Source organism: Anastrepha obliqua, chromosome 2 (assembly GCF_027943255.1).
Source record: "Anastrepha obliqua isolate idAnaObli1 chromosome 2, idAnaObli1_1.0, whole genome shotgun sequence".
Classification (NCBI taxonomy): Eukaryota; Metazoa; Arthropoda; class Insecta; order Diptera; family Tephritidae; genus Anastrepha; species Anastrepha obliqua.
In genome coordinates, this window is record NC_072893.1 from 123353620 (window position 1) to 123417691 (window position 64072).

At 37.5% G+C, this 64072-nt stretch overlaps 3 protein-coding genes across 5 annotated transcripts; 1 reads left to right on the top strand and 2 right to left on the bottom strand.

Moving 5' to 3' along the window:
* Positions 1-17524: 17524 nt before the first annotated feature.
* LOC129239494 (uncharacterized histidine-rich protein DDB_G0274557) lies at positions 17525-21499 on the top strand. Its single transcript, XM_054875008.1, has 2 exons — positions 17525-17602; positions 20987-21499. The coding sequence occupies exons 1-2, from the start codon at positions 17588-17590 to the stop codon at positions 21359-21361; spliced, it is 390 nt and encodes a 129-aa protein (XP_054730983.1). The 5' UTR covers positions 17525-17587; the 3' UTR covers positions 21362-21499.
* Positions 21500-24303: 2804 nt separating this feature from the next.
* Positions 24304-33060, bottom strand: LOC129239219 (kelch-like protein 1). Of its 3 annotated transcripts, none has more exons than XM_054874568.1 (9): positions 33034-33060; positions 32864-32972; positions 31646-31986; positions 31168-31525; positions 28312-28620; positions 27928-28241; positions 26510-26714; positions 24701-24787; positions 24304-24646 (listed from the first exon to the last, which is right to left on the bottom strand). In XM_054874568.1, the coding sequence occupies exons 3-9, from the start codon at positions 31771-31773 to the stop codon at positions 24416-24418; spliced, it is 1632 nt and encodes a 543-aa protein (XP_054730543.1). In that variant the 5' UTR covers positions 31774-31986; positions 32864-32972; positions 33034-33060; the 3' UTR covers positions 24304-24415. The 3 variants fall into 3 exon arrangements, with proteins under 3 accessions (XP_054730543.1, XP_054730542.1, XP_054730541.1); XM_054874567.1 differs by having other exon boundaries at positions 32227-32972; XM_054874566.1 differs by having other exon boundaries at positions 31646-32000; positions 32227-32972.
* Positions 33061-36312: 3252 nt separating this feature from the next.
* On the bottom strand, positions 36313-48708 carry LOC129238395 (uncharacterized). Its single transcript, XM_054873419.1, is given in 5 exon segments — positions 36313-38435; positions 38542-38743; positions 42691-42743; positions 42746-42800; positions 48427-48708. Coding segments are annotated over 5 exon segments (2715 nt in total).
* Between the last annotated feature and the right edge of the window lie 15364 nt (positions 48709-64072).

Genomic DNA, 64072 nt, shown 5'->3' on the forward strand with positions numbered 1-64072 from the left:
CCGAGTGTAATTCTGCCATGAAAAAGCTTCTTATAAAAAATATTTGCCGTTCGGAGTCGGCTTGAGGCTGTAGGTCCCTAAATTTGTGGAATAACATGCGGACGCACGCCACAAATAGGAATAGTAACTCAGCAAAAAAAAAAGAAAGAAGTTTGGTAGGTAGGTGAAATGGTACCACACTGGTACTCCCAAAGAAACGCTAAAGCGCCGTTTTGATACCATTATGAGACCTCCAACAGGCAGATATCTACAGCCAGCCATAGCTGTTGATGTTAAAGGGAAGATTGATGAGATTTAGGTTGGCGCACTGCTGCAGGCTGTCGAAGAAAGGAACACCCAGTGACCTTAACAGTCTAGCTGCCAAACCCGGTCATTTACAGAGAAAGTGCTTCACAGTCTCCTGCTCTGAAAAGTCCGCACAGCCTCTGCAATAGGGGTTATTTGGTAAACCTAGCTTGTGTGCAATGACCGGTAAATACAGCTACGAGTTTGAAAATTGAATGGCGTGGCATCCTCAGGACTTTCTGAGTCCTCCATATATTGTATTGGGGCCAAAGGGCTTTCGAAATACCACATGAAGAAATGGAGGTCCATCTTTTCTGCGCTTGCTTGAGATATTATATAATTTGTGCAGTTCCCCTTGAACAACTGATGACCAGGTAGGTGGGCCCTGAGGCCAACTTAGTCCCCTTCCTGGCAAGCTCATCAGCAATTTCATTTCCTTCTATGTTGCTATGTCCTAGCACACAGATCAGAGAAATGTTTCCTACACACGCAAGAGATTTGATATCCTTCTTCTTACAGGAGTTTACTAGTTTGGTTCTGCAGACAAACTTAGCCAGAAGGGAACCACGGCCGCATAAAATCGCTACTGAATCTTAGGAGACAGGATATGAGAAATGCGATAGGCGTACTGACTAATTGAAAGACATGTAAATAGACTGACTAGGGGCTAATGACTTTTGTCGAAGTTGTCAGTATATTGAAAAAGAGGAAACCGTGGAACACTTCCTGTGCACATGCATTGCTCTATACAGAAAAAGGTTTTCCGCGCTTGGATTCACCTATCTTGTCAACATGGGAGTGTTGTCGCAATTAACAAAATTCATTAAATCCACAAGTTGGTTCAGAGAAGACGTATCACAATGGGACTATGCAGGCCTAAGTGGTTCGAATGACAGCCTTTCAACCAAAGCTAACCTAGCCTAGTGTAAAATTATCATTGCATGTATGAAAAAATGCAAACAAATGCTACTTTTGCTTCCATATCAAATTTTTGTGGTTATGTCACGACGAATCAACTTAAGCTTTAAGGTTATGCCTATGACAAACTATCAAAATGAATGTAGAACGTTTTTTTGGTTTTTGTTTCTTCCTTGTTCACTCCTCTCGGGAGCATAGGCCCTCGACAAGACTCAATCTTGCATTGGTTTCATTAATCTATTTTGTTATCTGACAGGGTAGGTGATTAGCCTGCTGCTACCAGTTGTCCTAAGTAGGGGGAATGCCCACCTGTCGTTGCTTAGGAACAACGCATTCTTACTGCGTGGAGCGCCATCTGTGTTTCACAATTTTCTGCCAGAAGGATTGAGGACTTGAGGGATTTGCTGCTTCTGCGCTATTACCGCGGTTGCCCGCTTCCTCTTGCTGGCGCCGCACACTGGGGATTTTTGTACAGAGATGCGGAAAAAAGTATACATCCCAAAAAATATTTACATTTTTACTACTAACGAAGTTGTATATATTTGTGTATGAAAAGAACATGTCTAAAAACTATTTTTTAAAAAAATTAAAAAAAAAAATTTTTTTTTTTAATTCATAAATTTTAATTAATAAGCCAGCAAATATTTACGCACAGGATACATGTAAGTTCATAATTCTGAATTACCCTCAAAATGTCAAAACAAAATTAAAAGTGTTTCGTTATCATTATGCACACACTAGAAAGCGTTTAGTTATTATCATTGCCAAAAAATAATCAGTGGCCCCTGGTGGCACCTGCAATTGATTAAAACTGAAAGAGACGTTATTAAGCAACACGTTGATACTAGTTTCTGACCGTAAGTAAATGTAGCTCAATTTGCAGATCCAAGAATATGAAGGAATATGATTTTTTTTTTTCGTAAAATTAATTATAAATAATATAGATAATCAAATGCTTTACAGCCTTTGTTCTTCCGGCTAAAATATATAAAAATATCGTACCCTAAATGAAAAATAAAAAATTGGAAGTCGGCTCAAGCAAAAAGAAAAAAAAAACCACCTTGGGCTTTGAAGTTTTTTCTTGGTCAGTTCAATACTATAAAAAAATTATACTTTTGACATATCTATAAAAAAACAACTGTAAGTCGGAGTTTAGTAATTCTTTTTGATTTTATTGTTGGTTCTATTCTGGAATTTAGAAATACCATTAAACATTGCGTAGGTGGTATGTTGCAAATTTGACTTTTTTCCGCAAAATCCCCAGTGTGCGCCGCTGATGCAATGTGTAACTGTGTGTTTTCTTTGTTTTTTTTTCTTTACCAGCCACAATGCAAGTAATGCGCTGACTTTTTGTGCGGGAGTAAGGATGGAAAGGATATGTTTTTGAGGTTGAAGAATGAGATTTTTTTTTTCTATGACAGAATTATTCTCGAATGCTTGCTTTTGCCTATTAAGAGGCAACCGTAATAAGAAAAAAAGTTAAAAATTTGCTATCATTTTGATGATTTTAACTTCGACCCAATAACTTTTTTCTCAGCCTCTTTTAATGATGTATATGTAGACACGTACTCGCCTGTAAGTATGTACCTGTGTGATATCTGCAAATAGCAGCTGTGAGCTTGCCTATACAAACTAATTTGTAATGTAAAAATAGTAAAAACTGTTCGTATTTATTAAAAATAAAAGTACAGAAAAATATGTCAATTTAAATTGGCGGCTTGACAGAAGAAAATTGCCGATTGCATAACGTATGCGGAAGTTTGCGTTACTGCAAATAAATAAAAGAGATAAATCTTGAAAGAAAACGAATGAAAATGCTCTCGTTACCCGTTGAGCTCATACGTCGTTACATGACTTACGTCACGATGCGCGATGCTTAAACTATGTAAACTGCCAGTGGGAAAGCGATAGAATTATATTGTTAATTTATGCTACGCATACATTGGTATGCTCGAGTGCAGTGGCATAGCTCAAGCATATTAAATACCATTTTGCGTCATTTTATTTACGCTATAACTGGTTCATCGATTGATTCCTTGAGCGAATCTACTTTCTCTGTAAAAAATTATTTCTTACGTACCAATTCATACACAAATCGCACCAAAAATATGATTTTTATAAATTTATCTACCCCTGTGTAACTTATCTTGTATGTAAAATATGATATACCAAAATTCTGAATAAGACTCAATCGAGATGAATTCGATTTTCATAGATATTTAGACTCCAGCGCTGTCTAGCCGATCCAAATAAACTTACAAATCAACTCAGTGAGCGCTGTTGATTATTTCGATACATTTGAACGACGTTATTAGACGTTGCCATCGTTCAAGTTTCACGCATCAGCCGAATGCGGGTGGATCGATGTCCTCGTTTCTTAGCCAGTCTACATCTACATCATACTCGTCTCAACATCGGCAGCCTGTAGTGCGATTCCCTAGCACATTTCATATGGCGCGTTGAGCAGGATTTCCAATTTCAGTGTTTTCAGGTAGGTTTTAACGGGTTTGGCAAACGTGAGGCCGAGCGTTGGTATGCTGTAGAATCACTTTTTCATGCCTCTCGGCGTATTGCGGCCGCTTCTCGCGCAGTGCTCGGCTCAATCGCATCAATCACAATCAATCGCATCCCCAGTGATGGTTTCGCTTGGTTTTAACAGTTCATAATAAATAATACCAACTTGGTCCCACCAAATACATAGCATAACCTTCGCAGCGTGAATATTCTACCGAGGCGACGACGTAGAAGCATGGCCGGGCAGTCCCCATGACTTTCTTTTCTTTGGACTGCTGTAATGAATCCATCCAATCACCCTTCACGATGCGCTGAAGAAAACCCTTCCTTTTTTGCCGCTGGAGCAGTTGTTCACAGTCGAAAAAACGATGTTCAACATCTCTTGGTTTTAACTCATAAGGAACCCAAGTCCCCTGTTTCTGAATCATTCCCAAAGCATGCAATCGCTTGAAAATGGATTGGCGGGTAACTCCTAATACTGAAGCAAGCTCTTCTTGCGTTTGACACGGATCCTCATTGAGCAATGACTCCAATTCAGCGTCTTCGAAGGTTTTTGGCCTTCCTTCACGCGGACGATCGTCAACATTTAAATCACCGTCTTTGAAGCGACGGAACCAATCTCGTCACGTTGTTTCACTCCACAGCATCTCCATAAACTTTTTGTAGCTCTCGATGCGCTTCAGCCGCCGTTTTTTTCGAATGAAAGAGGAAAATCAACACTTCCCGCAAATGACGATTATTCGGCACAAAATCAGACATTTTCACAAAACCAAAAGTATATGATACCAAAACAAAATCACTAATGTGTCGAAGCAGTTTGTTTACCATATGTCTAAGCTTGGTTTGTGTCGTTTAGGTTATGTTAGAATCGACTAGCACACACTGCTGGCGACATCTATTGACAAACAGCGGGAACATAGTTGCGCACCTAATAACATTCAAGCTAATTCAATTCTAAATGCTGCCTTTATATTACTAGGTTCTGGCTGCCCTGCGTTTTTTTGCAAGTTGATGCTATCAACGACCCGTAAGTGAGCAATGGAGAATATCCATGAGACAGTTGTCCGTTAGCCATAGCATCAATCACGGCAATTAACCGTTTCATATTTCCAAGTAGAGCGGCAAGTGGCGAAAGAAATTTTTGACTGAGTTGCTCGGCTGTGAGCTGACGCTCATGTCCTAAAAAATATATGGAAAAAAGTATTAAGTAAATATTAATTTCAAATAAACAGTTATTTTATCTTACGTTGTGAAAATATAATTGAAAAAAAAAAACACTCGAAATTGAATTTGACAATTTGGCTAGTATTCTTTTTGTTATTCTTCTTTGCGTTATTCGAACATTTTGACATTTAATTTGACAAAAATGCCACTCTCTATCAGTTTGAGTAAATAGGAGAAGATAGCTGTTTAGTGTTAGTTAGCATAAGTTCGTGAGTAGCACAATCGTTAATGCAAGCGACAAATACTCAAGAATAACAATTGTCGAATCCTTAAAAGTTAGTGCATCGCACTACTGGTCTAGTAATTACGAACACTTCCAAAGGATGGTGCCGGAACTAAACACTATTGCAACTTGAGCTATTTTTTCGAGCACTAGATTGAGCAATTCGCACGTAGGAGTATCACTCTCTCTAAACAACTACATTGGACTTATTACCCCTGCGTATGGTGGAGCTAAAAGTTCCATAGTGTTTGGTTTGGTTTCGTCGTGTAGGTTGTTGTACCAAAGACCCCTACCTTGATCTTCTCCTTCATAGCGCGTATTGCATTTTGAAGGAGAAAAGCTCCTAAAATCAAACACAATGTTAGCTAACTACTTACAATACCGTTCAGAATGAAAATGAGCATGGGGTGAAAATTTTGGAGAAAGGTATAAGAAGACAAATCTGCTGTATACTCGTATGTATTGAATGATATGGTTATTTATTATGCAAATACTTGTAAATGTACGTACGAGTATATGAGTGTATACGAGTAGGTCCATTAAGAGCCATCTGGTATGTAGTGATCAATTTTTATGACTAGTTATTAGAGGTAACAATGTAAATGCATAAGCATGCACACACATATATACATACGTACATATGCTAATATGGAAATTTTCTTGCCATCCACATACTCAAATGTAGTTGTAAACATACATATAAATATAGGTTGTTAAATAGCTGTGCGACAGTAAGTGAATGGAGAAGGCGCCAAGGCGGTGTCGTAGTAAGAAACGAAAACAAAAAATAAAATATAACAAAAATATAAACAAACCAATGAAGTAGAAAGTACGGCGCAGTCGCGTTGACAGAGACTCAATATGGACCATTGCCAATTTGATGAATGGATACGACGTGTATTACCAGCGCCGTAGGCTTCAGAAGCAGGGAAACAGCTACGTTAATTGATTCATTGTTTTTCTGAAGGGGCTGCCAACTTGTATAAAAAAAAATAAAAAAACCAAAAATAAAACCAAAAGCTGAAACTAAACATTAAAATCAAAAGAAAATAACAGAACTAAAACTAAATATGAAAACAAAAAACCACTGAGCTAATTTATGTATTGTTTTTCTTAAAGAGTTGCCACCTTCATAATTTTTTTTTTTTTTTTTAATATCAGTATCTTACCACATTGAAGGAAGAGAGCAAAGAGAGAACTAAATAAAAAGTGGAAAATCGGAGTGAATAGGTGGGAAATCTACGAAAACCGAAACTAAAAAGAATAAAAAAAGCCAAAACAAAAGCAAAAATTAAAACTTAACATTAGAATCAAAAGAAAATAACAGAACGAAAAACCAAAAACGGAAACAAAAATAAACTGAGTTAGTTGATTAATTTAGGGGTTGCCACCTTGCATACATTATTTTCTTTTTCAAAAAATATCAGTATCTTACCACATGGAAAGAGGAAGGCAACGAGAAAACTAAGTAAGAAAGAAATAGGAGAGAACAGGTGAAAATCTACAAAAAAAAAAAAAACAAACAAAAAATAAAAAATAGAAAAAATATTTACATAAAAAACTAAAAATATAACCTAAACCCAATACAAAAACAAAAAGCAACCCAGTAATTTATATATTGTTCTTCTGGAAGAGTTGCCACCTTTAATAAATTGTTTCCCTTTTTTCAATAAATATCAGTATCTTGCCAAATGGAAGGAGGAAAGTAATGAGAAATCTACTTATAAATATTTATTTACAGTACAACCTCTTCTAATGGACACCTCCAATAGTCGGATATCTCTCTTGAGCGGAAATGTTTTTCTATACCAAATCTTATGCATCCGAAAAAGTCACCCTCGTTTGGACGGATAATAACTGACTGATGGTGAGTGTCCACGCAAGAGATGTTTCACTGTATATGAAATATAATTATAAATAATTTCATTACTGTTATAATGTAACCAGCAGCTGGGCTATCGGGCTGTCAAGGAAACTAATTATAAAGTGGGAAATAGGAGTGAACAGATGGAAAATCTACAACCACAAAAACTGAAAAAAAAGTTTAAGAAAACTTAAGGAAGAAAAAAATTAACGGTTTCAGTTTTGAAGTGCAGAAATTTCGTGAAAAAATAAAAAATTTAAATATTTGTAATTTTGAAAATTATTTCAAAACTCTCCTTCTCTTTTTACTTGTTGTGGACTTGAAACAAAATTGATCTCTTTAAAAACCAAAAAATCTAAATTTTTCCAAAATTCTTAAAATTACTCTTTTCTTTATATTGAATAACATAAAAAGCTTCAAAAATATTGTAGAAAAAGGTTAAAATCAAACATTTTTTAATTGACCAAAATGTTTGTGAAAAATGATATGCTTAGTTTTTCTCAGTAGCCAAATGGGTTGGTGCGTAACAGTCATTCGGGAGTGCGTAGGTTCGAATTTCCGTGCATGAAACAGCAAACTAATAGAAAAAGTATTTTCTAATAGCGATCGCCCCACGGCAGGTAATACAAGCCTCCAAGTGTATCTGTGCCATGAAAAAGCTTGTCAAAAAAAAAGAGGTTGTCTGCAAAGTCGGTTTACTGACGATAGTTTAACGTGACAACGTCATAAGAAAATACTGATGCAAAGGTTGCAATTTTCAAAAGAAAATTTTAATTTTATTTGTTTGATAGATATTTTGTATGGATATAGAGAAGAAGTAAATGGAATCGCAATGGACTATGTCAAGTTACATTTACACAAACGTGAAAGATGACGAAACATTTATCAAATTCATGAAAGATATGTTCAATTTCGATTGTGCAACAGACGTTAATAAGTCAACAACACTAAGAGCCAACATCATCGATTTGACTTTTTGAAGACACATTACACTCGAAACACCCCCTTTCATTTTCTACTTTTCCTATCATCGTCCTATTCTCAACAGAGAAATGGTTCATTACCATGCACACAGGAAGAAGACATATGCAAATACAAATATGTGATTTTATATACATAGGCGCATATACATACATATATATGCTCATTCAAGTAGGAGAGAGCCAGATGTCGAACGTTGCCGACCGCAGGGGCCGATTGTGCTCTTTGTCGTTCGTTCCGCGCTCTCGCTTGCAGTTCAAGCAAGGTAACGACGATTGAGCAAGATAATGACGAATGAGCAAGATAACGAAGATTGAGTAAAATAATTTTTTTTTCGAGCGTGCAGCCGGCTAAATCGAATTATAAGACGTTATCACGTCAAAAAAAAAAAAAATTCATTGGCCATTCGGAGTCGGCTTCAGACTGTAGGACCGTCCATTTGTGGCACAACATCAAGATGTTCAACATAAACAGGAGGAGTAGCTCGGCCAAACACCTAACAGAAATGTACGTGTAAATTTTTTATTTATTTTAATCTCAGCATTCAAGTTCGGTTAGGTCAAAATGGTTGCCCAAAGAGTGGGCACACTCGGACGAAAAAAATCAGATTCATCCTTTGTGATAATGCCAATAAGAAATTTTTTATATTCAATCTTTTTCTTTCAAAAGCTCCTATCAAACATGAACTCATTCATAGACATACATAAATAATAGAAGAAAATAAGATTTAACGAAATTCCGCGAGGAAAATTGTTTTACAGTTTTTCATTCAACAAAATTTTTCGAAAATTTCGACCGCTTTTTTTTATTAAAAAAAAAATTGTAAAACTAATACTTTTTATTCTGTTTGATGGGTATTAGATAGGGCGAGCCAGCAAATTTTCATTTGTTTATTATATTTGATAAACTTTTTTTATAATAAATCTTTTCTTGGGAGTTTTGAATTTCATGTCAATCCTAAAAGTCTGCGCTTTTAAAGTGTTTGCCAATTTATTTCCCGATGGGAGTTTAGATTTTGAATCTGGTTTTGACTTATTTTGCAGTAAATCCCTGGCAACCCTATGATCATAAAAAGTTATTTAATTTACTTTTGAAAATACTGTTGCGTCGTTAAATGAGCATTTGGGTAGAGCTTGCAAGTGGCGCAAGAAGTAATAACGCCGCTTTATGACATGTGGAGTGGTGGATTGAATGCTTAAGTAAATTTGGCCACATGCAAGCGGGTAAATTGACACATAATTGAGAAACTGTAACACAATTTATGAGTGCGGCAAATCGTGGTGTTAAAGGCAATAAGTTTTAATTCTTTATTGTACATATGCAATCAATTACATAAGCACGAAAACATAATTTCACCATAACTCTAAAAATTCTCAAGAAAAGCAAAAATAATAATAAAAACATTTTTGGACGTTTTGTTTATATAAAAAACACATACATATGTATATACAAAAGTCTAAATAATAGAATTTAAAGATGTGCCTCCATTCACCTTTTACCCATATAACCGTAAATAGTTGCTGATGTGAGCTTTTGTAGTGCTACCTATAATTCATAGTCGATAACAATGAAATGCGCTGCCATATATATTCCAATAACTCACGTTGCAAATGTTATCAAATCAAATAGAGATTGGGAAACTGTATTAAAAAAAAAAAATAGTAATAAAAAACAAAAATTAAAAAATTAAAAAAAAAAAAAATATAAAAAATTAATAAAGAAAAAATATATATACACATATGTACACCCATTGACAACTAACTAGAACAACTTGAATGTATGCATTATACAAAACGATTTTCAAATAATTAGCATAAATAAATTTCAGAGAATTATTAAATATTTGCCAAATATGTTTTAAAAATAATATTTGAAATCTGAACGTTTCGAATTATTTGTTACACTTCAAACAAACTCAGCTGAATGAACTGTGAATATGTGAAAACAAATAGTAAATAATGGTTATACCGTTATACCGTTTGCTAAACGGTTTACCAAAATATGAAAAGGGAAATGTAAAATTTGGGCTAATTTATGTCCAATCCTGCATCGTTTCCAATTAAGGGCCAAAGAGAGTACACTTGAACTGTAAATTAAAGACAAAACCAATGGTGAGTTTTTTGTTCTCTGTCCCTTTGCTTTTAATTTCATAATTTGTTTTTCTTTCTCCTTATTTTTTTAAATTTTTGTTCTTTCACTTATTTTTTCTTTTCCCTTTCCTTTTTAGCTTTCTTTACCTTTTTTTTTGTTTTGCTTTTCATTTTCTTTTAAGCTTTGTTCTTTTTTTAAGCTTTGTTCTTTTTTTTAGCTTTGTTCTTTTTTTTAGCTTTGTTCTTTCTTTTTTGTTTTGCCTTTCTTTTGATTTATTTTCGTTTTCTTTTCTTTCATTTTTTTCTTTATTTCAATTTATTTTTCTCTCCTTTTTTTTCTTTTCCATTTTCCTATTTTTTTCTTTTAATTTTTCTTATTTTTTAATTTTTGTTCTTCCACTTATTTTTGCCTTTCCCTTTCCTTTTTAGTTTCCTTTACGTTTTCTTTTTTGTTTTGCTTTTCTTGTTCTTTTAAGCTTTGTTCTTTTTCTAGTTCCTTTTTTGTTTTGCCTTTCATTTGATTTATTTTTCTTTTCTTACTTTTTGTTTCTCGCATTTTTTCATTTTCGTCATTTTATTTTTCTCTTCCTTTTTGTTTTTCTTTTTATTTCTTTTAAATTTTTGTTCTTCCACTTCTTTTTTTGTCTCTCCCGTTCCCTTAGTTTTCTTTACTTTTTCTCTTTTTATTTTGCCTTTCATTTCATTTATTTTTCTTTTTCCCCTCTTTTTCTTTTTGTCTTTTTTGTTTTCTCTTTCATTTAATTTCTTTTTATTTTCTTGCCTTTTGTTTTTGTTTTGCATTTTTCCCTTTTTCCCTTTTTTCATTTTATTTTTACTTTTTATTTGTATTTTTCTTTTTCTTTTCTTATTTATTTTTAGTTTTGTTTTTCTTTTCTTATTTCTTTTAATTTTGTTTCGTTTTCCTTTTTCTTTCCCTTACCTTTCCCGTTTCCTTTTTCTTTTCCTTTTCTTGTTTCTTTTTGGTTTTGCCTTTCCTTTGATTCACTTTTCTTTTTCTTTGCTTGCTTTCTGTTCTTTGTATTTTTTGTTCATTTTTTTTCTCTCTCTTTTCCTTTTCTTGCTTTTTTGTTTTTTTGTTTTTGCATTTTCTCTTTTTTTCATTTTATTTCTCTCCTCTTACGTTTCTTTTTATTTTCATATCCTATTTCGTTTTGTTTTATTTTTTTAATTTTAGTTCTTCCACTTTTTTTCCTTTCCCTTTCCTTTTTAGTTTTCTTTACTTCTTCGTTTTTGTTTTGCTTTTTATTTGATTTATTTCTCTTGTTCTCTTTTTGTGTTTTTTGCTTTTTGTTCTTTGCATTTTTTTCTCTTCCTATTTATTTTTATTCTTATTTTTCTTTTCTTTTTATTTTTTTGTTTTATTTTCCTTTTCCTTTCCCTTTCCCTTTCCCTTTCCCTTTCCCTTTTCCTTTTCCTTTTCCTGTTCCTTTTCCTTTTCCTCCTTTTCCTTTTCCTTTTTCTTTCTCTTTTTCTTTTTCTTTTCCTTTTCCTTTTCCTTTTCCTTTTTCTGTTACTTTTCCTTCTCTTTTTCCTTTTATTTTTCTTTACCTTGTTTTCAATTTTTTTTGATTTTTGCTTTTCCTTTTTCGTTTTGGTTTTGCCGTTTTGTATTTTCGTTTCTTTAAATATTCTATTTAAACTTCTCGTTCTCTTATTTCGTTTCTTTTCGTTTCTTTTTCTTTAGTTTTTCTTACCTTTTTCTGTTTTTTTCCTTTCCTTTTATGTTTACCAGGTATGTTTCCGGTGTAGTCACATCCTTTTTGGTTTCCGATTTCGCCTACTGACTTCTCCACCGTACCGGGCAATGTACGACCTGATGTGCATCTCACTAAATGCCCCTTGGAGCACAAAATGAAGTGTCTGGTGCCATTAAACAAACAGTCAACAAACTCGTGAATCCATATCCATGTCACACAGTCACACAACAGTTAGATTTGAAGTAGTCGAGAACAACGACTACTCTGAACAGAATCCCCTAACGAAGAGCAAAACCCACACTAAATAAGTGCCCCGTCATGTCCACGCCGTGGTTAGACGCAGACGCTCGAGAAAAAGATTTCCACTACGACCTGTCTTAGCCATTTTTTAAATCAAGCATTTTTTTATTTCTTTTTTTAATTTCCTCTTGGTTATACCAAATGGTAAAAACTATCCAAATATTTTTCAGCTACAACAAATCACGAAATTTCTGTTGTATGCTGTAAAACACATTCCATTGACCAGTTTTAGTGAAGATGATCGAATGCCGGCATTGTGTGGGCAACGCATGCGTGGAACTAGTTACCTTGTCCTTGTGCGCACGCGCACGCACTCACTCGCGCACGCTTAGATATGAGCAAAAAATGCTTGATTGTTATATGTAATTAACGTTGCATTTCTCGTTTTGTTTCTCTTTTTTTACAACTCCGTGTCATCAACCATTTTCGCTGATTACTCGTATCTGATGTTTTGTGCAGAAACTCTTTCTGCGCATCAAAGTAGTTGATGTGAAATTTCGCTTTTACGGCTTAACTATTGGCTAAGTGTCTATTGTCACTTGCTATAACTCACATTTTTTCCAGTTTCATTTCATATTTCATTGTCAATATTTTTGTATCGTTACTGTCGCTTTAGTATTTCAGCGAACTATTGTCTGGAATTGTCATACGGTACGTATGCGTAACATTCACTGTTGTATTACAAGACATTACATTTGCTGTAGTTGTTGTTGCTGCCGTTGTTTTCACGATTATCTGCTTTAACAAGCTGAAGAGCCAAATGCAGCGACAACAACGACGATAACAAGAAAACAAGTAAGGACGTTGATGGTTTCGTCAAGGTCAAAGGCTTAATAATTTTCACCTGCGGAATTGCCAAGAAGGTATTACTTCCCAAGGCTAGTTAGCTCAAAAGATCCTAGTTATTGTTGACGTTTACGAATCTCCGTTCGTCTTAGATCATTATGAATATGTGTTACATGCGCGCAAATAGCCTTCCATTTATCAGTTGATTTCAGCATAAAGTTAAGTTAGATATATGAGGTTTGTTAAAAAAATTTTGAATTTTCGCAGGTTACGTATACTCGACTTTCGATTTTTTTGTGGTGATGTCTCATGTCTCTCACTCATGCCGACGAGTTCGGCCATTTGGAATGTTCAGTTAATTGTTGACAGCTGCTTTGCTTGCACGTGTTTCGGCTCTTCTTCGATTTTTACCTATTCAAAAAGATCGATCAAAGAACCTGTATAAAATTTTGTGTGAAAAACGAAATTAAGTGCGCTGGTGCATTCCGAATGTTGACTGTGTCATACGAAGAAGCTACTTTGGACCAAAGCAATGTTTATCGATGGTACAAAATGTTCTCAGAATGCCGAGAAGATCTGAACGACGAAAAGCGTGTCGGACGCCCGAGCACTTTAACAACAGATGAAAAAATTGATAAAGTGAAGAAAATGGTATTGGCCAATCGTCGAATCACCGTTAGAGAAGTTGCTGAGGACCTTGACATATCGATTGGCTCGTGCCATTCAATTTTTTTCAATCATTTGGGCGTGATTTTGGCAATTTCGACCAAAAGCAGCATAGCATGAACATTGCCAATGAGATGTCGGACTTTGTCCGCGACGACCCAAATTTGCTCCAGAAGGTCATAATTAGTGACGAATCGTGGATTTTGGGTTATGACGGGGAAACCAAAGCTCAATGATCTCAATGGAAGCTGCCGCACGAACCAAGACCGAAAAAAGCGCGCCAAGCTCTGTCGAATATAAAAGTTTTGTTTACCGTATTCTTCGATTGCAGATGCGTTGTGCATCATGAGTTCTTGCCACAGGGTAAGATGGTTAATAAGGAATATTACCTGTAAGTTATGCGTAATTTGCGCAAAGCAATCCGCTAGAAACGTCCGGATTTGTTGAAGAACAAAAGTTGGCTCTTGCATCACGATAACGTCCCTGCTCACACATCGTTGCTTGTGCGCGACTTTTTGGCCAAAAACAACACACTAATGATGCCACAGCCACCGTATTCCCCAGATCTGGCCCCCTGTGACTTTTTCTTGTTCCCGAAACTGAAGAGGCCCATGAAAGGACGACGTTACGCTACGACTGACGAGATAAAGATGGCATTGAAGGAGGAGCAGAAAAAGATAAAAAACTGATTTTTTGAAGTGCTTCGAAGATTGGAAAAAACGTTGGCACAAGTTCATAATATCTCATGGGGATTACTTTGAAGGGGACAAAATAGATATTAATGACTAAATAAATAATTTTGAAAAAAACAAAAAATTCGCGATATTTTTTGAACAAACCGCGTATCTGGCTGCTCGGAATAGATATCAAAAATAAGCGCAAGGGTCCGTAGTGTTACCAGTTTACCAGAGTTCGTTATAAACTCATTATATTTTTCTCTATTTAAGATTTTAGAGGTTTCGGGAGCATAGCGTGGGCAGTGGAATAAGACGTGATCAAAATTTGCTTCCCTTGGGCAGTTTGATGAACTATCAAGGCCAAATCTATGGAGGTGGTTTCTAAACAGCCGGCGGTGTGAAAGAAATTGAGTTAGGTGGCAGTTTGTTTTCACGCGGTTGGTTTCTAACCACGTCGTTAGGATGGCTAATACCCATGCCTCCATCTACCCCAAGGTGATCTGTTCCACCGGTCTTGGCAGTGCGCGATTGAACGACGTCTTTCTTCTGCTGCAAGTTCTTTATGCTTTGGTCTACTAGTGCGTTCGGATAGCCTTAAATATTATATATACTCTTCATTTCTTTTGCCAAAATGTGTACCGGGACTAGTCGTGCAATGATGAAGATAGCGCCATCGGAAATGGTACGGAAGTCGCGAGTAGTCCGCAAAGCGCTTATCCTTTGTTGTTCGGGCCATTAGTGCAGTTACATAAAGGCGTAAACTTAAATAGAAGGAGAAACTCGGCAAACCGCCTACTAAAGGTTGCACGGGTCAATTAAATTTAATTAAAAACGAGTTGAGGCTATTAAATAATGGGGAGGGAATAAACAATTCAGTGTTAGACCATTCGCGTTATTCAGCAAATCCTGGTGCCTAAGGTGAAATCTGAATTTTTATTCTTCTGCATTTCTATTCTTTCCTTCTTCTGCATCACTCCAAGTGATGCCAAATTCTTCTCCACCCAACGAGGCCTTGTTCTTCCTCTGCTACAAAATACACCAGCTGCTTCCGCATCGAATACTTTCAGAGTCGGAGCATTTGTTTCTATTCGGATGACATGACCCAAATAACAAAGCCACTGGATCTTTATTCGATGCACGACATGTCCATGTCGTAGTAAATCTCCTACTGCTTATTGTTCCATCGCCTGTGTTATTCGCCGTCGCCAAAAGCCCAAAAATCTTCCGCAGAATCTTTCTCTCACACACTCCAAGGGACGCCTCATCGGATATTGTCATCATCCAAGTTTCTGCTTCTAAATCAAAGGAGGAAAATCTGCATTGAGCCAGTCACATAAAACTCAGTCTTGTTATGAGAGTGGTGTTTAAAAAAGGAAATTGGTTTTTGTCGTTTTTGCTATTTAGTAAAAAGTTGTATTTTCGCCTGGAGCATTGGAAAAGTATACTTCAAGCAGAAGTTCTGGCGATAAGGGACGCTTGCAGGATAACTAACATCCATCCTCGACAACTATCGGAACTATATTCTATTTTCAGATAGTCAAGCAGCCGTCTTAGCTTTAAAGTCACCTATAACCAATTCAAAAATCGTCAGACAATGTCAAGAAGAACTTAATGCTTTAGCGCGCATGACAGACGACTCTCTCAGCTGGGTACCTGGCCATAGAGACATAGAAAGAAACGAGAAAGCTGATGAAATTACAAGACAGGGGGTATCCTATAATGAATCCGAAGCGGTAGAAAAAGGGCGTTCCCCAAGGAATGCGCAAAAGGGAGATCTGCTCACTATTCCAGAAGCAGGAGGTTGATAGATGACGTTGACGGATACCTACAAAATAACGAAACAAGCGTGGTCCAATTGCAACAAATCCAGAACTGGTGCGTTAAGAAAGCCACGAGTAGACCTATTCAGAAGTTCGTCAACAATAACTGGCCACTGGCCTTTAGGAGACCATACCAGAAAGATGGGGTGAACGTACAACGGTAGATGTAAAAGCTGCAATCAAGAAGAACCTAAGGAAACAGTTTTTCACCACCTGTATGAGTGCCCAATTCTGGGTGCTCTGCGACATATATGGTAATAGTGGGGAAAACCTGAGTTAACCTGAAAGAAATTGCACTTCAAAGAAGGCATTACATTGTAATTTCATATGAAGATAAGATGTGAGAGGGTACCATGCACTACGACAATAAGAGGTTTATTATAAAAAGATGGAATTCCGTAATTTGTACGGCGGCAGAATGTGCCGTTAAGCGGGCAAGTAACTTAGTAGAATTATTTCACATTATTGGCCAAGTTACTTAAGCAATACCCGTAGAATGGCTGTACAAATGAGACTTTTGTTCCACAAAATCCGAAATTTGAATAACTGTAGGCACTCACGTGTATGTATGCCTGTGTATGTATGCATGTACGTGGCTGCGTTAAGATGAATGGATTCATTAGGAATATGAGCACTTAAATACTAAGCACTAATTAATTTTTTAACAAATGACAATAGTTGTCCAAATTTTGGCACAATAACTTTTAGTTCGTGAAACCAGTAGTTCGTACACAGGCAGACAGGCAGATATGGTTAAATCGGCTTAACCAATTGATGGTCTTATCAAGCTTCTTTATGGGTGTTATAAAAATTATAGCAAATTTAATTTTTAAATGTATGGTATAAAAGATTAGTTGTCATAAATAACAATAATAACAACAACATATTATACAACAAGCAACAAGCAGGTAACTACTTAAACTAAAGAAAATGAAAAGGAAACTGGCTAGGAAAATCGATTGTACCAAGTTCGTTAGCTTCGCCAAAACCATTGCCTTTGTTATTATTGTTGTTGATTTCTAATTGATTGTTTTTGTATTGTATTGCTGTTGCGGCCTTTTACTTTTTTTTCCTTACTGTTACTGTTGCTGCAGCGATCGTCAAATATAACCGGACCCGAGCGCTCACCAGTTCATGCGTCTTTTCCTTTATAATCTTTCAATGTTTTCGTTTTGGTAATTGTTATTGTTGCTTAGCTGTGGCTCACCGTCACATGCCAAATGGTATAAATCGAATCTGGTAAGCGCACATTGGCCACATTCAGTTCGACAACGTGTCTGGTGCAACAGCGTGTCTTAGAGTTGACGTCGGCTTAGCGAAAATATAGTATAAGAGAAATAATAATAAAACACACTTAAAAAAGAGATCGTGAAAAATCGCAAAAAAAATCCATTTGCATTTGACATCATTGGGCTGCGCTTCCTACAAAAATAGGCAAAAACAGGCCGTGCTGACGTTTATTGTGCTCGCGCTACTATTCTGTGTGTGTGTGTGTTTGTGGTGGTTTACGTTTCCTGAAAAATGTTCAAATTTACCGTAAGGAAACTTTGATCGTACAGCACTGAATTGAGAAAAAAAATGTGAAATAAATTTATTGAACTGCATCTTTTGGAAAATTTAAACTGGAAAACACTATTTTTTCTTTGCTAATTATGAAAAGCAATTTTATTGAAGTTAATAAACTTGAAATTTGGTTCGAAAAAATATTTGATAAAACTGGTTTGCATATTTGGCATAAAGTAAATATTCATTGCATGAAAAGAGATTAGAAAATTTGAGTTATGAAAAATATGAAACAATTTTTTTGCTGCATAAATTTTTTACCGCACAGTTTGTGATTTTTGTTTTTCAATTAAGTCCACATTGAAGTCTTAGAAAAATGCGCGTTTAAATAAATTGGTTTCTAAATTTAATAAAAAAAGTGTATATCTTAGTTGCAAAGGAAAACAAAAAATGTTTGGTTGCTTGCAAAAAACAAAAAAAAAAAATAACCAAATTACATTCAAGTTCTTAATTATAAAAAATAAAAAAATATTTGCAAATTTTTCATTTATTTTTCAACAACAAATAAAAAAAATGTTTGTCTTCAAGTCGTTTTTGAATATTTTTAAATTAAAAATTAAAATATTTGAAAGCTTTAAAGCTTTTTGCACCTAAATAATGAACGTACTTTATATTTTGCTCACAAGTTCCAAAAAAATGTAAGATTTCGGAGTTAAGATAAAAAAAAAATCGTCAAAACTACGAGTTTGAACGAAAAAAACGAATTTAGACAAAAACCATAAATTTCTTACAAAAAAATAATAATAATAAAAACCAAATTATTTTTAAAGCGTTCACACTTTAAATTATTAAAATAAAAAATATTTGCCAGTTTTTTAATTTTTTTCTTCACCAAACAAAAAAAGTTGGTCTTCAAGCCGTTTTTGAATACTTTTAAATAAAAAATAAAAATATCTGAACATTTTAAAACTTATTTTCGCTAAGTAATGAACGTCTTTTATATTTGGCTGCAAAATTTAAAGATTTCAAAACAAAGATTAAAAAAAATCGAAAAAAATTTGCAAAACTACGAGTTTGAACGAAACGAAAGAATTTGATTTAGTCGAAAAACATAAAATTAAAAAAAAAAATCGACAAACTCCGAGTTTGAACGAAAAAAAATTTAGTCGAAAAACATTCATTTCTTGCAAAAAAATAACCAAATTGTTTGTTTGTTTAATTATTAAAATAAAAAAAAACCATTTGCAAAGTTTTAAATTTCTTTTTCACCGAATAAAAAAAGTATTAGTTTTCAAGCCGTTTAAGACATTTTTTAAATTAAGTTCCTTAAAAGTACCAACAATTTAAAATACTAAAAATACAAATAGTTTCGTTTTCAATTTAATTAAAACAAAAAAATTGTGTTTTGCTAAGTTTTTAAAATTTAACTTTTTAATTACTAAAAGAAAAAAAAAACAACTCAAATTTTTTAATTGCTTTTTTCACTAAATAAAAAATTAATTAAAGAAAATATGTGTTTGAAAATTGTTAACAGAAAAAAAATTTTTTTGGCTAAATTTTCAAAGCAACTAATATTTTTGATTTTTTTTACCAAATAAAGAATTAGCAAAGAAAATATGTTTTTGAAAATTTTTAAAATAAAAGTAACAACACTTAAATGTACTAAAAAAGTTTTTTTTTTTTAATTTAGTAAAAAAAGTATTTCCTAGTTATTTTAAGAAAAACAACGAAAGTTTTTGAATTTGTTTTCTTCACTAAGTAAATAGTCAGTAAAAAACAAATGTTTTTGAAACATTATAAATAAAGCAAACTACAATAAAAAATAAAATATTGTTTCGCTAAATTTTTAAACTTTAACACTAATTACTAAAAAGGCTTTTCGCAAACATTTTATGTTTTAACTTATGGTTATAGTTTGCTATTTTTACTTTCTGAATCTCGCTCGCTTATTTACTACATATTTTGTTAAATAAATATATTTTTTTTTAGTTACGGTTTTTTTTTTATAATTTTGAAAATTATTTAATTATTTTTATTTCATTTTTTAAAATTAAACTTATGGCTGGGAAGCGCTATTTTTACTTGATGTTTTTAGCATGTTTTTTTAAGGTATATTTAATTTTTTCTAAATAAATATTTTTTTTATTTAATTTTATTTTATTTTTTTTTTCATTTTGTTTATTTTTTAATTTTTTAGAATTTAAGCTCTTTCTTAAAAAAATATTTCATGATTATGAATCGCTATTTATGTAATACCGTTTACTTATATAATATCGCTTTTTATTAATTTTGCTAAAAAATCTGATAAAGAAAAACAAATTTTTCAAACTGTGTACAATTAAGGCTATTTAATAATTTAATTTCTGGTTAAGAAAAGGGATTCTTAACTTACTGATTTTTAGTTACAGTTTGTTTTTTACTCTTACCCATGCTTTTTTTAAGGTATATATTATGCTATTTTGGGAAATACATATTTTTTTAATAATTTTTGTTTAACTTTTTATAAATTAAGCAGTTTTATAATTAAATTTATGGTTATGAATCCCTATTTTTACTTACTGTGTTGTTTTGGCTCTTAACCATTTTTTTTTAAAGTGTATTTATATTATACTTTGCTAAATAAATATATTTGTGTTTTTAATTAAAACTTTGTATAATTTAGGCAATTTTATAATTAAATTTTTGGTTATGAATGGCTATTTTTACTTAATTTTTTTCTTTTACTTTTGTCCATATTTTATGGTTAATATTGCTTATTTATTTTAATTGTTAAATATATGTTTTTTATAAATTTTTTTTGAGTTGCTATTTGTACTTAAGATTGTATTTTGACTCTCGCCTATATTTTTTTTAATATCGCTTATTTATTTCTTGGTAAATACATTTTTTTTCTTACTTTCTTATAATTTAGGCTAGAATTTCTATTTTTACTTATTGTTATTTGTTTTATAGAGTGTTGTTTTTTAGTTGCTATTTTTACTTGATTTTAGTTTTTTTTACTCTTGCTCATAATTTTTTTTAATATCGCTTATTTATTTTTTACTTACTTCTATTTTTTTAGAGTGTAGGTTTTTTAGTTGCTATTTGTACCTAATTTTTTTATATAATGTTGCTTATTAAATTTTGCTAAAAAATCTATTTTTTTTAAATAATTTTATTCATTTTTTACTTCTTTACAATCAAGACTTTTTCATAATTTAATAATTTATGCTTTCCTTTGGTTTATTTAGTTCATAGTTATGCAAAGCAAATAATTTGCTGGAATTAATTAGTTTTTGTTTTTTGAATTATTATATTAAGTAATTTTTTGAAACTTGTGTTTTTAGTGAACAGAATTTCTATTTTACCTATTTTACCTCTTTTTTAAGTAAGTTTTATGTTTTGTTATTAATTTTTCGCCTCTAACTTCTCTTACAGCTCCTTTGTATAGCTTTGTCGCTCACCTTGGCAACTGCATTGAAAATTCACGATTTCGACCATCACGAAGCCGAAGAATCCGAACATCATCATGAAGTGGATCACAAGCATGCCACTTCCCATCAAAGCGTCAAATTTCATCACTTCCATCCCGTACCGGTCTATGTCAAGGACACACATTTGCTTAAGAATCCCATTGAAATCGGTGGTACAAAGCAGAAATTGAAAGTTTTGCACCCCAAAACCGAACATAGCCACAATCACGGCTTGGTTTTGGAGGAGGAGAGCGAAACACATTTGCACGGCCATGGACATCACGAAATCGAACATCATGAACCTCATCAGGAGCACTACGAACACTATCATCACGAATAAGCGATTGGATAGAGAGGGTTGAGAAAACAAATTTAAAGAAAACGAGCGTGAATTGGAAAAAGTGTATTCAGTTTTAACGATCTGTAGATTGGAAGCTTGTTCCCGGATTTTCATATAAGCCTTTAGATGAATACTGTGTTTCACCGTAATACTGTGTGTTTTTGTTTTTGTAAATTTTTTTTAAGACCCCGTGGGCACACTTTTTTCAATTAGAGTGAGTTCATTAGTTGTCTTAAAAAAAAAAAACAAAAAATAAAAAATAAAGTTATATATTTAATTTGTGTGTATGTAAGAAAGGACTATGTGCGACGGCTCTTAAAAGCTACTCACTGAAAACTATTATAAATAAAAAGAAAAGAGTGTTTCATAAGTAAGTCGGGGTGTCTTTTTTCTCATATGAGTATGGAAGAATGAAATAAAGCCTAATCCTAACGCTGGCGACAGTTCAGTAAGTTCGAGCGTGCCTATCATTTGGTTGACTCAGACTCGAAGCCCATTGTGAAATGTATGAAACAGCAAATTTTTTTTTTCCATTTTTCTTTATTTATTGAATCTTTCTTGTATAAGAAACTAACAATAAGTTTACAAATCTTATATACTAGAGTAATATGCTTCCTTGCCACTGCCAAGAAACGAATTATTTGCTCAAATGAATATATATTTGCATATATGATTAAATCGGTTGTGAATCTCCAATTCTTCATAGTTGGGAGCTGGAAAGGACGGGTTTCCAGTCTCCCTTAAAGCTTCCGTTGTCCCTCATGTCGATTGTGAAAATATTGTTGTTTTTTGTTTTTTTTTCGAATGTGTTAGATGTGGTTGGAGGAAGTTGTGGACGGACTCTCGTGTGAGATGAGATAATTAAGATAGTGCAGACTTGAAGATGTTTCTTTTTTTCAATCGTGTGTGACCTTCATCTAAAAGTAGATTTCGCGCTAGTTTATTTGGATTGTCTTCTAGCTTTTGTAGGTATCTTTAGCTCAACCGTACTATTTCATCGGCTACACGAGGTATGCAAATATCTCTGTGAATGTTAGCGTTCTTTATATACCATGGAGCTCCCGTGATTATCCGCAAGGCTTTAGATTGCACTCTCTGAAGTTTTTCGATATTTGAGGGCGTAGCCGTTCCCCACATTTCTATACCATATGTCCATATTGGTTTTAGCATGGCTTTATACAGTAGCACTTTGTACTCTAGAGGTAATGCTGATTTCGAACTAAGTATCCAATATAGGCTTTTCATTTTAAGCTTGATATTTGAAACTTTCTTTTCAATATGATTCCGCCATGTGAGTGTTCTATCTAAGTGAATTCCAAGATATTTTATTTCGTTTTGCTGTGGTATATTCTGACCATTTATTGTAACTGCACGGCAAGTTTCTTTTCTTAGAATAAAAGTAATATGTACGCATTTGGTTTCATTAACCTTTATTCTCCAGTTTTTAAGCCATACTTCTGTTTCAAGTATATGCCTTTGTAATATAGACGTTGGTACTTTTGGGTCTGTGTGAGTGCAAAGTATTGCAGTATCATCGGCAAATGTTGATGTCATTGTTTGGCTCGTCGTTGGCATATCAGATGTGTATAATACATATAAAATAGGGCCTAGAACGCTGCCTTGTGGAACTCCAGCGTCTATTCTACAATGCCGAGAGAAAAAATCTTTTTGCTTTACAACAAATTCTCTATTAGTGATATAGTTTTGAAGCAAGAGTTTACATTTGTAGGCAGTAAACTAGTAATTTTGTGAATTAGGCCGCGGTGCCATACCTTATCGAATGCTTGTGCTACGTCTAAGAACAGTGCAGTGCAGTACTGTTTTTTCTCAAAGGACTTTCGTATAAATGACACAATGCGATGAACTTGCTCAGTTGTACTATGTTTTGCTCTAAATCCAAATTGGTGTTGAGGAATAATATTGTTATCTTGAATAAAGGGCATTATTTTCAGCAAGAGCAACTTTTCAAATAGCTTTGAAAGTATGGACAATAGACTAATTGGCCGATATGCTTGGCTTAAGTCTTTCCCAGGTTTACCAATCATAGTGATTTGAGATAATTTCCGAGCTGTTGGGTAGTAGGCAGTACGAGAGATGGCGTTAAATATGTGGCTGATATGAAGAACGGCAATATTGGGAAGATCTTTTAGCATTTTTGGGGTGATTTTGTCGTAACCTGGTGCTTTTTTAGGTTTAAGTTGATTAATAACTGAGACTATGTTATTTTTTTTAAACTTTATTGGCTTTTTTGGTGGTTGCAATATGTCTAGTGGTAAGCAAGTAGTTGCAGAAGACTGATTGGGAGTGAAGACAGATTGCAGATGTTCAGCAAATACACACCCTTTTTCAGGTGGTAACAGCAAATGATGGAAAAATCGTTACGAGAGATCAGAAATGCTGCCTATAAAGCAGTGGGTGGCTCAAGTCAAGCCAGATTTTCATCCAAAGAAGATCGTGATATGTGTTTTGTGGGACTGGGAGGGCATGGTGCACTGGAAAATGCTCAAAAAGAATGTCACAATCAACAAGGAGCTCTACATTGCGCCGCTACACCGCGTGAATGAGGCTATTCGACTGAATAGACCTGAACGACATGGTCAAACCAAACTGCTTCACGAGAACGCCGGGCTCCATGTTGCACAAGTCGTCAAAACTGCAATCCAAGAGCTCGAATGGGAAGTCCGGTGCATCAGCATGCCATCTTCTCCGCTCCCTGATGTTATTTTCGATAACAAAGAGATCCTTAAAAACTGGGTCGACAACTTCTTTGACACGAGACCAGGCGATTTTTGGTGGAACGGCATCAACAAATAGGTCGAGAGGTGGGAAGAGTTTAACTTAGGGGTTAACTTATTGATATAATTATTGATTTTCGGTAAAAACGCGACGAACTTATTCCACACAACACAATTGCTATAGTTTGAGAAATCCAGCTGTATAATTTTTCACGTTACAAAGATGAAACGGCTACGATTATTGCTTTAATAATTGTAAAATATATTTCTGCTCATTTCACAAGTCTGTTTCTAAGATTTAGCTCCATTAAAAGCATTTCTAGTTAATTGCTTCTTCCTTTAGTTTTTCTACCAATTTCGTGGGCTCTGGAAAACAACTGTAAACTCCTGTTTCTGGTAGGGCCTTCTTTATCTGCCATTGGTCGGTTGACACATCATAAACCTCAACAGTATCATCCATCTTTGTGGATCCGGTACCACCAAAAACCCATAGTTGTCCACCTATTGATTCAGCACACATATGTCTACGCGCAATATTTAAGCGGGCGATCTGTAAAGAAAGCCGGTTTGAAAAAAAATCAGTTAAATTCCGATTAAGATCAACCTTTGTCCATTCGTCCCGCCGGGGGTCGTACCGTTCAACGTTGCCTAATCCGCCCATCACGTATATAAATTCCTGGTGTACAGCGACCTGTAAAGTATTTATATTTTTTAAAGCTTGTTTATTAATGTATATTAAAAAATATTTTGAAATATATAAATATATATGCGATTCGTTTTCATTTGTTGATTGCATACTAGGTTGTTCAATAAGTTTTGTTACTAGTCTAAATTTTTTTTGTTTAAAAGCAATTTAGTATCGACGTATTACAATATTTTCTACAAGGGAAAAAATCAGGTATCATGCAGTGATTGAATTTATATTTTTGAAAGGTTTATGTAGGTAGGTATAGTGGTTGTCAATTGACACACCTAGGCCTGCTGTAGACCCATTGTGATACCACCAGGGCTAGAGGGGACAGCCTCACTCTACATTGCCCTCATTGAACCAACCTGTGGCTTTAATGAATCTAAAAAGGCTTGTTACTTTTAAATTGGCTACTTCTGCCAAGTTATTCAAGGAACTGTTTCTAAAATATTGAACCTTTTTCTATCCAGAGCCTTGCACCCGCACAGAAAATGTCTTATAGTCTCTTCTACTTCAATGTCGTTACAGCTTCTGAAATAGTAGTTATAGGGTGCTCCCAATGTACTGGGATGTCGAAATTACGAACCTGCCTAACAACAACTGTTCTGTAAATTTCACAAATCTCTCGGCGACACCCAAACCAGTCACGACGCTTGTTATGGCCTCCGGTAAGATGTTGTGGAAAACGCCCTCTGTGTCTAGTAAGGCTACCAGGGAATACTCTTTATTCTCTATTGATTTCTCTCTTTCTGTACCTAGTGAATTTAGTGCTGCCTCTGTGGATCTGAAAGAGATTTAGTAGAATGCGACTTTCTCAGCAACATTTAGAGCACTTTCGTCTACTTTTCCTGTTGGTGGCCTCTACTTTTCCTGTTGGTGATCGACGTGGCATTCAATGCAAGCTTGATAACACCATGCTGAGATACCTGACCTTTGCCGATGACATCTGCTTACTGTCACTCACGCTTTCTGATCTTAAGACTATGACAACGTCCGTGCCACAGCAACTTCTTTCGACTGGATTTAAAATCAACGTATCTTAACAGTACCCCTTCTGAGTCATTGGACGTCGGTAGGTAACAGTTCTAGAGCGTGGAGAAGTTGTGCTACCTTGCCAGTATTGTCGACGCAAGTTGAGGCCCTGACATAGATATTGAACAAAGAGTACGCTCAGCGAAAGCGAAGTCTGCGTCGGGCATTCTCGCGCCTCTATGGCAGAACAACAACATAAGCGGCTGTACCGAACCGAAAATATTCAATGCATGTATTAAATCTGTGCTGCTGTATGGGTGCATTACTTGGACAATCACAAAACGCCTTCAAATTTTCACCAATCGCTGCCTTCTACGCATACTATGAATCTTCTGGCTCCGTAAATTAAGCTGGTCCGAGTTTCTTATGATTACCAATCGGGTCGAGATTGCCTGTGAAGTGCGGAGAAGGAAAAGACGATCACAACGTGGCTAAAAAAGCGTTGATGTGGTACCCTTTCCAACAAGCAGGACGTTCAGTTGGAAGACCTCGTACCACCTGGCGCAGATCAACCGAATCCGAAATGGCAACTCTTGGCTTATCATGAAGAGAACTGAGGGTTCTAGCACAAAACCGTACTCGCTGGCGATCTGGAATTGTTGACGCCCTATGCTTCACAGGGAGTTAAAAGAAAACATATATATTATCGAATCGCAAAACTCAGTGCACAACCTAGTACAAGTAAGCATTTACTGCTGGATTTTTTATTTTCGCAATCATAGAGCGGCACGCTGTCCAACGATTTGTAGCTGCATGGTAACGTTCAACGGTGTTTACTTGGGTACCATTGCTTCCTCCAATTACATATATGTAGTCATTCAGAACTGCAGTACCGGCAGCGGCACGTGGCGCAGCTAAGCTCGCTGCATAATGCCATTTAGAAGCTGAGACATCGAATCTGTGTAGTAAAAGGGTATATTAGTAGTATAATTGAACTGTACTTGTTTGTATGTATTGAACAAGGGTGATTCAATAAGTATTCGAGGTTGATGGCAGAGGGCGTTTTTGGGGGAAGTTGGTATTAGCAACGTGTGTTACCATCTATCAAACGACCATCTACAAGACTAATTGATGTGCTAGTTTGGATTTGACAGGGGAAAAATGCGAGGAGATAAAAGCAAAGTTCGTTGCTGTCTATGGGTACGCTCGCCATCTGTGCCCACAGTTAGATAGGACGTCCGGCAGACGTGGTTACCGAGGAAATCATTCAAAATGACCACGTCATGATTTTCGCTAATCGACGAACGAAAGTGCGCGAAGTAACAGACGCCATAGGTGTGTCGACCGGAGGAACGGCAATTAATATTTTACATGATAAGGTGGCGATGAAAAACTTGTCAGCCTGCTGGGTGCCGTTGTGTTGCTTACAAGCAACAACAAGCGGATGTGGCTGTTGACTTCGAAGCAGTGTTTGGAGCAATTGAAGCGATATCCGAATGGATGTTTGCGTCGAGTTGTCACCGTTGATGAAATCTGGATTCATCATTACAAACCAGAAACAACAATCAAAACAATGGATTTCTCCCGGTGAATCGGCTCCAAAGCGTGTGAAGACAGTCCTATCGACCGGAAAGATCATGGCGACGATTTTTTGGGAGGCGAACTGCGTCATCCTCATGTAGTTTTTATAAAAAGGAAGAACGATCAATGGACAATACTGCAGTGAGTTATTGGACCGCTTTCATAAAAAATTGTAGGAGACACGGCCGCATTTGGCGAAAAAGAAGGTGCTGTTTCACAACGATAACGCACCAGCACATTCATTCGAAGTTGTCGCCACCAAACTGCATGAATTGCTGCCGCAAGCTCCGTATTCACCCGATCTGGCTCCCTGCGACTTTTTCTTGTTCGTTAAAATGAAGAAATGGCTCGCGGGGAAAAAATTTAGTGCAAACGAGGAAATCGTCGCCGAAACACAGGGGAATTTGAAGAATTCGACAAATCCTATTTTAGCAGGGGTTAAACAATGGCCGGAGCATTGGGAGAAGTGTGTCGTTGAAAAATTTTGAAAAAAAAAATTTTTTTTGAAAAAATGGTGTCACCATTTCTAACATGGATACTTATTGAGTCCCCTCGTATGTATGATTGTATGGTGTATGTTGAAAGCATACCTTTCTACGGTCTGCAAGTATTTTGTGTATCTATCTTGTCCACCTATTGCGTATATATTCTTATCCTGCAGTGCGACACAAAAATCAACGCGATGCTCTTGCATGCGGGGCAAAGCGTTCCACGCTTTCGTTACCAAATCGTAGGTATCAACGGCCCTTTCGTATCCGAAAACACTTGTGCCACCAATAAAAAATATTTTGCTTTCCATGAAAGCTGTCCAAAAAAAGTATCTTTTCATATCAATGATAGTAACTTTTTCCCATTCTTCTTTAGCTAGGTTCAATTGGAGAATAGTTTTAGGTCCTGTCCAGTTCTGTAATTTTAAAATAATTTTATTTCTCTTTTTCTGAGTTCGAATTGATTTAAATGAATTACATACTAACCTCTTGCACCCTTTGCACAGCAAACCAAGTGTTCATATTAGCGCGCTTCTTTATCACTTCTGTTGCTAACTGTTCACAACCCGGGAGCGGTTTAATTACATTCAGTATAAATTCATCATTGAATTCGGTAAGCCTTAGAGTTCCAATCAATGCGGGTAAGTATTGTTGGCGCTCAAATGATTTATATTTATACCAGCCAATAATGGCCCAGGAGATATTAAATTGCGAAACGATACTCACGTCGACTTTTTTCATAACAATTTTCCACTGCTCCGGGCTAAGACCAAATATTTCGTTATTGTTGATAACCTGAAAATAAGAATTAAATTTAAAGCTTTTATACTCTATCAGAATCTAAAGGTACAATGTGCATCTAATCGTAAATATAAGATGAAGTCCAAAACAAACAAGACTGAGCTAAAAATATTACGATAGAAGTTTTGTTCTGATAACTTCGAGTTTATTTATTCAAAATAGTCCCCTCTGGCGTCGATACACTATTTTGCGCGACCTAAAAGCTTTTCTAAAGAGTGTTTCAGGTCATTGACCGGAATATCCTTCGGGATGTCGTTACAAGTCTTTTGGATGGCCTCTACGTACGCAAATCGTTTTCCTTTCATGGCCAAGTGCAATTTTCCGATAGGTAGAAGTCACAGGGAGCAATATCAGGCGAATACGGTGAGTGATTGATGGTTAAAATGCGGTTTCTAGTCAAAAAATTAGTAACAAGAGTGGATCGATGAGATAGTGCATTATCATGCAATAAGCGCCAACTTCCACCTTCGCGGTATGCAGGGTGAATTCGACGAATGCGACGAAATGCAACAAACGCTTCAAAACGAAGAGATAGAAAATTGCATTGACGATTTCGCCCGTTGGCACGAACTCCATGTGGACAATTCCCTTGGAATCGTAAAAACCATTGAGCATCCACTTGATTTTTGATGGTGGCTCGTCTGGGGCCATCTATTCAGCACTTTGACGCTTCTGGTTCATGTTGGAAACGCCACGTTTCGTCACCAGTTAAAATGTTGTAAAGGAAGTTCTCGTCTCTTCTCGCCTCTTTAATGTGGTCATTCGAATGTTGAATTCTGAGCAATTTTTGGTCCTCAGTTACCTTGTGCGGAATGAAATGTGCACAAACCTTTCGTATGCCCAAATGATCAGTTAAAATGCGATAAATCGATGTTCTGGAGATATTGAACTCTGATTCCATGAATTTGAACAATGATTTCGGTTAATTTTTCATAAATTTACGAACTATTTCGATGAAGTTCTCGGTGATTACTGATTTTGGGCGGCCCGTATGTTCATTGTCATTTATGTCCTCATAACCACCTCTGAAACGTGTAAACCACTCATGAACTCTGGCACGAGATAGACAATCATCGCCATCAATTTGTTTCATTAATTCAAATGTTTCGGTAAACGTTTTGCCGATTTTAAAACAAAATTTGATATTAGCTCTTTGTTCGAAACTCATTTTTGTACCGATGACTCAAAGATACTGACACTTTAAAAATAAAATTAGTTTTGCTTGTTCCTTCGATTAATTACTAGATTTAACATTACTTTAATGAAATCTATTTGGTTTTTAATTTGAGAGGATCTGAACTGGATATAGTGGTTACCGCAAAACGTCTTTTTTGAGAGGAGCTCCCGGAGATCAGCCTTAGCTCTTTTCCAAATAAATATTTTTACTAATACTAAATCTTAAAATACAGTTAAAAGATAACATAAAATGTGTACAAATTTTTACATTAAAAAATTTAAAAGCTTTCTGAGAAAAACCTCTGGAAAATTCACTTTTTTTCGGCCTTCTAACGGTATATAACCCCTTAAGCTTAAAACATTGAAAAGATATTCTTTAGATTAGAAATGAATTTTTAAAGCAAAAAAAAAAAAACATGGAAGATTTAAAAGTGTTGGAGGAGCTGGAGAAACTGCTCCCTCTGACTAAGACTTTCGATTACTTTTATACACTTCGTAAAAAAATGTCTCTCACCAATACCCCTCTCAATTAGTGAATTTCAAGCTACATTTAGTGCTCTGAGTAGAGTTGAGTTAGGCAGCAAGGCAGCAAAGGTCACGGATATGCTAAGTAGATTAACGGCAAACATCGGTGGCCTAATTATGGCGGCCACAAACTCAATTCTCCTGTACGGCAGTATGGGCAAAACTGCAAAGCCAGGCGCAAAGCACTGGAGGCTGTGCAACGAACAGCGGTACTCAGAGTTGACTCAGCCTACCGCACTGTCTCAGGCGCAGCAGTCTGTTTGTGATCAGCGGTCAGATACTCGACGACCTCATAGTCCGGGCACGAATGGATGAGTGGGAATTCAAGAAGAAACACGTCATCATTAGCTTCTCAGAACGGAGATGCCAAACCATGCTGCGGTGGCAAAGCCGATGGGACACTGAACTGAGTGGCAGATGGACGCCGAAACTTATTCCATCGAAAATACCTATACCACGTGAGCAAAGTAACCGATTCCAAGTGATAGATAACAAATGGCTCGCGGAAAGAAATGCACTGAGGGAGCAGATTGGCGACATCGCGCCGAGCAACGTAATCAGCAAAATGCTTGAACGCGAGCACAGCTGGAACGCGGTAAAAAAATACATCGAGAACGTACTACGAAAAAAAAGATTGACCTCGACACAGTGCAACGAAGCGAAGCCGCACAGATAACAAGACAGAAGAAGACGAGCCTATAGACGCAGACGTGGGCGAATAGAATTGGTCGCTGTAAGTGCGAAGGCATTTCGAACTCTACCTCACCCACCAAAGAAAAAAATATAGTTTCCTCTATATTAGAATACTCTTAAGCCTTTGAAAATTGTATAACAGCTCACCTTTTTGAAATGTTCAGCAACGTAATCCATTAGACGCGTTTCCAGTTTTTCACACTTTATATCAGCTTCTAGAGCGATCAACTTGCGCAACAAGAAATCGTCAATGTGAGCCATCAAATAGCTTACACAAACATCAATAACGCCATCCAAGCGCAATGTAACGGCACCTCTGATCATACGCTCGGCATTACCTGCTGTTATATCTGTTTGCCCGTTGTAGCAGAAAATCACTAATTGCTCAAAAGTGTCACTATCCATATCCGTTATAGTCATTATGGTGCAGTCTGGCTCGGCTTTGTCGAAGAGTTCCATTAGATAGGGGCTAGCCCCTGCTAGGATTAGGCGATGCGCAGAAAAACTAACGCAATAAGAGCAGATGGAATCAATGTAGAGATTTTATAATAAAAAAAAGCGAATAAAAATATTAATTCAGTTAAGCTGAAATTTAAAAAAATAACAACAACAAAAGATGACTTACGCATAATCGGTATTGGAAAATTCAAATAAAATATCTGTGAATTTCTGTTCATTATAAAATGTATACACCTGCTGCATAACCTCCCAATTATGCTGGAGATCACTACGGTCCTTAACTGAAAGATCCATTTTTGTACGAGTATATCATAAAAAAAATTGATTATTTTTCCGTAAATCGAAAGGATTGACTGTGCCGTTTGACAGCTGCAAACTCATTTTATATAATTTAGTATCGCTATAGTACCTAAGTGCATACATTTGTGTATATATGTTGAGTATGTGTGTGTGCGCTCAGTAGTGTGCAACCGCAGTAGGGGTCGCATGAGCGTATTTGTTCTTTGTCTGAAATGAAAATACTGCGCTGCGAGTTCTTATCAATTTTTATTTCGCTAATTTTCCCACATACAGTAGCTCACACAAATATATTGCATATGCAGATTATTAGGTAAATGTTTACAATTTTAGTAATTTTCTATAATTTATCTATAAATTACTGCGAAAATTATTAAACGCAGAAATAATTGTTAAATACTTTTCATATAAACTTAAAAATATGTGTAAAAGTTTGAATTTATTACTCACAAAAGTACTTTGCTTTTGACCAGTAGTGACGTAAAGGGTGAACAATTAAGAGATATCCAGTTTTAAATGAAAATGAAACAACGAAATTTGTTTTTTGTTTTTTTTTTTTGCGGATGGGGTCGTTTGAAATGCCTAATGCATCATCAAAGCTGTTGTCGCAGTAATGGTATGTCCGAGGAGTAAAAAACTGCTCCTCGTTTGGAACCATCACCCACCCTGGAACCGCTTTGGCATTACTTCTTAGCGGCATTGCATCTTCCTCATTACAAAGGTCTATGTGGCCTATGTGCCTGCGTCCAAGTGCCGCTTTGTTATACGGATAATTCTTTCCGCGAAAACACTGATGATCTCCAACGTTTCTTCGCTACTTAGCATCTTGGCGATTACATTTTCAGTTGTTATGTGACCGCCTACTACTACTTTTTACACTTTTTACTATTTTTGTGTAGCACCATTCTTAATCTGGACTTCCATTGTTAACACCCTGTAACGCACAACTGAATGGAAGCAACAAAAAAAAAGCAAAACAAGTTTTTTAGTGTGAAAGGTCAGCTTGACAACGAGCATAAACTTGAAATTGTTTGATCGATCACTACAGCCATCGGCCGAGAAAATAATGGATTTCCTTTTACCCAACCTATTTAATATTATATAATATTTCGCGTGATAAGCATAATTCTCGCCGATCCAGTAGCGTGAATTTAACAAGATGCCATTTTTACAACTCCGCTGGGTTCCGTTTATTTCTAAATTTAAATTAGCAAGTACAAAAAATATTAAAAGTATAAATAATTAATGAATACTCACCGCGATGCGTTCTTCCACCTTCTTGGCTGACCGGCGACTGCTTAACTTATGTTCTCGTCCTGTTTATATACAATTTTAGGTGAACGGTTTCGCCAATTGCATTTACCGTAATTTACTATAAGCAGCCAGAAAAGTGGAGAAACGCATCCGGTTTACAAAAAGGTGGTTATACATAAATTGGGGAAATAAGAAACAGCAAATTTACAATAACAAAAGACGAATATCATAAGGTGGAGAGATGATAAACGGCAAATTTACAAAAATAAAACATAACGACTAATAACTAAAACTGCGTAATTAAAATAAGCGGGATTCCGCAGCAAATAACTTCAAATAAATTAAATAAGCGGGACTCCGCAATAATAAAGTCTAGACATATACATATATTACAAATGTATTTTGTAGATTTTCTTCTTGTTTGCAAAATTCTCATAGGAAATGCGCAAAATACATTCACATAGATCAGAAATTTGAAAATTTATTCATAAAAGAGACTAGGCAAAATACTTCTGCGATCCACTGTAGTTATAAATCGCACAATTCATGTATGACCAAGCGTGGGAAATTTATAGTCGCGGCTGAAACATACAGGGTCTCCAATACAAAATGTAAAAGTCAAATTTAATAAAATATTGCAATATTTTGCTGGTGGCCAAGTGGCATATTTTAAATATTAAAAAGTTTTTTGGTTGGGCGTCTTAGACCGCATTAACACATGGGCTGAAAAGTCCTCGGGCCACAAATAAGGCAAGGTTTTAAGACATTGCTTTATGACTTATATCAAACTACCTCTTATCGTGGGAAGGCCCAGAACGGTGTCCATTAAATGGACCAATACCCACGTCTGGGTCCACCATATTTGTAGCCAGCTTCATGCTATAGGCTCGTCTTCTAATGTCTCTGTGCCGTCATAATAGTGGTATGTGTGGCATGCTCTCAGGTTCCTCTCAGTTGGGCGCATGGATGCTATACGCTATCGAGGTTTCTTAGTGCATTTCGTCGGTGCACCTGAGCTACTGGTCTAACATTCGATGACTTAGCTGCCCATATAGGAGCAGCATATAAGATGACTGAATCCATCACACTTGCCAGGAGGTGCCTTCTGGGGCCTTGCTGTCCGCCTATGTTTGGAAGAATTCTTGTAAGAGCCCCGTTTACTGCCGCTGCTTTGAAACCCCCAGCTGCTAAATGTTCTCAATTATTACGCCTAGATACTTTAGTCCGTCTTGCGACAGTATTCCATGACCACCTATCCGCAATTTCATGAAATAATTTTTTCTTCGCGCAGTTACGAGGACCGCTTCTGAAGTTGGCCGTATAAACTTCAGCCCCGCTGCAGAGAGCCATAGTTGGATCCTAGCTGTTGCATCATTACACTTCTCCTGCAGGTGGTCTAGCTTGTCTTGTCCGTGATCCACGAGAGCGATGTCATCGGCATAGCCTACCAGTGTTGTTTTATCCGGCAATTTTAAGCTAAGTACTCCGTCGTACTTATCATTCCACAGTGAGGGTCCAAGGACTGATCCCTGCAAGTCACATCCGGGCAGCTTGCGATTCGTTTCTGGACCGTCTCAAGGCCATAGTCAAGGCAAAAGGTAGTCATATCGAGCAAAATTAAATTGATTCTTAATTTTGTATTATTTTCACACATTTTTTACTTTGAATTGAATAAAAGTAATTTTCCAAACTACTAAATGTGTGGCCTTTTTAATTGGTTACACTTCGAGTGCCGGACTTTGTAGTATCTGAAACCACTAGTCCAGTCAAAAGAGACGAAAAAAATATATTAGCCAACTTCATAATTTTAGGAGGATGCGAGTTTATGGTTTTATTATGTAAAGCCCATCACTGTGAACTTAAATTTGAGTTTTCGGGGTCGGGGGCTGTGTCCCGCGGCCGCCATCTTGGAAATAAGGGTGCAACTAGTTTTTGCGATTATCTATCATGTCTATGTTATCTCAATCGATTTTCAGGTGTAGGAAAATTTCGAAACATGAAAATTTCAAAATGCGATATCTCTGCGAAAAAAAATGATATTTGAGCAAACAAAACGCCATTTGAAAAAAGAAGGCTTGTATTTAAAGATGCCATCCTTTAATTTTGGTAAAAGAAAACATTTGCAAGGGTACATAACCTCAAATATGGGCAAAAATGGAGTTTTTTGCACTTTTAGGTTAGGATATCTCGAAAACCAGAGCAGATAGAGCAATTCTGAGGCCAGATTTGGATTCAGCGCATCATAAACCTTCGGAAATATATAGTCTGGTTTCTGGGTCTGAATGTTGGTTAAATTTTGTCGGCCTGTGTAATCATGTACGCGCTTCGCTAATGTGTTGGTTGCTCCGCTTAGCAGCTCAAAATCATACGACTAAATAAAGATAGCGGAAAAAACTTATAGACAAAAATATTCACGAAAGAATGCTCTATAAAAAAGCTCTAAAGTATATTTTCCATAAAATCTATAAAAAAGAAGTTATTACGCTTTAAAACAATTGATCCCTTAATTTTTCGCGTAATTTTGTTTATAACTTTTTTATTATTAATTTTACAAAAAAAAGTTTTGAATGAAAGTTGTAGATAATATTATTATCTACAAAAAAGTATTTTACAAAATTTTCGTAACTTTCGAAATTCACGAGATAATCGCAAAAACTAGTTGCACCCTTATTTCCAAGATGGCGGCCGCGGGACACAACCCCCGACCCCGAAAACTCAAATTTAAGTTCACAGTGATGGGCTTTACATAATAAAACCATAAACTCGCATCCTCCTAAAATTATGAAGTTAAATCCTCTTTTGACTGGACTACACTGTAAGTTGAAAATTTGAAAATTCTCAGGAGCTGTTAATTGTCAGTTTGAGTTGCGAAAGCAGAATAATATTTCTGGTAGTCTACATTCAGGCGCAAGTGTAAAAGTAAATTCCAAGGAAAGCGAACATTTTCATACTTTTATTACACAAATAAATATAAAATGTTGGTATTTCAATAATTACATTTACTACAAATACAAACACAATTAAATACCGTTATAGTTTCTTTACATGTACATACTTAAACTAAAATTGCACTTGAAAATTGGCATATATTTGCAATGTTTAATACGGAAGTTGTAGAATTTTCGTTGCATAACTTCAGGCGGGCACATAAAAATATAGGTATAACGACAACTAACAACAAAAGCGAATAAATAAAGAGTAAAACAGCATTCAAATGAAAATGAAAAATCAACCCAGCCTCGCTATTTCACCGTTGCACGCACCAGCGCTTGTAATTTGTACCTAATTTTTCGGTGGTGGACGCAGTGCCAAATTTGCCTCGATATCTTTTACGCTCGCGCTGCGCAGACTCTTCTTATTCAGATTGGGATAAGGTACGCCACCGCCGCGTTTACCGCGCTTACTGCTGGCTGCGTTTGGTCGGCTAACTGCATACTTGTGTCCTCCATGTTGTGGTTCGCGCTCCCGTTCACGCTCATGCTCCCGCTCCCGTTCACGTTCCGCTTTGTAAGTGTGCTGGTAGCCGTAGCCTTCAGGGTTGTTGTTGAATTTCGGACTGTAGCTGTCGTATTCCAAACCTTTTTGCGACGCTGCGAGTGCCGTATAGACGGGTTTGGCGTGCGCCTCACCCCAACTGGCGCTACTCTCTTCATACTTACTTGACAATGGCTCCTTCTTTAGTACGTACTGATAGGGATTCATAATCGGGTAGCCATCATCCGAGACTTGCACACTCGCGACAGGGTTCGCACTCTTCTCATCGGACGACTCTGCTGGCTGCGGTGCCGGTTCAGCGAAGTAGCCCGTGTAGCCTTTATAGTCGCCACTTAGTTCGCTACTCGTCTTCAGTTTGCGATATTCGGCAGCCGCTGCAGCAGCCACAGCTGCGGAAAGGGTGCGCGTCTTTTCCGGTTTGTACGGCAACGAGTTGATGTCGTGATAGATTTCCGAATTGAAGTAGAGCTTATTCGGTTTGTTGGTAACGCTGGCGCTTAACGAAGATGGGCGCTCGTCGGGTTCCTGTGTAGTCACCACATGCGATAAATCGAAATCTTCGATATTCTTAAGCGCGGCTGTGTGATCGAATTGTTCAAAAGTGCCTTTAAGCGGCAGTGTATACGGTTTCGAAATCGTTTTGACGGTGGCTGTTTGTAGGGGGGCGCGTGTTTTAATCTTATATACAAACTCCACATTCGGCGCCAGTGCCTCGCCTATTTCATGTGGCTGATGTGCGCCAGCTGGTGAACGATAGCCAGTCTCAGCTTCGGCCTGATAGCGTTGTGTCGATTTTAGTTGATGTTTGGCCGTATGGTGGCGTGCTGAGCTTCCATAACCGGATATGTTGGCTTGCGAGGGTGCACGGTGTGAGGCCACAGCTGCTGCTGCAGCGTTGCCACCATCGCCACTAACATATACGGCATTGTGGGGTGGCGTAGAGCCGGGATATTTAGGACGTACCGTTGTGGAACCGATATGCTTCTCGTCGCCCGGTACGGTCACCATTTTGTAGTATGACTTCTGCTCTTGTGGGGAAGTAACAATCTTACCCTCCGCCTCAAGCTCTTTCATGTATTTCATCACAGACTTTTCGATCTGTTTCATTATCTCTGCTTTTGGTATCTCTGTTGAGGCAGAAACACGCAGCTGCTCCGCCTCTGACTCCACTTGCGGTACACCTTGCGCACCAGCCTGATACGCTGGCTGAAAGATATACTTGGTGCGATAATGCCGATCGACGCCATCGCCGCTAACCGTGTCACCGCCATTGTTGGCTTCGTATGAGTTGACGTTCTCGTCATATACCTCGTACGAACGTGTGACTGGCTCTCTGCTGTAAGTAGGCGCCGACTGCTGGGGCACACCATTATGTGCATGCACAGCGGTGGACGCTTGACCTTGCTCCGTTTGCGTTTCGAATTGTTGGTGGCTTTCGGCTGGCTGTTGTGCTTGCTGGATTTGTGCCTGAAATTGTGCACGCAATTGTGCCTCCAGTATTGCCTTGTGATTTCCTTCTAATTCTTGCGTGACATGTTGCTGTTGCTGTTGCTGTTGTTGTTGCAGCTGTTGTTGCGCCACATTGTAGTATTCGTATTTGATATTGGGTGATGCTGGACTCCCGCGCTCATTCGCCGACTCATCACTCGGTTGTGACGATATTTTCGGTGGAGCCTGAACGGCGCTTTCCGTGGACAGAATGCGGATGGGTTCACGTAAACGCGTGCCGTAACGTTGCATTTTCATTGCATTCGCCACATATTCCTCAGCAGTCTCGGCATCTTCAAGTGAACCCGACTCATAAGGTCGTGCAGCATTTAAGTTGGTTGTATACTTGGCGGTGATCTGTGTGTGCACTGGTTCGCTTTCCGGTCGAATAAGGTTCATTTCCAGGTTGCCATAAGGGTAGTCTGTAACGGGGAAAATGTGTTAGTTGAAGATCTCGCTAGCTAAATGTTGCCAATTCTGATAAGACAAATAATTATTATACCACACAAGTAGAAGTATTTAGCCTACCTTCTCCATCACTGGCGTAGGCTCCTCCTCGTCTTTGGGGATTTTTCTCGGTATGGCTAGCGGCAAGTGCTAGTTGATCGGCTACGGCATCAGATTTCGCTGTCACATCTTCGGTGGCCGCTTTGGCGCTACCTAGAGTCGGTCTGCGACGGCTGTAGCGTCCATTGCTATTTGAGTCGGCTGAGTGAAGCGAAGCTAAGAACTTCACAAAAAGAGAATTTCGTAAGTCAGAGAGGCTTAATATTATATGTTCGCGAATGAATTTTGGAATATGTGGAATACGACTTTTGTACAGAGGTTAGATTTGAAAATTGACTGCGATTCACGTGGCTCATGTGGCTTGAATGGCTGTTTGGAATGATTAGTGCTAGGAAATCTATTGTTTCGTATACAAATCACAAACTAGGTTTAGGTATTTTATTTGGTTTTGTTTTTGGCAGTGAGGTTGGGTTCAAAATGTCTTCGATACATATAGTAATCGTCGATACTACGCGTGCGGTGATTCGACTAAAAGTATCTTTTCAATTTTTCGCTCCATCCCGGTATTGCTTACGCATTGTTTCGAGGTAGAGGTTCTAGACGGCGTGCTAAGAAGGCCACTTATTTACTCACCCTGCGTCCAGGGTTATCTGTTTTAAAAAACCTATGTTCAATGCTCTTCAGCATAACTTTCCATTTCACGCCTTTTTTTTCGGATAATTTCCTTCACGAAATTTGCGACGGAATTATATTTTTCTTCGTCCATCACCATTTTCTCGATTATTTCTTCAGGTTTTCACCTCTCGCATTTAAAGAAGGTGTGTTCCCCATCATCATACTCAGTATTTCCATACATACAGTTTGGTAGCTTCACCTTTCCCATTTGCCACAAATACTAAAGGCACCCATGTCCGCACAAAAATTGTGTGAGGTAATAATTAACCTCACCGTGCTTTCCTTATACCCTTTTGTTTAGATCGGGTATTAGTCTAGCTGTCCATCTATCGTACCATTCAGAGCTCCATCTTGCTTGCCAAAGTGTAAGCGTCCGGATTGTACTGGGATTCGTGAGATTTTTGCCTCCCATCTCCGTTTGCGCTCTTGTGCTACAATATCTATAGGGATGGTTCCGTTGATAACTGAACACGCCACTTATGCTATTATTCTGTATGAAGAAGGCACTGAGAGCGCAGGTACGTTGCACCGAACTCACATCAACCTTGTAAAGCCGCAGGTGGAAAGCCATAGCGACCTTTCCAGAGACTCCCAGTGCGCCTCGTTGCATACCGGTCATGTTTTTTACATAAACAGTCGCACCTAGCATAGTGAACAAGCACTGACTAACACAGTGCCCATTATGGGAACAGAAATATGCCTAACTTTCTCTCTTACAGTCTCGCTGAAGCGAGAGATATCTTGACTCTGCGGAGAAGGAGATGTCCTTGAGGCGTATAAATCAGCGTTCAGCGTTCCCATTGTTTTGGGTTGAAATAACAAACTGGATTAGAAAAGGAGCCTACTAGGAAACCCATATTTTCGTATCCAAATAAAAAGTGCTCTGCCTCATGCCTGTTGAAGTTGGATGCCATTTTTTCAGAGCGAAATAGTAAACTACTCTGAATAATGACAAACGGAGCTGGCTGCCACTAGGAAACCCATTAGCTCTGAGCCAACAAACTGAGATAGAGCATGAAAATCAGTGTTCAGCGCACAGAGAGTTTTTTGAAAGGAGGTTACTAGAAAATCCATTGTCTCAGATCCAAATATCAAACAGGGCTGAAGTATGCTCCTCGGAGCTGGTTGTCACTAAAAAATCTATTGCGGCGGATTCCAACAACAAGCTGAGCTGACGCTCAGAGCACAGAGAGTTATTTGCAAGGCGGTCACTATTAAAAGCAGGGGAAGCATTGTCATGAGTCATTTCTATAATAGCCAGGGAGCAAACTCATCAAAGGAGAAAAAAGTCACAGAACGTCTTCAATCCACAGAAAAATGGTATCATAGACGAGATCTATCAGTTAACGGGCGTTGTCAAACCCTTGATTATATGTCTAAAGAGTTGGATGTTGACAGATCAACCGTCGGTAAACGTTTGCACTCGATGGTTCAGATGGAATGGTCCAGAAAGCAGGTAACTGGGTGCCACATGAATTAATTGAAGGAGAGGAATATAGAGAGGCGTTTGGAGACGTATGAGATGCTTCTTGAACTTCAGAAAAGAAAAGATTTTCTGCATCGCATCGTCACTGGGAATGAAAAATGGATCTATTATGATAAGCGTCGAAAATGTGTGAGCCCGCCAGTTGAACCAGGTCCGTCGACAGCGAAAAAAAATATTCATGCTTCAAAGGTTATGTTGTGCATCTGGTGGGTTCCGATGGGTGCCATCTATTATGAACTCCCTAAACCAGCTGAAAGAAAAGCGGCCTGAATGGGACGGTAGACATGACAAACTGATTTTGCTGCATGACAACGCCAGACCACCCGTTGCTAAATCGGCCCAGCCATATTTAGAGCGACTGAATTGGGAAATCTTGCCCCATCCGCCGTATGCTCCAGACAGTGCACCTTCGGATTACCAACTGTTGCAATCAATGCAGTCAGCCCTTATTGGAGAGCGGTTCACTTCTTACGAGAGCCTCGCAAATTGGCTCAATGAATGGATCAAGTCAAAAGAAGTCGAATTTTTCGCCGGAGGAATCCGTATGCTGCCTGAAAGACGCAGTAAAGTTGTAGCTTCCAATGGCAGATACTTCACATAATATCATGTTGTATTTAATTGCTTAAATATCAATTGCTTAATAGTACCTTTGGCTAAGAAAGCACGGAAGCTTATTCCTACAGCCAATATTATATATATATATTTTTTCATACGAAAACTTCCAATACTTCCGTTTGAATAGGTTTCCGTTTTCCGGCCTACTGCAAATCCAATCCCAGCCAATTCAGGTTTTCAACTCAACCAATTATTTATATCGCCTCAAAACACAGACCAGAAAATGATCAAAGCTAAAAGAAGTACAAATTTAAAAGGTAAAACTGTGTGCTTCTGTGTGCAGCGCCAACTCATTGCATCACCAGTGCATCTCACTGTTGCATCATACACCGTATATGTGCGTGTATGTGTGTGACATACGTATGCATGTATGTACGTATGTTTGTAAGCGCACAATCGATACCGCCAAGTTCAAGTGATTTGCGCCATACTTTCATCAGCATCAACACACCTTAGACGTGCGTGCCACAATGTTATTGACTCTCTGTACAGCGCACACTTCCCAATCATATACCAAAATGGGCAATTAACGCTAATTATGTGCAACAGTTGCAGGCAGTAAGTAGCACGTAGCATAGCAGCAGCCAACATTAAACAAAAACAATTATACAAACGACAAAGCAAAATTAAACGAAATGAAAAGAAAAACCAAACAACAAAAAGCCACACACACACCCATACACATGCACACACATGAGATGTCATGGTAAAAAGAAAAAAAAAATTAATAAAAATTGGCAAGCTATTGCTACTCAGAGCACTTTCGCTTTCTTTTTGGCAGCGCACATGCAACAAAGTAGGCGCAAGCGAAGACGCAGGCGCAGCCGAAGACGCTGCGCGGTTCATTCACATCGGCCAGTGGCAAGCACCAGCGAATGCAACAGCCAGCATATCACTGAAGTAAATTGTAAATATATTTTTATTTCTTCTTATTATTGTTATTACTTTTCATCTTTGCTTCATGCGCGCTGCTACGTCGCTGCCAGACATTATCCTGCTGCGCCCGCTTGGCATCGAGTTTTACAGCAACCAGTTCGACTAGCATTCAATGGCGTCGTAACCTTGTTGGCATGCACATTGTGTGTATGTATGTCTGTATGCGGTATGCGACACTTTTTGCCAGTACTGTTAGCATGTTGCGGGAATTTATCTTTTCACCAGCTGCTCGCCATATTTCTTATTTTGCCGAAAAATTTTGTGCTTTTAAAAAAATTTATTCTTTCTGTATATTTCGAGTACTTAGTTCCTTTTTAAGGCATTTCTTATTCTATATATGTTTTTTGAACAGGAAAACAAAAAATCAAAACTCAACATCTGCACTATCCAATTCCACATTTCCACTTCACTGTCAATGCTGCCACAATTTCATATCCAACACTCTTGCGCGTACTTACAACCAACAGTGATAGCAAATAAAAATATTTTGTATTTTGCGCGCACATTTCTCGATTTCACGGTCTAACGGTACAAAATGAATTGGTGGTGGCGCTAGCCCGATCGCTGGCTTTTATAATAAAAATTCGGCAATCGTCGTGTGTGTGGCTGCGTTGGAGGTGCCAGGCGGGCTGGCGGCCGATTGGCAGACTAGTGGATCGTGCTGATTAAAGCATGCTTTGCTGGTCATTTGGCAGCTTTTAAAGCGTTGTTGTTGTGTTTAGTCGTTTAGCAGGACTGACGGCTGATCGCTTTGAATGTATGTACATATGTATGTATGTAAGAAATAATGTTCGGTTAGAAAGATAGACGTTTGGTGGTAATGAGAAATGAAAATGAAAACTAGAAAAAAAATATACAATAAAAATAAAAAATTTTAAAATTCAAGAAAGGAAAAAAAACTACAAAAAAAACTTGGCTGCAAAAGAGAAGGAAAAAAAATATATTTTTAGCCCGCGCAGTTCCATTATACTGCGCATGTAAAGGTGTTGGCAAAAAATCAGCAAACGTGTCCAACTTCTTCTTCTTCTTAGCGTCACAATCCTTGGTGAACCACTGCTTCCTTCACAGCTTTTTGCCATCGTTCTCGATTTACAACTACTTCTCTTAAACACTGCACGCGTATTTTTCTGACATCAGCTTCCACATCTTCTTCAGTGTCCAACAGCCTGCGACTTTATTCCAAAAAAAGTGGTTAGGTTAAATGGCAGCCCTAGCTTAGGGCACACTCTAGCGCTTAATGCAATGTTAAATGTGGTACCTTATACATCGCGAGCAAAACTGCCGCTGCACGTACCGCAAACAGGCTAAGAGGTTCGGCCTGCAGGCTTGATATCACTTACAGACACACAAGTATTTTTAGAAACTTTAGGTTCATCCCCCTGACGACGGATCAATGTACACGCTCGCTTACTTCAAGCGAACATTCTTCATCCACATGTCATCAAGGCAGGAGTGGGCGGTGCTTGGTGAACTTGTTCACGAATGGCTCGTAGTGAGAAGGAAGGATTGATGGAGAAGTATTCAGCGAGGAGCTCCCCATCGGACTCACGTTAAGGTTACCGAATCACTGCAGTGCGTTCCAAGGAAGGTAGCCGTAATCGAAGAAGCAGCTGGTTGGCTACTCTGGTAGCCAAGCGGGAATAAAGGTCCTGGGCTCAATGACGGGGCATTCGAAAGTGGTCAGGGAATGCTTGGCTTCATTTTCGATCGCATTCGAATTCTCTGACATAAGACTCAGCTGAGTACCTGGTCATAGCGTCATTGCGGTAAAATAAAAGGCGGATGAGCTGGCCAGTCAAGAAACTTGTGAGTTAGTTTACCCGCGAAAGCAGTGGATTGGGATCCCCTTGATCACATGTGCTCTACTCCTGGAACGATGGACTTCGCATCAGCGAGCCCTGGGCGAGTACACAAACTTGTAAAGTCACGAAATCTTTCTGGCCACTTGTGGATCGGAGATCGAGGGATCTTCTGAGGTTGACAAAATCTGAGCGCTCGAATTTCGTGGGTGTCCTCACAAGATACTATCCGCGAAGTATGCATGCTGTGTGCCTTGGATTTACCTCGAAACCTTGTTGAGTCAGCTGTATAAAGGATGTGGTGGAATCATCTCAGTAACATCTCCATGGCAGCTCTGCTCTCGCGCGGCTAAGATTTGGGTATTTTGGCTCTCATTTCTTTGTTGCACCTGCTGATATCGCAGGCATTGATATTAAAAACCTGATGAACTGTATCAGCAGCCCAAAAAAGTTAACACAATCGTAACTCAGTCATCGTTCGTAATCCACAAATACTCAACCCCCTCTTCCATTTGTTGATTGCTCTTCTGTCGTAATCCTTATTTTTTGAACAAAAAGATGCCTCTACCGCGTTAGACTCTTCGGACTGCCTTCTTGTAGCTAAGCGCTCTTTTTCCAGTATGGAACTCCCAAAAACTGATACTTACGTACCAAAATATCGCCAACCTGCTTGCACTCGACATTGCGGGAAACTGTGAGGCGGATGAGCTGACTAGACAAGGGACATGTGAGGTGATTTCCCCGCGGAGGAGAAAATTGGAATCCCCCTGACTACCTGCAGTCTGCTCCTGGAAAGATGGGCATCGCGCAAACTCAGCGAGCGCTGGGCAAATGCACAAACGTGCAAAGTCGCGAAATCCTTCTGGCCACGTGTGGACCGAAGGCGCTCGGGTGAGCAAAATATCAGCTCTCCAATCTAGTGGGTTCTCTCACAGGACACAATGCGCGAGGAATGCATGCTGTGAGACTTGGAATCACCTTGAGTCCTTTCTGTGCTGGATGTATGGAGGATGAGGTGGAATCATCTCAGCACCTTCTCCTTAGCTGCCCTGCCCTGGCGGGGCTAAGATTCAGGCATCTTGGCTCTTACTTCTTTGCCACGCCTGCTGATATAGCTGGCGCTGACATTAAAAATCTGATGAGTTTCATCAGCAGCATTAAGCGGTTGACGCAGACATAGTCATCGTTCATAATCCGCACGCTCCTAACATTCCCATCACCACCTCTCCCCGCCCTCTCCCTGCACCTCATAGGTCCTTCCCCTCTCCTCACTTCCTTGACAATGGTATCACAAAGGACGAATCCTTCTTCGTCCAAGTGTGCTCACTCCCTGGGCAACCATACTAACCTAACCTAACCTAACCTAACCTAACCTAACCTTGCACCCGCTGCCTCCTATCTCGTCGCACTTGACGACTTTAGGTCACACTTGGTCTGTTATCTAACAGGTACACTACATGTCCCATCTGTTATTCGCCTTTCGATGAACCTCGATATAAGCCAGTGCTTACCAGCATCGGCTTGCCCTTTAAACGGAGCTCATTAGAAATAAATCCGTACCTTTTTTCCGCTATTTTGTACACGGTGCAATTTCCGGGAATACACCTGCGATCAACTAGAGCTATGGGAGCTTGCAGTTTATTGTGCGGTCTGTTTGTCCTACACTCGATAAGTAGTTATACGTGGTAATGGTAATAGATAAAGGTTTGGCCCCACAGCTCGACTTCTTTTATTGCTGTTAATTTAGTCGGAATCACGCATCAATGCCTGAGATTTAATGAGAGAGCGTTGGAGTGAAGTCTACCACTTACGCTGCGCTTAGCCTAGAATCAATAACAAAAATAAAAAGTGACCCTAGTATCTCTTTGGAGTTTTTGTTGAGAATTTGTTGTTAAGATTGAGGAGAGAGCACTACCCAAATTCAAGGTTCCTCGAAAGTTGAGTTGTGTTCAGTCTGCTTGCGTTATATTTAGTCTGAAGTTCGCCGTAGAGATGCACCGGTAGAAGCTTTGATAAAAACTCTAGAGAATTTGTGGCAATGAAAGGCAAAGCTACTATGACGAATATAGAAGCTGACGACTCTAGAGTAAGGAGACGAAATTGATTGCTTTAAAAGTGCCCCAGCCCAAATATTTGGTTATGGAAGTCCATCTTATTTTTGAAAAAAAATGGTTAAAGGTAAGAGTAGCTCACAGCACCAAACTCGTTCCATTCGTTTTGCGTAGTTCGGTCTCCACAGATTTATCTTTAAGTCTTGCGTGCTGCCACATTGAGCGGATGCTCCCTTTTATATGTCACCTTCCGGATACATCCATTAGCTTCTCTAGAGTCTTGAGAAGAAGCGCGTAAGGGTTTTAAGACTTGAATTCTTTTAACTTCACATGGGCATAAAGACTACTGGTTCTTAGTAAACTCATCAGTGAAATCAGCAAGGCTTAGGCATGCCATTTCGCCCTTGGAACAGAAGAATAAAAGAATCAGGGCTAGTTTTGTCTGCGTATGCTGGGGATTGGGTGCTCTAGAGGATGTCTATCATTTGTCAACTGTGCTGTTAGGTTTCTGATTGGAATTCATAGTATATGACCGACCTTTCGGGAGAATATTTCATAGTCGATTTGGTGGTTTCTTTATGATTTGATTAAAGATTTATACACATCCTGGCAATCTTGATAAAAAAACTCCCGAAACAATTGCCAGGTAACGCACTAAGTCAACTGATTTGAATTCTGTTTTTTTTTTGCTGGGTTGCCACATCTGTGATTAGCATACCTACCAAAATTGTATCGCCACATACAACGAGTTTGCATTAAATTTTGCGTTAAAAATGGATTCAATGATGTGAAAACCTTTGAAATGTTGGGAAACTGTTTCGGCAATGATACTTTAAAGAAAATAGACGTTTGCGTGTGGCATGAAGGCTTCAGAAGAAATCGGGAGCCTATCGAAGAAGACGAACGTAGAGGCAGTCCGTTGACATCGAAAGCGGATGAAAACTTCAATAAAGTGAAAGAAAAATTGATAAATAGCCGCAAATCAATCAACAATCATCAGAGAGCTTGCAGAGCACTTGAACATTGCTTATGCATCCGTTCAGGATATTGTAGTTAATTTGAGTTTGCTACAAAGTTGGTCGGTCCCAAAGGAACTGAATTTCATGCAGAGAAGGGACCGCATTCATATATAGTAAAATACATGATTTCCAAGGCTTAATTCGACGCAACATCCATCAAATGCATCTTTACTGGGGACGAGATGTGGGTTAATGAGTACGACATGAGGCGAGTGAGTGGAGAGCTACGATTGAACCAAGACCAAAAAAAAACCACGTCGTTTTCCGTCGAACAAGAAAGTGATGCTTATGGTTTTTATGAATTACAACGACATTGAAGGCCACGAATTTTCGCCAAGGTTAGACAGTTAATATGGATTTTATTTGAGCGTTATGAAGAAGGCGTTGACGTGAAGTGATTCGCCCAAAAAAGGATGTATTTGTGGGAAAACAACTCGTAAATTTTGCAACATGATAACGCATCGTCTCACAGTTCCATCATTATTCGTGAATTTTCGAGCAAGAACAAAACGAATACCAGGCAAAAGCCAACGAGTTCTGCTGCTATGGCTCACTGCGATTTCTCTTCCGTTTGATCGATCCAAACCTACTATGGGGAACGAAAGGAAGTAGTGAACATTTGAAGACCGAAAATAGAGTTCCAGAAAGGTTTCGAGAGTTGGATCGAATGCTGGCATGAATGCCTTGCAGTTGATGGGGAGTACTTTGAAGACGATAATATCACTTTTGAGAAATGAATTTTTCTTTTAAATTTTCTAAGTTTACTTAGTGATTTTTTCGTTCAAGGTGGTAAGTACTCGTAACCTGTACTTTTGGTTTGGTTGAAGAGTCACTGCTATGTTTTTCTCAATTTCAAAGTCTTATGACTTCTTTTATTCAGCGAAAGCGTCTTCGGGTAGGAAACCGTTCAACGACCAACGTTAAGTTCAGGTTTCTACCGATGCATCCAGCGCACCGAGAAGAAGAGCCTAAGCTTTAAGGATTATAAGTGCTCTGAATAATAGAATGTTTGTTGCACCCTAAACAAAGTTGAAAGATAATCAAAATTGTAGCATTTTGAATAAATGGATTTGTAAATACAGGGTTTGCCATCACGTTTTTGACATATTTTTTTGAAATGATTTGAAATTTGAATAGGTCGAGCAAGGAGCACCATGAGATCAGGTGGCTCCTAAAACACTCAGGCTAAAAAGCCGATTGTACTTAGAGCTCTGGAAAGAGGGTAGATAGTCAAGGAGAAAAGGAGAAAAGTATCAGAGAAAGAGATAGGAAAGAATAGAGACAGGGACAATGGTAGTTAGACTCAGAGATTCATCTGAGTTTACTGAGAGATTGTCCGCCATCTCCACCACTTGTTCAGTTGCTTCGGAATGTTTCGACGTCGGTGTATCGTTCTCACCCATTCGGCTCTCCATTGACATAGCCAATGTGCCATTTTTCACCACTAGTAGTGCGCTTCCTCCGTAACCCTGAGTGTCGGTTCCGGTCTTAAGGGTATGTGGGGTTCGGGCCTGTACATCCGATGCCAGAGCCGCCGATTGCTCGCCGGAAGGATTTTCCAAAAGTGCGTTACCTCGTGCAGAGAGATCCTTGTTTAACCTCCACATTTTAGGAAAGACATGCATTTTATACCTCTTGCCAGGTCGTCGGCACGGTAATCTCCGCGTAGTATCATACTTGGATGGCCCCCAATTCCGTCGTTCCGTGGATGGGTGGATACCCAATTTCTATATGGAGCTACCCTCTTAGTTTGTGGGAAGTTAATTTCCATAACATGGGGTTAAATCACCTCTTAAGCCTCATCTCCGCGGCAAGGAGATCGACACGGTAAGGTCGGTCCTTTACTTTGTTTGTTTTTGTTGTATATTTTCTTAAATATGTTGCGCATCAGTCCCAAATTAGTGGAGAGTTTGAGAGCTCCTGTAGTCCACCTTTATTTGGAAATAAAAATTCCCTAAGCATTTCGCTCCCTTTTAAAAGACGCAGTAGGCAATTATACAATGTGTGTATGTTTGTGTTGAGTAACGTATGCAGTTGGCTGGGATATGTAGATAATTATCATGCATAATCGAGACGCATTTGTCAGCGCTGTTAAGTGGCTGAACGTCAATGTCATGGCAGTGGTCATCACGGCGGCAATGCCTGCTCAACATCAAATGTCAAAACATGTGGGGTTGCATTTTTCGTACGTATTCCCCGTTATAGCTGCACGCATGCGCGCGTTGTGCGGTTGATGCATTGAATGGCTCAGCTGTTTCAATTTGACACTTGGCAAAATTTTTGTAGTTTAAAAATTTTTTTTTGTTTGTTTTTCCCCTGATTTTGTTACATTTGTTGATTTATGAGGTGTTTTTTCTGACTTTACGTGACTTATAATGAACAGTGCGGTTAAGTATTTTGGCAAATACGAGTATTTTGTGAGAAATTCGAATCGAATTGCGTAGCCAGTGAACTTTAAAAGAAAAAAATGCTTGAGGAAAGCATTACACTGATCCATAAAAATTAACTCTTGATTTAACAAATGCGCTTTTTCCTTAGGATTTTTTCTTACATTATTTTGACTCCCAAAAATGGAAAACAGATGTAGAAAAAATTTGGCACGTATAATATATATATTTTTTTTTTTGTGTAACAAGAACTTTATGTTTTATAAGAAAAAAATCTGCGACTTTATTTGTTCCTAACAGTTCAGAAAACTTTTTTTACAGTTTTTATTCGTGGAACTGATCGTTAAGGCTAGCTTGAGTTGGAAATAAGGTTACCCACCATCAGAAATATATATAGAGCAGCTGGAACGGCTTCGTTTTATAATTCCATGTGTTCCCGAAAGTGTCAAACTTTGTTTACCTTATACTCTGTTGCTGTCTAGAGAATTCAAGCAACAACTAAAAACCCGTCATTGTTGGTTTTGCTCTGTTGTTGCTTCTTCGTTAATGTGTCTTGAGTTGGATCACGAATTTCACCTTCAATTGCTCTACATGGAGGCAAATCGTTGACATCATTTGCTGCGTCATTTGTCTGATTTGGCATTGCGGGCGTAAGTAAACCAGCACTTCGATGAATTTACATTTGCATATTTCAAATCATAGGTTTATTGAAAGTCTGCCTCTGTCATCGCGCTCCTTTTGCCCAACCAACAAGATTTTTTATGCATATCTGAGGTGCCCCATCCCAAGAGAAACCAAAATAATCACGGTAGTATTTCGTCGGTTCAGTGAAGTTTTGTCGCTAAGGTTCTAGAGAATCTGTGTGGCAAAAACCTTGTCGATCAGCTTTATTGGTAATTTTAGCTTTCAAACTTTTTTTTGTTTTTGTTTTTTTGTCGAGACAGACTAGTAAGCACAGCACTTAGACGAATGAAGTCCATTTTACTGCACTCGGGTTCCCTTTTTAGTTTTCACTAAATCTACCTGACCTCCGAAGAAATCTGAGTAGATCTTGTGGTGTCAAGGAGCCAAGGTGGTCGCTTCTTAACATATCAGTGCCAAAGATCTCAAGTCTGATTCGAGCGCGAAGCTCGGGCAGATGCACAGATGCCGTCTTATGGTCCTATCCACTTGCTGGGTAGAGTGCACTGTCTGAGATGCCTACCTTTTTCAAGCTCTTTTCCTGTAGAAAGTGGCCCAGCATCAGTCCAACCAACTGCCTGCTGTGCCTTCGGCTTAATGACAGGAGGATCTGCGACAGTCGGTCAGACATCTTCATTCTTAAGTCAGAATTTTTTTTAAGTTTCAGAAAATTTATAGAACATTAAATTTTGGTATCATAAAGTGCAAGTTATAAGTAGTTCAAAAATGATTTTTTTTCATTTTAAGTAAATTTATTTAATTTCCAATCACACTGATTTTTGCAAATTTTTTTCGGATGCGGTCTTGTGCAGTTTCTCCATTCAACGCCTGCTCCAATTTTTTTTGTATGGAAGAAAACACCCAACATCGTTAGGAAAAAGAATTGTCAACAATCAACGCAACACTTGAAGCCTGCATTTTATTGTACAACATTTATTTTTACTCTAGCATTTCATTAATTTACTTAATTTTACAGCATTGTTTTATTTCAGTTACAATTTTTAAGCTCATTTTATTTAATTGATCTTATTTAAATTTATTGTTTTATTTTGTATAATTTAATTCGATTTTAATTGATTTTAAGTGATTTTTTAATTTACATAGTTCTATTTAATTAAATCTTTTTATTTTCTTTCATTTTATTTATATTATTTATTTCCTATTTTTTTCTCTGTGACATTATTTATTTTAATCTTATTTAAGTTTTATAATTTTTTTTATATTTTTTTATTTGATTTTAAACATTTTTTAATGTATTTAATTTATTTATTGTTATTTATTTGCATTTATGTATGTTGTTTTAGTGCAGGTGTGGCAATTCCGTTTACTTGTCAGTAGTTTCTCGTAGCTATGATATTTAATAAATTGGCATTTCCCCTTTGTAATGGCACATTTCCGCGAAGGGCAAAATGCAGTAGTGAAGTTTCCTATTATTTCAAGATCGCTAAAAGATTACCACATACATACATAGCCATGAATGTATGTGTGTTTTTGTGGAAACCCAATTATTAAGCGCAATATTTATGTAAGTGGAGCATACCGCATGCCGCATGCCGCATGCCACATGCCACATTTGCCAAACAATTCGCTCATAACACAATTTATGCAAATTTGTGCCGCAAAGAAGAAAAGAAAATTAAAAGCCAAAAAGTAAAATGAAAAAAAAAAAAAATTACCAAACAAATGTTGCTATCGGCAAGTGTGATGTTTGTTGTTGTTGTTGAATTTATTGTTGCATTAATAACTCTTATCCTCATAAATAATAATGCCGTGTTTGACCAATTTGCTTTCATTATAGTCGTTGTTGCATTGAGAAGCGTTTTTGCCACGGCGATTTCAGGAGCAACAACCTCTTCACCGTTGCCACGGTGGCACTGCCAGTGTTGCATTTGTGTATTGTAACAATTGTATTTAATAAAATATATCGTCAAACAGGCACAAACGCACGTCTGCGCACATGCAATAGAAGCTATTCACTTATTTTCCCCCTTTTTGTTTTATTCCAACAACAGCAGTAGAATTGTGTAGCAGCATTTGAGATTTAAACTTATATACATAGGCACATATATATCTTACATATGCATATGCATAATTGAAACTATTTACTCTATAAATATAACTCTTCAGCCTCTCCACGGTTATCTCACTCTCCCATTCGCTCTCTGTGGTTTATCCAAATGCACTAGCAGAGAAACACAGCGTGGCTGCATTGAAATGTTTCTTTTCCCCGTTTTCTTTCTCAATAGCACAGCTATTGTTGTTGTTTATGTCGTTGCAATTAAAAGATAATAATACACTTGCCATAATTAGTTTGACTTAATTCGCCAGTGGAATGGACAGTGTCAAACGTGTGGCCGTCGATACTTGACTCTGACTTTGGTATTTGATTGATGAAAAACAAAAAAAATATAAATCAACAAATTTGGTCCAGACTACTTAAGCTGCTGGCAACTTGATTTGGCGCTGACCGATTTGGCGGGCATGTTGTTATAAGCGATTGCGTGTGTGATATTTATCCAGAAATTCAAAAGAGGGAATGAAGTGCTTGCTTTTGTATTATTAGCAGCATATCCGTTCCCATGACAGTTCAATGCTTGTTACCGGAACGACCCGTATTTATAACCGGTCAAGGACTATAGCTCCAACAGCATTCAAATGAAAATGTAAGGAAGAATGTTTAATGTTGTTGTAGCAACAGTTATAAGTAAGAGGGATGCAGAGAGTAATTCAGTGTATTTGTCCCTTACCGTAATTGGTATAATTTACGCTGATGCTGTTGCAAATGCAGCAATGGAAAAGCATGTTTTATGCTCTGAACGACTACAAAATGCTCTCTGTCTTTAAACATATGATGGATTTAGTGTTGACCACGCCATGACCGACTTGGTGCTATTCACGGTAAAAGATAAAATTCCCTAACTTAAACTATCGTAGACTTCTTTAACTTCTAAGAGGCGGGAGGGCAATATATGAGCTTGCAGAACTTCTTGATTTTGTGATGCTCTATTTATATAAAAAAAAGAGGTTGTCTGTAAAGTCGATTTACTGACGATAGTTTAACGTGACAACGTCATAAGAAAATACTGATGGAATGGTTGCATTTTTCAAAAGAAAATTTTAATTTTATTTGTTTGATAGGTATTTTGTATGGATATAGAGAAGAAGGTAAATGGAATCGCAATGGACTAGGTCAAGTTACATTTACACAAGTGTGAAAAATGACGAAACATTTATCAAATTCATGAAAGATATGCTTAATTTTGATTGTGCATCAGACGTTAATAAGTCAACAACACTAAGAGGCAACATCATCGATTTGCCTTTTTCTAGACACATTACACTCGAAACACTCTCTTTCATTTCCTACTTTTCCTATCATCGTCCTATTCTCAACAGAGAAATGGTTCATTACCATGCACACAAGAAGAAGGCATATGCAAATACAAATATTTGAATTTATATACATATGCTCATATACATAGATCTGTATGTTGAATCAAGTAGGAGAGAGGCAGATGTCGAACGTTGCCGAACGCGGGGCCGATTGTGTCTCCTTGTCGTTCGTTCCGCGCTCTCGCTTGCAGTTCAAGCAAGGTGACGCCGTATGAGCAAGATAACGCCGTATTTTTTGGTGCGTGCAGCCGGCTATATCGAATTATAAGACGTTATCACGTCAAAAACTGCTTGTGTTATCACTCACCCAATCATCGGGCGACTATACTTATAGTTATAAGGCGTGGCGCTTACATGCAAAATAGCTAACGAAACGTTTTACCCCACTCGTCATTTAGCCCACAAGTTGCGTTTTCTTACTACCACCTTGCATACATACACACATTGAATAAAATAAGTTGCAAGCATCAACTTTTTTAAATTAAACCTCTAAGCCAGAGAAAATCCTTTAAATTTAACTTGTAATTCCAATAGCACACAAGTTCTGCAAATAAGCGGAATTGCGCGTATTGGAGCTCTCTCTAACCGAGGCTTAACGTTTGCGCGTATTCCTCATACGACCTGGTGCACATAAGTTCATGCATACATAAGCCAGATAGATGAGTATTCATAGCTAAAGTGTTGGCAAAATGTGGTTGAATGCAACCATTTATCAGTCGATAGAGCTACAGAATTTCAATTCTTTTAATATGCGCGAATAAATTAAAAATTGAAAATGTTTTGTTCTGTTGAGTAGTAGTAGAAATGCGAAAACAAAAAAAGATCATAACATGCACAAAAATACTATAATCAACATCAACCTGCATGTATTATATTATATAATTAAGTTTGCGATGTACGGTGGAAGGTGTAATAGAAAAATTTCAAAAGCCATAAATTTCAAATGCATCCACACACACATACATACATATGTATGTAAATAAAGCGAAACAAAGGTAATTATATATACGAAACATCAGTGAGCAGGAAAAGTTGGCGAAAACTTTGCAAAAAGCTACCATTACCAATGGCTAACAGCAGTTGAAGGAAACGAAAAGGAAAACGTGAAAAGAGAAAGAATGCAGGAGTCTTGCTGTTGGCTAGAAAATACCGTTGCAGGCTGATAGTAGAAAGCGGTGCATATTGCACTGTAAGGTGGCACCTACGTAAGCTGTGCGTCAGCTAATTACAATGCGCCGAATCAGCGACCATGAAAAGCTGCTGCGGTGCTCAACAAACAAAAGCAAATGCATAAAATAAAAGCAACAATAAATAGCTAACTAACATTCATTAACAAGACCAGCAGTTTTCCGTTGGCTAAGAGGTTTGGCGAATGGTTTTTGGTTTTTTTCTTTATATTTTGTTTTTTCATTTCTTTTTTTTGGCTTTTCTTCTTTATATGTAACACTTCCAGTTCAGGTTTGTTGAAATTTTCATTGGTTTTTTTAACAAATGAAAATATGTACAACCGCTGGTATGCATTAACGTCAAGTCGTGTTATATGAGCAATGCATTCGTAAGCGAATTGTTTCGGATGATGCGCTGGATATGAAAAGAAAATCGTAAATTTTGTATTTATAAGTAGCAAACGCATTCAAAAAAAAAAAAAAAAAAAAAACGAGAAACAAGTAGGCAGTTATAAGAACTGCTGACAGAAATCCTAAATAACCAAATAACAGTGAATTATAAAATTAATTGTGATAGGAAAAATTAGAGTTTTGTTATACAAAAAATAGATATATATTATATATACAAGTTCAATCCCGTTTTCACTTATTAAGGTAACACAGGGAAATGAGAGAGTTGACGAGCTTACTAAGGCAGGCACGCGCTTGCCTAGGATGAGTATGTTCAACATATACTCCTCACTCTCAGTTTGGAAAAATTATTCGCTTCAGCAAACCAAACTACAAACACAATTCCTATAAATTCTCTGGATATGCTGCTCATACTTGTCGGTTCTATTCGTTGTAGCCGAACAGAGAAGTTACTTCTATAGCCAATGTTACTGTTAATACAACAACAATAACTGCTAATTAAATCGGCATGCTGCTAATGTACTCGTGCATATGTGTAAATGCAAAAAAACAAAAAATGCATAAGCGCAGTGACCGACAACTCTTATGTGTATTCGCAATGCCCTCTTTTGGACAGTGACACGTACTCGTCGCTTTAGCAAACCAAACTACAAATACAATTCCTATAAATTCTTTGGATATGCTGCTTATACTTGTCGGTTCTATTCGTTTTATTCATTGTAGCCGAACAGAGAAACTACTGCTATAGCCACTGTTATTGTTAATGTAACAACATTATGCTGCTAAAAGACATGTAAATACACTTGCATTGATTAGTAATGGGGTTCTGTAATGTTATGTTAAGAAAAGAATTGCTAAGCCTTAAAAAAAGTTATCTGTAATATGTTCCGATAAAACTGTGTGACAGTGAAAAGACACTTTCTTCGAGACATATATGTAGTATGTACTCGTAAATAAACTGTTAATAGAAGCAAGTAGAAAAAAACTGCATATTCAAAATTTTGAATTGACCCTGCACATGTGAACTTAAGGCCGAAAAACCAATTTGCCCATAACTTTATATTTATTTATTCGTTCAAACACTTTTGCACGCCATTTAAAAAAGGATATTCAGCTGTTTATATTGCAACATATATACATATATGCATACATACATAAAATGTTAATAAATGCCGGAAAAATTTGAAATTTTTGTAAATTTTTTCATTTTGAGTAGCATTTTAAACGATTATTTTGTTTAGCAGTGTATATTATATTTAAGATTGTATAGGAAGAAACTACCTTCAATTTTGTTTTCCAGGAATTGTAAGTTATTAAAATCCATTGAGGATTGCTCACGAATTTAATAAAAAAATGCATGCTACTATAAAATTTATATACTCATGCATTTGTGTAAAGAAATCCCTGATATTGCGCACAAAATGGTGTACGCTAGTTGCCATTAGAAATACAAGACTTCGTATTGAAATAAATTACTGGGAGAGAGTTTTGGAAATACTTTGCTCAGTGTTGTTTAAGCGCGCATCAAATATAGAGTCTAGTATGAAATTTTATTCTAACGGTGCTCAATTAGCACACCACCAATTCCGAGAGCGGTGAGTGGTTTGGTTACTTCGACTTTCTCTAGTTACTCACTCTCTTTCCACTTCTTCTTGTTCATCCATGATGAAAGGAATTGAGAAGATGTGACCGATAACAGACCGTTATTCAGCTGTCAGCGAATATATATCCCATCCTTGATGTTAACGTATTTGGGTACTACAGAAGTACGTACATATTTGCTTGGAGAAATCATTTTGAGCGTGTCATACTTTGTCAGTTCTACAATTATGCAGTTTTCATTAACACAACTATGTAAGTTTGCCATTAATGTCAGCTTGAACAAAAGAGTAGTACTCGTATACTAGAGAGCAGCCAATCAAATGCTTGCTGCTAATCTGAACGCCTAAATATAGGTTGATGGGGAGCTGTAAGAAATATACTTCTTAGGTGGCGCTGAAGGAGGACTATTTTATAATATATAATTTTTAATTATAACACGTAACATTTTTTTTTGGTTTTCGGGTGTTTTAAATATTTTTAGTGGGCCGATTTCAAACGGTTTAAATTTTGAAGTTGATTCCAAACTAACGTCTCGCTAATTTAGGGACGAGATTACCGCTTACATGCCATTAAGCATGAATCCATTACATTTGTACAAAAAAAAAAAATGTCAAGTGCCTTTGTGTGTGAATGTGCGTGTGAAAGTGCTTGGCGTCGTACCGGAAACCGATATCGCTCATACGCCATATGAATGCAACAAATGCAAAAGATTATATAATATATTTCGTCATTTTTAAGGAAACGCCTTGCAGCAGCGCTACTCATACACATACACACATCTGTGCACATGCATGAAAAAGTCCAAATCAAGTCAAATCAAATGAGCTTTGTATTACCAAGTTGATTCAGCAACTAATAAATGCCGCTATAAATGCCAACACGCATGCGCGCATAATTGATCGCCAACTTCACCATTGGCATTCGGACGAGCAAGTGGTCGGTCAATCAGTGCAGACGGTTTGGCAGCGTACATGCAGTTGAATTATGTACGTACACACACACGCATACATACATATGGTATGTGATTTATGTGTATGTTAGTGGATTTGCGTGCAGCTGCATGCGCTCATAAAACTAAAAATAATTATAAATGGCAGAAAAAAAGCAAGAAAATCGTATTGAATAAAAATCGTAGCAAAATTAGACAGAAACGGATTAATAATTGAAAATACAACAGTAGAAAGGATAAAATAAAGCAAGAAAAAATTTAATGCTGAAAAATACTAAAAAAAACAGCTATGTAAGCCACATGAAAGTATTACGTGTGGCAGTTCGCCAGTTTGGAAGTTTATTTTGTTAAAATATATTCAATGCAAGTTACGCGCAAATGGCACAACACTAGCAATAAATAATAAAAAAAATGGAACAGAAGGAAAGCATGAAAAGCTTGCAAGTGGAACCGTTGCTGGTCATGCAAGTTGGCGTACTGCATACATTTAGGCTTATAGAAATGTCAACAACACAAAGTCTATTAAAAACTTATTGCGCTGTGATTAAGCCTTGGGGAGACTGGTGGTTGGTGGTAAAGAGCAGAAGTGCCGAACGGCGCAGTTTGGCTTTGTCTACGTGTGCTTGTGGATATCTCCGACCTGCGTAATAAACACTGAGAGTAATGAAGTGGCGCCTATAGTGGTACCGTTACTTTGCGCTCAGCGAATTTGACATTGGCCTCTTCTGCCTTACAAACACATGTAATTTAAGGCAGTTCTATTCCGCGTTGCCAATATATTTTGTGCCAGTTGCTTCATCTGTTCGCCACTTGCTAAGACTTTGCGAAAAGAAAAGGCTTAATATTATTTTTTAAATTAAAAATTTTATTTCTTTCTTTATTTTATTAAAATTTAAAATTTAATTAAAAAAAAATGTTGCTAGTGAGACAAGACGTTTTTGTTTCAGTGCTCTTTTATTGGGTCGTTAAAGATTTTATTTTTACTTTTTCAGACAGAACTGGCGTTGATTTTCGTGACGTCACCCTAGTCCAATTGGTGATCAGTGTGACCAGATAAACAATTTCGTAATTTGATTTTTTGTTCCCTAGCCTCAGAGTTTTAGTTCTTTCTTCCTGACATTTTTTACACTATTTTAATTAAAATCCGATCTTTATAATTAAGTAAAATATATATATTTTTCAATTAGTTCAATAATTCACTCATTCCTATTTAGCTTTACTTATTTTTATCATCTGGCCACATTGTCGGCCATTGTTTTATTTTTGGTGTGGGTTATTTATATTTCTGAATAATTTTTGTGTGACACTTCTTCACTTTATTTACATTTTTTTTTTTCAAGTTTGTTCTTCTTCGTCTCCTTCTCTTTGGAGCAGTCAAATCTCTCTCTATAGGCCTCTTTTTTTCGCCAAGATTTAGCAAGTGGCGAATAGATGACGCAAATGAACATTTGTCAGCAAAGCGGGAAGAGAGCTGCCTTAAATTACATGTGCTGGTAAGGCAGTGCGGCCTAATGAGCTATAATCATACTCGCTAGCATCGAACCTTACTCGATAACTTTGTTGTTGCTTTCGCATCCAAATTTTTCATCAAGTTAATCGAGCATAGATATAGCGAGCGGGGAAATGGCGTATAGAAGAGGCATTATCTCTCGCAACTGCAGTGTTGCCTAGTTTTGGATATAAAAAGCACTAGCATGCGCATTTAAAGCCCTCGTCTCATTTGAAATTCTGTTTTTTGGGTGTTTTTTTTAAAGATTTTGTATATTAGTTTTCATTATTTTATATTTTGATCCATTGTTAAAAAATAAAAAAATGGTTCTTGCTATACGAGGTTCATTAAAAAAGTTGTCAGTTTTTTTTACCTTGTTTTACTAAACAATTTTCTACCCAATGATCGTAGTTCACACAATAACGGCATCAGTTATACGTTATTTGAATTTCAGTACAATCGGCTATATCTGTGTCACTGTCCATGTGAAGACCATTTTTTGAAGGCTGACAACTTTTTGAATGAACCTTGTATGACCAAACAAAAATGTTTTTTTTTTAAAAATTAATCAAAAAATAAAATACTGAAAACTTAAATAAAAAATAGTTTTCGTTCCTGTTTTACACGCTCTTAAAAGAACACCGAAAAAACACCATTTCAAATGAGGGGAGGGCCGTAAAGCAAAGAAAATACCAAATTTTTATTAAATTAATTTCGAGTTCCCACCTACATACCATCAAAATTTTCAAATAAGATATGACCTATGACACTCCAGAATATTCCACTTTACAATAAACGAACATGTTTTAAGAACTGGTTTAGTAGTCTCCGAGTTTACCGCACACATACCATGCACATTTTCAAATAAGGCGTTGCCCCGTGACATTCGAGAATATTTTAGCATTCAATTTTGCAAAAATAATATTTTTTTATTCTAATAATAAATTTGTACGCAGTTTTTTAAAAATGTGTTAAACTTTATTGAGCACAGTGTGGAAAAATAGTACATATCTTAAATGCTAAATATTGCACAAATTTAATACAATTTGTTTTACTAAACCTTTATTATTTTTTTAGTCTTTATGAATGAATGTGTTAAAAAAAATATTTTCCACTGAAAAACAAATTACAATAGAGATTAATAAAGCAAAATAAAAAATAGATATATCGCATGAAAGAAATTAACGAAAAATATAATCATATGAATAAAAAAAAGAGAAATAAAAATAAATAAAAATTGGGTTTAAAAGTAAATTTTAAGGAATTTACAACGCAGGTTTCACCGCACGAGTGTCTTAGGTAATAGGAGAAGACGAGAGGAGAGCATAGTTTATTGAATTTCACGGCCATACACGAGCACTGGCTGTGTATACACAATAGAAAAAGGCTATATGGAACTGTGATAAACAGAGTTCTTACAGGGCGTTACTCAACAAAAAACATACAAAATGGCTGAATGTCTGACTCCCCGAAGTTTGCAAGCACGAGCAGACACATGAGAATTTCTCCGCTGTAACGAAGACTGCTCATCTGCTATGTAACTGTTCCCCTATTTGGAATCGCCATACCATATGCGGCTGTGAAACCTCAGGCAGACCTCATCTCTTACGCTCATCACCGAGTGAGTTGTCCGAGAAGTGCTGAAGAGGCAGCAAATTCTCTTGAATTCGTATTCAAATTGACAGACAACCTTAACTATAATTTTAGAGGAATTGTTGTTTTATCCAATGGGCAATATTTTGTATAAAATTTAAATAAAGAGTATTCAAAATAAATCTTCCATCTCGCAAATCAAAAAATTCCGAAAAACTCACTTTTATGCCCAATTGCACAAGAATAAAAATGAAACGAAAAATGCGTAAAAATGAAATGAAGAATTTTACAAAATGCGAACACATTTAAGCTAAGCAGGCCTTGGAGTGTTGGCGTTAAGCGAAAATATAATTTCGGTTTTTTTTTTGTTTTTTGTTATAGCAACGAAACTGTGTATGTAAGTATGCATAGACGGATGTAATTTAGCAGCGTAAGACCCAGGGACTGTGAAAAATCGCTATAAAAGATCAAATCGTAGAAAATTCAGCTTATTGCAGGGTTGAAAAATGATGCTAGAGAGCAGAAGATAAAGTGGCGTGAAGGTGCACATTTGAAGCTGGAGAGAGGGAGAGAGAGAGGGAGCTATATGAGCAAGAAGATTTCAGGAATGTGATCAAGAAGTAGCAACGGCAGCTCAAAAATATGCAAATCCATTAGGAGTCAGGGGAAAAGTTATTTTTCTAACAGCGGTTGCCCTGTTAAACAGTGACAGCTGCGCATGTCGTAGAGAATGTGAAGATCCCGATACCCCAATCGATGACGACGGAATTGTAGTTCCGTTGCCCGACCGAGACGAGGTGAGAATAGCAATATCGCGGCTACAGAACAACAAAGCCGCGGGCGCCGACGGACTGCCGGCTGAGCTATTCAAACATGGCGGCGAGGAGCTGGTAAGGTGCATGCATCAGCTCCTATGCAAAATATGGTCGGATGAAAGCATGCCTGCCGATTGGAATTTAAGTGTGCTCTGCCCAATCCATAAGAAGGGCGACCCTGCAATTTGTGCCAATTACCGAGGGATTAGTCTTCTAAATATCGCCTATAAGGTTCTAGCGAGCGTATTGTGTGAAAAGCTGAAGCCCACCGTCAACCAACTGATTGGACCTTATCAGTGTGGCTTCAGACCTGGAAAGTCTACCATCGACCAAATATTCTCAATACGCCAAATCTTGGAAAAGACCCATGAAAGGAGAATCGACACACACCACCTTTTCGTCGACTTCAAAGCTGCATTCGACAGTACGGAAAGAAGTTACCTGTATGCCGCGATGTCTGAATTTGGTATCCCCGCAAAACTAATACGGCTATGTAAGATGACGTTGCTCAACACCAGTAGCGCCGTCAGAATTGGGAAGGACCTCTCCGAGCCGTTTGATACCAAACGAGGTTTCAGACAGGGTGACTCGCTGTCGTGTGACTTCTTTAACCTGATGTTGGAGAGCATCGTACGAGCCGCAGAACTTAATCGCTCAGGCACAATATTTTATAAGAGCGTACAATTGTTGGCGTATGCCGATGATATCGATATCATCGGCCTTAACAACCGCGCTGTTAGTTCTGCCTTCTCCAAGCTGGATAAAGAGGCAAAGCGAATGGGTTTGGTGGTGAACGAGGACAAAACGAAGTACCTCCTGTCTTCAAACAAACAGTCGGCGCACTCGCGTATCGGCACCCACGTCACTGTAGACAGTTATAAATTCGAGGTTGTAAAGGACTTCGTTTATTTAGGAACCAGCATTAACACCGATAACAATGTCAGCCTTGAAATCCAACGTAGAATCTCTCTTGCCAACAAGTGCTACTTTGGACTAAGTAGGCAATTGAGCAGTAAAGTCCTCTCTCGACGAACAAAACTAACACTCTACAAGACTCTCATCATGCCCGTCCTGACGTATGGCGCAGAAGCTTGGACGATGTCAACATCCGATGAAGCGACGCTTGGAGTGTTCGAGAGAAAGATTCTGCGTAAGATTTTTGGACCTTTGCACGTTGGCAACGGCGAATATCGCAGACGATGGAACGATGAGCTGTATGAGCTTTACGACGACATAGACATAGCGCAGCGAATAAAGATCCAGCGGCTACGTTGGCTGGGTCATGTCGTCCGAATGGATACAAACGCTCCGGCTTTTAAAGTATTCGATGCGGTACCAGCTGGTGGTAGCAGAGGAAGAGGAAGGCCTCCTCTGCGTTGGAAAGATCAGGTGGAGAAGGACTTGGCTTCACTTGGTGTGTCCAATTGGCGCCGGTTAGCACGAGAAAGAAACGACTGGCGCGCTTTGTTAAACTCGGCCAAAATCGCGTAAGCGGTTATCGCGCCAATTAAGAAGAAGAAGAAGGTTGCCCTTCAGAAGGTAATTATTTATTTTTTTATTAGGAGTCAATTAATGCTTTTTACATTTTACGTGCGAGAACATCCAGCAAATTTGTATTGCAATCCAAATTGGTTTCGAAAAAGATATTTTTCTTTTTAAATGTTTTTTTATGTTTTTTTCTAATCTGTTTTTATAAATTTTTCGATTTCGAAACATTTTTGCATCAAGCTTCGAGCAATGTACATAGCTCATTACTGAAAACACACATTTGCGTTGAGGAAATAAAAAAAACGTTAAAGAACACTTAAAGGTTAGGAATAATTTTTTGGAGAGTTTAGTAAAGGTCACTTTAGTGGTGTACTACCATTTCTCAAGTGGTCTCTGACATTCAGCTCGCTTTAGTATGCCGATAAATATATTTTCGTTCTCTCAGAAGCTTGATAATGCGCGCGGCGTTATATTTGAAGTATCAACATTCAACCTTTGAAATTTATAGTTGGATTAAAATGAAGTAACATTTTGCCCTTACCAGGGCTTTAGCAGTTCAACAAGATAGTTAGTTTTTGATATTTTTGTATCAAACTTGAATTATTTGTTTCAAAGTCAATAAATTTTTATTTGCCAGACAGTTGAGAAAGTGAATTAAGGTTGAAGTGCACTTTGAGGTGAGGAATAGTTTATTGGAACGTTTAGTAAAGCTCACTTTATTGTTTGGTTTAGGAGAATGGCACAAAATATCTGCATAAAAATCGGCTAGTTTTAGTCAGGGACATACCAGGCTTGAATATTGTTGCACAAAATAGTAGATTTTTACTCCAGCTTTGTCGGACTTTAAGAATTAACAAATTTATCTTTGTCCAGAAGTTGAGAAAATTAATAAAAATTAAAGTACACTTTAAAGTTAGGAATAACTGTTAGGCAAGACTACTAAAGCTCACTTGATTGATCACTTCTCAAGTAACATTTTAATGTTAGGAATAGTTTA

Bases quoted from the DNA above. Each gene is read 5' to 3' on its own strand.
- LOC129239219 (XM_054874568.1), bottom strand. From the start codon at position 31,773: ATGGATCTTTCAGTTAAGGACCGTAGTGATCTCCAGCATAATTGGGAG. The intron at 31,526-31,645 runs GTAAGTCATCTT...TTATTGCGTTAG, and splicing joins TTTTCCAATACCGATTATGC to TTTTTCTGCGCATCGCCTAA. The intron at 26,715-27,927 runs GTATGCTTTCAA...TTTACTACACAG, and splicing joins TACTTGCAGACCGTAGAAAG to ATTCGATGTCTCAGCTTCTA.